The following is a 72,089-nucleotide window of genomic DNA, read 5'->3' on the forward strand; positions in this document are numbered from 1 at the left end:
ATTAAAGCATTAAATCGGGAGTGCCCTACATGTATTGTAGATTTTAGCGTGCAAGTGCTTCAGATATGTCTCCCCATCCCTAACAAATCGTGATCCTTTAGAAGATGCACCTCTCGGTAGTCGGTATGTGATATATTATTTTTTTAGTTCATGAATCATTAATTCTTTCTAGTGCGTATAATATATGAAAATCTATATTTTTTTTATACAGCTGGAGTCAAGGCCTACCGACAACGGAGGTCCCCACACATACGTTGCCACATTTGCTCTACCAACTCGATAGAATAGGATCGAAAGACGTAAGTAATGATAGCAACCAACGAGTTTAATATAATGTTAGCTTATAAATTAACTCTTGATTTAATTTGATATGTCTTATTACGATACCAAATTATTTGGGAGCCCTACCCCGATGACATTCGGGAGGCTCTACTATATTACTATCGACGGGGATAAGGCGGTTGGAGGGCTCGTATCCTACTCATACATTCTTGGACAGTTGAGTGGCATTATCCGGACCGAGTACTTCGTCGGTTTGGTATGCAGCAACCATTACTTACTCGTATGCGTGATCATACGGCCTTGCATGATATTGAATTAAGGCAAGTTAGAAAGGATTGAGTAGGTAAGCATAGACGCTAGATTGATATGTAGGACCGTCGTATCGATTATATAGTCAATAGTGATCCCGCAACGGAGACATTTCACTATTATGCAAGATACATGGGGTGGTATCGTACATATACCCAAGGTGGATTTCTATTCCGAGGACCACAATGGGTGTAACAATTCGTGCAAACACTTTCAATATAATTCATTCATTATTTTTAGTAACATAACTTATTGTCATTTTATAACTTTTGTTAATTTTCATATCATTACCAGGGTAATGGAGTCGAACAAATTTTACATCTCATAGATAACTTCAATCCATCTCGTCGGTCTTGGGCGGTTGTGGGGAATACAACTAGGGCAATGCTATACGCCTAGAATGAGGAAAGAAAGCTAACAATGATGCCACTATCTCAACCAGCAACTACAGCAGCACTCGTTGAGTTGTAGGATGATGACCCACCCGAGATTGTTCAGCCGACTCGGAGGACTACTCGAGCTCATCCGGATGGTGATGTTGTCCCTTACCCCTTGGAATATCATACGACTGATTTCACTCAATGATTCACTCTCGGGTTTGGCTAGTCAAATTTCAACGCGGGGTTCGCACAGTTTGCCGGCCCATCTCGCGGGGGATCCGCTTTTAAATTTTCTGACAATCCACTACTGCAGACACCACCCGATTATACTAATACATATGAATCCTATTTCTCTCTTTTTTTTCAATGCCCTCCAAATGTAGTGTTTGGGCATGACATATTATCACAAGATATGCCTTTGTCATATACACATCATACTCATCTGGATCCTCGTCCTCCTCCTCGGTACAATACTAGACTTGCCGAACAACGGAGACAATCCGCTTGCGGAACAAGAGGTCATATAGGAGGACGATATCATTAGTAAATGTAATTGTGGTTGACAATTATTATATATTATGAAAATATTATTTTTTTTCATATATCTTACCAATTTTATTTTATGAATATTTTGAATTAATTACATAATTACAACATTATTTATTAATTATATATTTTAATAAATTTTTACATTAATTATTGCTAATTATGTTATAAAGATAAGCTTCACAAGAAAAAAATATAAATAGAATAAATATTATAAGTATCAATAATTAAAAAAAAACCCGACCCGCTTGGTAGCGGGGGTTGCCGAGTGGGTGTAGGCCTTGCTCGGCATCCTAACCGCCGAGCGAGCCGCTCGACAAATCCAATGCCGAGTAAGGCCCAAATCCGTAAATACTTTTTTTTAAAAATAATTTCTTAAATATTTTTTTGAAAATTAAATTAGAAAAAAAATCCGATTTCTTCTCCTTTTGTCTCTGAGTTTTCTTTTTCACTCTGGAGAACTAGGGATTCTCTTTTTTTTTTTTTTTTGTCAAGGACAAAAGGAGAGGATCTATTTCTTTCTTTTAGTTTCGTGCATTGAAGATGGGAGGAATGGAGTGAGTGGCTAGTGTTCATTTTCTCAAGAAATTGGGTATTTGTTTCTTTATTTTAGATTCTTTCCTTTCTTCTGCATAGAGACTGTACGATTCTTGTGCATTGACGGTGGGAGGAGTGGAGCGAGTGGATTTACTATATATATATATATGTGTGTGTGAACAAAAAACCCTATAATTTTTTCAGTCCTACTTGAATTCTTCCCCTTTTGCCTCTAAACTTTATTTTTCACTTTGCAGAATTGGGGATTGTCCTTTTTTTTTTTTTCTGTCAAGGACAAAAATAAGGGATTTGTTTCTTTCTTTTAGTTTCGTGCATTGCAGATAGGAGGAGTGGAGTGAGTGGCTAGTTTCCGTTTTATCAAAGATCAGGGGATTTGTTTCTTTCTTTTAGAGTATACCACTACAAAAAAACACGGATTTAGCCACAAAAATTTTGCGACGGAAAAAAATAGTCGCTATTTTCCAACGAAAATACCCAAAAAAAAAATATCCGTCGCTATTTGCCACTAAATTTGCGACGAAATAATTCGTCGCTAATTAGCGACGACTATAGCGACGAAAAAACAATTCGTCACTAATTTACGACAAAAATACCCACGAAAAATATTTCGTTGCTAATTTAAGACGAAAATAGCCACAAACTATGTTTTGTCACTAATTTATGACAAACATAGCCACAAAAAAACTTCGTCGGAAATTAGCGACGAAAACGGCCATGAAAATATTATTCGTCGCTATCTCCTTTTCAACGAAAATGGCCTTCGTCGCCGATTAGCGATGAACATTGTTTTTCGTCACAAATTCTTTTGCGCTAATTTAGCGACGAACTGTGATTTTCGTCGCTAAATTAGCGCTATGAATAAAAAAACAAAGAAAATATTAAAATTAGAGATGAATCATTATTTTTGCGTCGCTAATTTAGCCACAAAATGTATTATTCGTCGCTAATATGATGAAATAAAAATAAAAAAAGAAAATGTTCAATTTAGCAACGAATTAGCTTTTTTGTGGCTACGGTAGCGACAAAAAAATTTTTTTTGTCGCTAATAGGATACAAAAGAAAATAAAAATAAAAATAAAATAATTAGCAACGAGTATTATTATTCGTCGGAAATTTGCGACAAAAACAATATTTCGTCACAAATTAGTTGCAATCATTTGGCCACGAAAACCCTTTTCGTCGCAAAATTAGCACTATGAATAAAAATAAAAAAGAAAATATTTCAATTTAGCAAGAAAATGTGTTATTCGTCACTATTTTGATATAAATGAAAATAAAAAAGAAAATATAAACATTCGCGACGAATTTTTTTTGCATCGGTAATTTAGCAACGAAAGGTATTTGTTCGTCGCTAATGTAGCGAGGAAAAGTATTTGTTCATCGCTAATTTAATTTAGCGACAAAAAGTAGTATTCGTTGCTAATATGATGTAAATAAAAAAAAACATTCAATTACGTAGCTATAATATCCCATTACCTTCTTTCTCTCCCTCTATGCACTCTTGTCGCGAATTTATTGACCAAATTAAAGTTCGTCCCTAATTTCGTTGCAACATTATTCGTCGATAAATGCGTCGCTAATTAGTGACAAAACATAATTAAATATTTGTTGCTAATTTCATCGCAAAAATATTGGTCGCTAAATTCGTCGCTGATTAGTGACAAAAAGTCATTCGTCCCAAATTCGATTTTACGCTAGAATTGTGAAATTAAAAGTTCGTAGCTAATTCCATCGCAAAAATATTTGTTGCTAATTTCGTTGCTAATTAGCGACAAAAAGTCTTTCGTCGCAAAATTGAAGGTCATCCGCGGAATAGTGAAATAAAATGTTTGTCGCTAAATTATTCGTCGCTAAATTTGTCGCTAATTAGCGACAAAAAATCATTCGTCGCAAATTCGATTTTACCCGCAGAATTGTGAAATTAAAAGTTCGTAGCTAATTCCATCGCAAAAATATTTGTCGCTAAATTCGTCGCTAATTAGCGACAAAAAGTCTTTTGTCGCAAAATTGAATGTCATCAGTGGAATAGTGAAATAAAATGTTTGTCGTTAATTCCGTCGCTAAATTATTCGTTGCTAAATTCGTCGCTAATTAGCGACAAAAAGTATTTCGTCGCAAAATTGAATTTCATCCGTAGAATTGCGATGTTAAATGTTTGTCCCTAATTCTGTCGCAAAATTATTCGTCCCTAAATCCGTCGCTAATGCTGTCGCAAAATTATTCGTCGCTAATTAGCGACAATCGTACTCGTCGCTAAATCCACCGACAGTTTTTTGTTGCTAAGTTCAATAGTTCGTCGCTAATTTCATGGATGAGTAAAATTTCGCCCTTTCAAATCCCTTTATGTTCTCTCTGCACACACTTCTCTTCACTCTGCTCTCTTCTCTCGTTTGTCTTCTGTCTTCTCTATTCTTATTTGCGTCTTTCGGTAATCCTAGAATAAATTATTGTTTATTTTACCATTTTCTTACATCAATTCCCATAAGCTTCATGAATCTTAATTAATTTTTCTTTTTTTTAGGTACGTGTCCATTTGAAGGTCTCACAATCCAAGTGAACGGTTCAATTCTCGTCAAATTGACAACTTTCCATTTGGGTAAGTCTTCTTGACATGGTAATTTTTTCATTTTTTCAATTTCAAAGCTATTGTGTCGTCAGTAAATTAATTGCTAATTACACACCAAAACAAAATTTTCGTCGCTCGACTTTTTATTCTCTGTCTACAACACACTTAATTCATGATAGCTTTGCAAGATTCAATGCGTGGCTAAATTTTTTGTTTGAATTAAATGGGTTATGAAAACGGCGTGGATATTAATTTCCGCATAGGTCATCTTGAATTTTCTATCGTTCGTATTATCAAACACGAGACTTAAACCAAATATTCCATCCTTCGATTTTTATCTAGACTACCCTTTCATTGGACTTTCTATGATTATACTCTTGAAGTGTATAGATTGATAGGATTAATATTCATCATTAACTTTATTAGGTGATTATTTTTTTCTTATGTTGATCGTTTCTCAGCACGTGCAAAGCACGTGGTTGTGATAATTCATGTACATGATATTTAAAAAATCACTCGATTCATTGCTTTCACATACTTGCTCAACTATTATAGTGAAAGCCTTCAATAAAGTAGTGTACCCTTTCAATTTTATATCTGCATGGCAAATCCTAAAGTCTTCGCGGGATTGGCCATGCAAAAAAAAAAAAATTGCGAGATCTCTTTCAAAGGAAAGCCAAAAAGCTAATGCATGTAAAAAAGGGCAAAAATGATAACAAAAAAGATTAAAAGAGATGGAATCTTTTTGTTTCTTCCAAGAGCTCTGTGACGTCCATGAGCAATTATAGAGATGGAATCTTTTTGTTTCTTCTAAGAGCTCTCCTTTCTGAAGTGATAAATGGGGTTCGAGCCCCGATATTTAGTAGTTAATTCATCGGTTGTTCAATTAGCAATGAAAGATATGGTTGTCGCTAATTAGAGACGGAAAATGTTCGTCGCAAAAAATTTTGTCGCTAAATTCGTCGCTAATTAGCAATAACCATGTCTTCCATGGCCAAATTCGTCGCTAATTAGCAACAAAAAGAAAATTCATCGCAAAATTTGGCGATGACATTTACCATCATTAATATTGCAATTCTTAAGTAATTCTTTTTATAGGTACGTTTCCATTTGAAGGTCTCTCAATCTAAGTGAACGTTGTAATTCTCATCAAATTGACCACTTTTTACTACAAAGATTTCCGTCAAATACTTAGGTAAGTCTTCTTGACGTGTAATTTCTTCATTTTTCCCAATTTCAGTCAAAGTAATTGTTTCGTCCAAAATAGAATTTTGATTGTTAGAATTTCATGATTTTAATTAAGAATATTAAACAATACATATGATATTTTTAATATGTTATGAGATTTTTTAATTATATACAGACACGATGCAAAGAGACAAGGCTTGGATGTATAATAAGAACTTACCTGGATGTCAAGGATTGACCGATGAGTTTAAATCTTGGGTTGGAACAGTTTTTGCACTTTGCTAGTAGTAAATTTGAGTTCATGGATGGAAATAAATTAAGGTGCCCGTGTAAAAAGTGCAGTAATGGTAAATTTCATGTGTGTGATAAAGTTAGAGAACATCTTTGTAGATTTGGGTTTACTCCAAACTACTATAATTGGACTTGCCATTGTGAACCATTTATATCCGATGAAGAATATCGAAGAAGTAACCAATTTTCAGTTGGGGAACAATGTAGCTGTTATAACCAATTGAACCCATACCGGAGGATGGTCATTGATGCAGCTGGTCAAAATTTAGTTTCACAATCGAACCATGCAAGTACTAATTTTGCTCTTATACTTGAACAAGTGGGTACTAGCTACGCATCACAATTCGAAGAGCTAGGAGTAATAGGTGTTGATGACAACGTGTATAGTGAAAATTTTCCATCTAATCAATTCTGGGAAATGTTGAAAGCAGCAGATGAACCTTTATGGGCAGGTTGTGACAGCCACACTAAGTTATCGGTGACATCAAGACTGTTAAATATCAAGGCGGAGCATAATGTCTCCGAGAATTGCTTCAACTCTTTTGTTGACGTAATGCGAGAAGCAATGCCTCGCGATAATATCATGCCAAGTGATTTTTACGACATGAAGAAGCTAGTGGATAACTTAGGCCTTCCAATTTACAGATTGATGTATGTAGTATGGGTTGTATGTTATATTGGGGGGATGATGAAAATGCAGAATCTTGCAAATTTTGTAGTCAACCCAAGTACAAGATTAGTAGGAGACAGGGTCGTAATCAGAAGCGTAGACCATGCAAACAAATGTTTTATCCGCCCTTAATCCCTAGATTGCAAAGGCTTTATGCGTCTCAAGTCACTCTTGAACACATGACTTGGCATGCAAATCATGAAACAAAGGAGGGTCTGCTGTGTCATCCTTGAGATGCGGATGCATGGAAACATTTTGATAGAATATATCCCGAGTTTGCGATGGAGCCTCGAAACATCGGGTTAGGTCTATGTGCTGATGGATTTACCCCATTTGGGAAATCGGGAAAAAGTTATTCATGTTGGCCGGTTATCTTAACTCCATACAATCTTCCACCTGGTATGTGCATGAAGACACCTTATATGTTTTTGACATTGATCGTGCCTGGCCCGCAAAATCCGAAAAAGTTGATAGATGTTTATATGCAACCATTGATTACAGAGTTACGTCGGCTATGGGATGAAGGTGTTCTTACGTACGATGTTTCTACCGATCAAATATTTGTAATGAAGGTTGCTCTTTCTTGGATGTTAAATGACTTTCCAGCTTATGGAATGTTATCTGGATGGAGTACAACTGGGATCTTAGGATGTCCGATATGTATAGAGAGATCAAAGTCATTCAGATTAAAACATGGTAAGAAGGCCAGCTATTTTGACCGTCAGACACAATTTTTGCCGATAAATCATACATTTCGAAGGAATAAAAAAGAGTTCATCAAGAATAGGGTTGAAAGAACACCCCCACCATTGAGGTTGATTGGTGATCAAATTTGGGAGCGAGTGCTCGATGAATAATGGTTTATTCGTGTGCCCTCACTCTAAGGAGAACATTCAGGTTATTTGCTTCCTGCATTACATCCGTATTTCTATTGCTGCGATACGGTTTTGTGCTATTATAAATTTCAATTTAGTCAACATTATATGCCACGATCCGGACGTGCGACAGTGCCCACTTGCATGCATGTTCAATTTTCTACTAAATGACACTATTGATCCGATTCTTTTGCAAGGTGTTTTCATCAATCCAGCTTTCATCAAACCATTTAGGCTTTACTTTAATAGAGGTGCATGTTACTTCGTGAAGTGTTAATCTTCTCAAGCCGTTATATGAGAAGAGTCCCTCTCTCTTTTGTAAAACAGGCAGTGACTTATAATTTGCTAATGGTCGCCACAAAAAATGGAGGTCCGGTTGATATTCACGTGGTATGCCTTATCAATCAGTATTTTTTAAACAAATTTTCTGTGCATATCTTAAATTATTCTTGGCAATATATCTCCATAGTCCGGCAAACCGGCTGAAAGGAAAAAAAGTGCGGGTTCTTGACATTGGCCTTCTTATTGATCCCCATGATCGGCGATCGATTGTTGGTGTAGGACCGTATGCAGCAAATAACGGTTTTGCTTAATAACTTGATGATCGGGGATATGCCAGCCATGCTGGACAAAATTGTGAAAAAGGAATTGGCTCTTGTTCAAGCATCCGTAGTTCGTGCCATCATGCCGTTTGTTGGGAAGACAGTATCTTCAGCTCTTTCGGAGTCCTTCTAGGTAAAAGTCTAATTCTCTCTTAGCGGGAGATCTCCTTTATTTTGATTCCTCCTTTTCTTATTTTGATTCTTCTATTTCTTATGATCCATAGAGGAGTTGGTGATAAAGCTGTTAGTCAACTAGAGAAATCGGTTAATTCAAAACTTGAAGCCATAGTCAACCAACAAATCCTGGCATAGTTCCAAACTTCTGGCGGGCAAGCTATTCAGGTTAGTATAAGTTTGACCAAATTGTCTTTATAGGGAAATTCTCTTAGGCTCCAAGCTTAAAATTTTACTGTGCACTCATTTGCAAAAGTGAATGAGGCTTTAGTACATCTTTGTGCATTAATTGAAGCAAAGGAGTTTGCCAACTTCTTTTTCTTAAATGAATATTTGTGCTTGTTCATTTTATGAGTGCTTGATTCTTGTTCTCTTTGCTTCTGAGAAATCATTTTCTTTTTCATCAGTAAGGTCTTTTTGTAGCTTCTATTTGTAAGAAAAAAGTTTTTTGGCCTTTTCCTTATATCCCTCCTCCTCCTAGCTCTTTTTCCTTTTGCTTCTACTTATTGTGAGGTTTGTACATTTTGCACATTAGTTATTACCCAAGTTAGTTATATGCATTCATGTCTTGAGATTCCTATATGATTGCATGAAATGATGAATGTCATGCGGGATGCATTAAAGTCTACTTTGGAAGCTTCGGTGATCCCTGCTTTTGAGATGTCTTGTAAAGCTATGTTTGAGCAAGTACATACTACTTTCCAGAAAGGAATTGTTGAACACACTTCTGCAGCTCAGCAGCATTTAGAATCTGTTCATTCTCCATTGGCACTTGCTTTAAAGGTGTGTAATATGCTTTCCAACTTTGACTATGTCCGGCATTCTTGCCTTAATTACTTTGATCATTATCATGTCTTGGCAGTTTGTTGGCTGTGATAGGCAAACTTTCCGTGCTAGATAAAATGATACTAAGATTAAGACCATCAGAAAGTTTGGGATTGGAAATCTTGCTGAAACCAGATTCAAGACCGATACAGTGTCCCGAGCGATTTTAGTACTCTTTCTGATTGTGCGCGAACCTAACTAAAGGAATGTAAAATTTGGTGCAATAGTGCCCTGTGAGATCATCTCCAAAGATTTGCAGACATATCTGACATCGATTTCTCATAGACTGGGTTAACGATCAGATTATACCCGTACTTTGTTCTAGATTAATCTTACAAAGTGCTCCAAGAAAGCAATTCTCAACCGTATTCCACATCTCCTCGATGCCTTTCTTATATTTTTTTCTTAATATCTAATTGATTTAAACAATTAGCTCTTGCTTGGTACTTGGATACATATCTTCTTATTTGAGAAAATGTTGAATATAGGCTTCAAATGTATAAGATGGCAGATCCTACAAATGTTAACAATCATAATGCTACCCTATTTTCCGTTGGCTGTGATTATATGTCTAGAAATGCAATCGGATTCGGGACACAATTGAACTGAATAAGGAATCCCCCGCATTTCATATATTCTTCCATTCTTTAGGGCGATCTTGGATAGAAGTTTAAAAAGAGACATGTCCTTTTTCTTAGGGTGTTTGGTGGGGAATAGAATACAATTGGGATTGTGTTCTTTAATTTTTTCAATCGGCTCATACACCCAGGTGCCTCACTAATGAATCTTCTCTTCTTACTTGACAGAATGGACTGAAGAATATTCACCTATTTTTGTGGCCAGAGCATTGCAAGACTTACCTCTCTCGCATAGCAAGTTGCAAGGCCAGGCATCCACAGTGGCAAAGAAGTGAGGATGGTCTTGAAAATTCAGAATTTGATTCGCCAAGTGATTTCTTGAGCGATATCCATGATCTGTCCCTAAATTTGAAGTTCTCATTGGGCACGGAGAAGACTGAAGCTAGTGGAAATGAGAATTCTATCGGATCCGAAGAGAATGCAGTAGATAGAAGGAACAAATTAGAGAATGCTATTATGACATGGTCCAAAGGTGTTTTAAAGAATTGGAAGACGGGTTTAGTGGAGAAATCTGATCGGAATGCCTACTCTTCCAAATTGCCACTTTTAATTATATTAACGATGACATATTTTTTTGGGCGACAAATTTTGTATTTATTCTTTAGTGACGAATAGTCTAGCGATGAAATTTTATTAATTTTTTAATCTTCTCTAGTGATGAATTTTTCGACGACCGGGCATGAGCCGAATCTCTATTTTTCCCATAAATTAGCGACGAATCTCTATTTTTGTCGCAATTTAGCGACGGAAGTAACCCCTTTCGTCGCAAAATTTCATCACGCCTAATTGCTGACGAAATAAATTTTGTTGCTATTTTCGTCGCAAAATACTTTAGCCACGAAATTTTTTCGTGGAAAAAACCGTTACTAAAATTTCGTCGCTAATTAGCAATGAAATTGCCAGCGAAACTATTCGTCGCTAATCCGTGACGACATTTTCCACAACAAAATTCGTGGCAAATTAGCAACGAATTTTCAATTTAGTGACAAAAATTGAATTTTCCGTCGCTAAATTTTTTTATTTCGACTTGGCGACGAAAATTTTTTCGTTGCTACTTTTGTGACAAATCCGAAAATTAGAGACGAAATTGGCCGCGAAAAATTTCGTCACAAATTAGCGACGAAGTTTACCATTAACCATTTTGTCGCAAATTGGAGACGACCTTTGGCCACGAATATTTACATCATAAAATAACGATAAATTTTGTCACAAATAATCTCGTCGCAAATTAGCGACGAATTTTGCCACGAATAATTTCATTTTTCCACGAATATTTTCGTCGCAAATTCACAACGAGGTATACCACGAATGTCATCGTCACCGATTAGCGACGAATTTTGCAGCATATATTTTTTGTCGCAATTTAGCGATGAAAATTTTCTTTTTTCGTCACTAAATTTTGCAAAGCCGAATTGGCGACGAAATTTTTTTCGTTGCTATTTTCGTGGCAACTTAATTTAGCAACGAATTTTTCCAAAATTTTCATGGCAAATTCCGTGGCTAAATCCTTGTTTTTTTGTAGTGTACCCTTTCTTCCGTATTTTGACTGTGCATTGAAGATGGGAGGAGTGGAGTGAGTGTACTCTCTCTCTCTCTCTCTCTCTCTCTCTCTCTCTCTCTCTCTCTCTCTCTCTCTCTCTCTCTCTCTCTCTCTCTCTCTCTCTCTCTCTCTCCCTCTCTCTCCTTAAGTTTTTCCCCTTTTGCCTTTGAGCTTTCTTTTTTACTTACGAGAATGAAGGATTCTCCTTTTTTTGTAATGACAAAAATAGGGGTCTGTTTCTTTCTTTTAGATTGGTATAATCTAAAAGAAAGAAAGAAATCCCATATTGCATTGAAGATGGGAGGAGTGGCATGATTCGATTCGATTATAAACCTATTTAGGAGGGTCATGGACTCTACCAATATTCAGCAGAGGAGCAGGATTCGAGCCGAGTTTGCCATGGATAGAGTAGGATCGGTTCCTTTTAGCCTCCATATTAATAAAGAAGATCATATACCTATTTAGGGATGTGGGCTCTCTCTCTCTCTCTCTCTCTCTCTCTCTCTCTCTCTCTCTCTCTCTCTCTCTCTCTCTCTCTCTCTCTCTCTCTCTCTCTCTATATATATATATGTGAACAGAACACTCTGCCTACTTAAATTATTTTCCTTTTTCTTTTGAGCTTTAACATAATGCTCTACCTATTTAAATTCTTTCCCTTTTTCTTTTGAGCTTTCTGTTTTACTTCTGAGAATTAGGGATTCTCCTTTTTTTGTAAGGACAAAAATAGAGGTTTGTTTCTTTCTTTTAGATTGGTATAATCTAAAAGAAAAAAAGAAATCCCACATTGCATTGAAGATGAGAGTGGTATGATTCGATTCGATTCGATTATACACCTATTTAGGAGGGACATAGACTCTATCAATATTTAGGAGAGGGGCAGGATTCGAGCCAAGTTTGCCATGGATAGAGTAGGATCAATCCTTTTCAACCTCCGTATTAATCAAGAAGATCACATGCCTATTTAGGGATGCGGACTCTATCAATATTTAGGAGATTAGATTTGTTAAGCAATATGCTAGTCATTTTTTTTAGACAAAAAAAAAAGTTTGGGACCGAATTAGGATTGGATCTAAAGTTAGGATTCTATTTTAGGGAATTAAGCCTGATTCTTTTGGTCGAATAATCTTTTCGGGAGTCTATACAACCTAATTCAACAAATGAACTTTAAATCTACATGCCCATGGTCCGGATATTTTGGAGTTTAGATGGATGAATTCGAGGTTAAAGTTAAGTAAGACATTGTTTATGTGCTCAACTTATCATTGGGGTCTACATTTTGTTTGATAGTTATGGAAACAATTAGATTGATCTGTTGTCAAGTTCGTGCTTGGGTACATCTCGGCCTCGCATTGTCACCAAGTCCAGAGAAGTAGCTTTGTTTTCACAATGAATGACAAGGAAATGACGACGCAATTTTCCATTGATGGCACTGGAGAAGTAAATGTCGAATTATATTGCTAGCAAGCTTATTGAGCTTCTGCAGCTGCAGATTGGTTACGCGACAGCTACCAACAGTGGACACCATCATCTTCGTGAAAGTTCACCTGCTCAACGACATGGAAAATGCGCAATGAACTACCAGACGATGCTCCCAATTCCACGCAGTTTACTCTGCTCTTCCCTGTTAGATTGGAAATCTGAGATTGAAACTCGAAAAATCTGAGCGAAAACTTACCGGAGAGAGAGAGAGAGAGAGAGAGAGAGGCAAGCAAGATTGAAGCTTACTGAGAGCATATCATTTTCCTGGTTTTTCTTTGATTTCAGAGGTCTTGAACATCATGGTATAAAAGTTGTCCACAACCTGATAATAAGTGTCACCAGAATACTAAAAGGTCCGAACAATATCAAACTCAGGTACTCAGTTGCTATATCTAAAGGTTATATATACACGTCTTTGCTAGCAGTCATAAGATCGACCGACTGCAGTATGAATAATGGTGGAGGATTTCGACCATCATGTGCCGTAGAATGTCGGGACAAGGAAAGGAAACAGGAAAAAAATGGAAAGAATAGTTCGTCGGATGCAGCGGAGGCGAGAGTCAGAGCCATCCCTTCCTAATTCTTGCCCATGCTTTGGCTGCAACTGCAGCTCCTCCCAGTTGAACTGGTCCTGAGGCATCAGCGTGGACTCTCATGTAGGAACGCTCTTATTCTTGCATTCGTTTTTCGATAATTCATTCTGAACAGTCTTTGAACACTTATTCTCATGTAGTAACCCACTGTATTTACCCGAAAACAGATCCCCAAGTTTCCATGAAATAAGCATATGGTCGTGCTGGTTTGCAAGCAATGCGGCTCATTTCCGCTACATCTTTGAGGAAGAGATTGGGCAAACATAGAGTTGAATGAGCTCGAGCTTGATCATCAGGTTTCAACAAATCATCGTTCATATTGTCAGTAATTTCTCGATATCAGTAGATCAAACATACCACTCTCGGGTTTCTTCAGATGTAAATCAACCTAATCTCTGCATTCTCGAGGTGGGTGGGTTCGCCTTGATTTAGAATCGGTGAGGTCTTAATGTTGTTGGACCTTGTTGTGTAGCTGCATCGGTTGATCCTTTTTAATTGTTTGAATCAAAGACGGGTCTTCTCGTCTATATTGTTCTTTCTCCAAGTCCTACGCCTACTTGATATCTGCATCTTCCCAAGTCAATCGTCATGTACCAAGGTAATTCAACTGTACCTGAATTTTACCTTCGTATACCCTCTCTCATGATAAAATCTTTCCCGCGTTTAAGTTCCAGCTCTGTGTCTCTTTTTATTTGCCGATCAACTTCGGCCAAGTCTATTTACCGACCGCATTTTGGTGCAATCTAGATTCCAATGAAATCTATGGACCTTTGATTACTCCTAGAAGGATAAAATTCTGTTATCTGTCCTAGCCAAGTTAGCCAGCAAACAGACTGCAGAAACCTGGCTTGCTGATTGAAAAGGCAATTGATCATCCTGAGAAAACTACCGCATAGAATCTGCGTCTCTCGAGCAATGGAAAAATCCTCGTACTTAATGCTCTTATCCGGAATAGATAGGTGCCTTGCCTATCTGTCAACTTCACTGCTTTCAATTCCAATGAACATATAAAGTTACTTTTGCGCACGAACATGCATAGTTATGTGTGCGTGCCTGTATTTTCTGCTTGTTCTTGGGTTTGTGATGCAAATATGACTGTATATACAGAAATCTGCTTGCAATTTGCCTTTCTTTGCTTTAGGAAATTGGTATGATCTTTCTTTTTTTTCGTTTTCTTGCACAGCACCATTCACTCTCTGATTGCTGAGGTTGTCTCAAAGCTACCATTTGGCGGACATGACTCTCTTTGATTGCACCAAAACCATTCACTCTGATGGCAAATTAAACAATGCTTTGGATATAAAACTCCCTTCTTTCCTTTGGCTTATTTTTGGAACATAAATTTTTTTTATATATAATTTCTCATTTAGATTTCTCAATTCCTCTTCAGTTTCTCCATTGCTCTAGAGCACTTGCACAAATTAAAACCATGAATGGAATAACAAGTTCAGATAAAATCAATTTACACGAGCAAACGATATCTTTATTTAGTAATTAATTAACAATCTCTGCTCTTATGCTGCATATTCCAAGCCAATGTAGTAGCCAATCAGCAGCGGAAGGGAAATCACCGTGCCAAACACCACCCTACAAGATAATTAAACGCGCACAAATTGACTACCAATAGTGAATTAGAAACGATATAGAGCAAGGCAAGATGAACTTACGCAAGGCCGAGGACGTTCGCATGCAACCCGTATTCATTGGCGAACACGAACGAAGCTATGGCCTGCGGAAGTGCCGCCTGTACCAAAATAACGATACTAATTAAAAAGTTGAACATCAAATAAGTAATGGAAAAAAAAATATATGTTTGGTAAAATTAAGGTCACTGTGTATGATTATTAGTGAATAAACAAAATAAACTAAAACCAACCTGAATGATGGCGACACGTAAAGCAGGCCCATGCAAGCCCACTGCAAGAGAGCAAAGGGCCATAATTGCGGGCCCAACCAAGAACCTCGACACCATTCCTAGAACCGTGGGTCCCGTTCCGCAAGCTATCACCTTCGTTTGCATTGCTATGAATATCCCTGCAAATTCACATGCACCAAACACCTTCATTAATCAACTAAGAAGCAGTGGGCTCGAGCACTGATGCTCTTTGTCTTGTTCATGAATCTCGGAATCGATGATTGCTTTGCTCGGTGCGTACGTACCGATGTTGAACATGGCCGTGCCCGTCCCCGCTTTCGACATGATCTCAACCGAACCTTCCATGATGCTCGGCATAGTGAATTTGAACCTGGAGCGACACCATGTTTCTCGTATGTTGAGAAACTACGTATGTACAAAAATGCAAGGTGTGCTAATAGAAAGTTCAACCCAAAAATTTGAGGTCATAAGTCTTGTCTTGGTACCAGTACGCATGAACTTCGCAGACAAGCAATATGCTCTACTTTTACTGGTGTCGAACAGGCCAAGTTCGATTTGAGTGATGCCCGATCCGCAGTTCCATTGGAAGGCTAGGTATGAGAATATCTTAACCCAGAAAGAAAGAAAGAAAGGAAGGAAGGAAGGAAGGAAAGCGAAACGAAACGAAGGATTTCTCTGTCTGCCTCTCGATCTCTCCCCAGAAACTATGCACGCCATTCACAGCCTCTCATCAGTTTTGTTTCAACTTCAGATCTCTTCACCCATTTGAGCATTCTCTTTTGCAGATGAACGCCAGAGAGAGAGAGAGAGAAAGACTGAGGAAAGAGAGATGACAGATGGGAGCTATGCAGGTTTGCATGATGAACACGTTTTGCTGGGCATTACTCTGCCTCTCTTTCTCGATCCTTGATCATCAGTCATCACCCCCCCCATTAACTATCTGATCTGTTTATGTTTCAGTTGTCTTTAACGTGCTCTATATCAGTTCTGGTGTAGGACCCCGAAAACGAAATGAGCAGCCAGAGGCCCTTATTTCATTTATTTCCCGAAACCGAAAAGGTCCTAAAAATGTTTTTATTCGGATCATTTCGGTTCGAATTTCAATTCGGGTGGTTCTTGTTGAGAGTAGCTGCAACATGTGCATGAAAGGGCAAGAAGGAAAGTGGTTTACTAATGAAATTCTTCTTTACAATTGCATGGTACATGTTCAACATATTCAAAGCTTCGCGGTTAGTGAAAGAGCAATAAATACTGGCCACGTTAAGACTGATTTGTTAAACTGCCTTACTAGATAAAGTGGTATGCTCGGATTAATCTTGCTGTACCTAAGACGAAATAAATAATATTACCTGCTAGCCATGAGAGCCCAAGCGAGGCCGAGAACATTGGCATACACGTTAGGGTTCGTGGCCATCTTCATCCACACCACTCTTGCGAATGACCAATAGCTCCTCTTCTCAGGATGATCGTCACCGCCTTCACTTGCATCCGCAGCACTCGTCTCTACGTCCCTGTCTTCATCAGCGACACCGTTGTTTTCGGGAGGAGGAGAAGACGGAGGAGCGGCCAAATCCGTCACCCTCGTCTTTCGGAACTCGAGAAACAGGAGAAGCAGAGGGATCCAAACCAGGGACTGCAGCATGCACAGCTGGACCACCAGGTCGACCCCCCACTGGCCGTACATGGCCCGCATCACCGGCACGCCGACGATGAGCAGGTTCGTCAGGGTGCACAGCGAGAACGTGGTGATGCACCAGCTGTAGCTCGCCCGGCTGCTGAACCTCCCCCAGAGGGCGAGGACCGCGAGGGTGGTGAGCTTGGACAGAGCGTCAGCGGCGAGGAGGCCGAAGTTCATGGCGTACGGATTCATGTGGGCGGTGAACTCGAAGCCGAAGAGGGGGAGGATGAAGAGGGCGATGAAGCGGTTGATGCCGTCGCACTGCTCGTGGGTGAAGAGGCGCCACCACTTGACGGAGCCATAGCCGAGCATGAGCGCCACGTACAGCGGGAACATCGACACGACCACCTTGTACACGTCGTCCCACCCTAACATCATCCTTTCCGATGATGATGATGATGCTCGAAGTTCTTGTCGTGGAGGTTGGTGATGAGGGATCTATGTGAAAGATTTGTTGTAGGGATGATCGATATGCATGGAGTGTGTACGTAGTGTTAATGTGTTGCGAGAAAGCGAGTGTTGTGTGATCGGGGAAATGGGACTCGGCAAGCGGCATTTAAAGGTTTGAGGGACCACCCTCTTGCATCATCTACCAAAAGAAATTGCACTTTGCAAAAGGCGCGCGCGCCACGAAATAAAGGATGTATCGCACACCGTGTATAGATTATACTCTCGATATCTTAAAAAAATTTCAACTTTTGATCTAATCTCAATTCTAACTCGAACGTGTTTTTATCTTAGAAAAACAAACCCTCAACTATATATATTAGGTTCAGTCTAAATCTACCTCAACTTTTTTAATCTAAAAAAGAAAACATCAATTGTAGGTCAAGTCCCAAATCCACTTTGTTAGCCTTTCGTCCAAAAATTGCTATTAGTCATCCTTAATTTCCCTTATTTTCATATCAAACAATCAATGGCAATTTTTGGATAGAGGGTTAACAGGTGCAAATTTGAGACTAGATTGAAAGGTTATGATTCTTTTTTAGATAAAGAAAGAAGTCCGGGGCAAATTTGGGAGTTGAGTCACATTTAGTGATTTGTTTTAGCCCAAAGAAGCCCGGGGTTGATTTTAGATTAGACTAAAGTTGGGGTTTTTTAGACAAAATAAGTTTGGAGCAAAACTGGGACTGCATCTAAAGTTTAGTAGTTTTTCGCACAGAAAAGATTTGGGTACTTAAAAAAAAAAAGTTCGAAGCGGAATTGGAATTGAATTTAAAGCTGGAGTTTTTTAAAGAAATTAGGCCATAGATTGTATAGACCAATACCATCTCAATCAAGTGTTTGGGACACTATCATGGAGTCATATGATTGGTGCATTTGATCTGCATCATCCACAGACTATAAAGTTTGAATAGGTTATAGAGTTATTTAGGTCATGTCTCAGTCCCGTTGTGATTGATCATCGTCTTGAACCAGCTACTGATCATCACTTTGGTAAGTTATTGCCTCACTAACAAGCTAGTCAGATGTGAGCCCCTCCTCGAGCGGATTATATAAACCTCTAGCTCCCCAACATGGTATAGGTAACCCTCCATTAACATTTCAGCATGTTTATTTTTGCCACAAACACATAAAAGATATAAAAAAAAAAACTAAAATTTTATTCAACAACACAAACACACGTCTCGATCCGTTCCCTTTCCTCGGGGGAATTACCAAAAAATTCTTAAATCTATTGCAATATTCAATCCTATATCTTTTTTTTTTTTTCAATTGAGTCTTAAACCTTTTGCGTTTATGTCAATTCAGTCTATCCGGCTAATTTTGGCCCGAAATTTTTGACATGGCGCAACTGGTGCTAACTTGGATAGTTTTTATTTTTCTTTTCTTTTCTTTCTCTTTCTTTTTTTCCCTTTTTTCTTCCTCCAACGAGTCGCCCTTGCCAACCACTAACATGGCACGACCTCACCTAGTCACAGAATTTAGTTTTAAACTTTTTGCATTTATGTCAATTCGGTCTATCCGGCTAATTTTAACCAAAAATTGTTGACATGACGTGACTGATATATATATATATAGAAAATATATATTCTATAAAAAAAGAAATTCAAATATATAAATAAAAAATAGGAATAAATAAAAACGAAAATTGTTGTTATTTTGAATTTTCTTTTTTTATTCAAATTTCAATATTATTTATATTGAAATTTTGCTAACGTGGATAATTTTTATTTTTTTTCTTTCTCTTTCTTTTTTTTTTTCCCTTCCTTCTTCCTCCAGCAAGTTGCCCTTGCCAACCACCGACAAGGCACGACCTCACCCATCCACGGCTCGACCTCGCCCAGCCATAGCCATGAGGGTCTCACGACCACCGAGAAATATTCAATTGAAGTCATAACTACTCGTTAGTCAATCCATCGATGGTTGCGTGAGTTCATCAAGCTAGCTCTATTGGTGCGCTAGAACTTAGAAAATCTTTTTCTTTTCTTTTTTAATGAGGTAGCAATTGCCCATGGCATAAGCTCACAACATTGCTTAAATTTCTGTGATGTTTTGGTACTTTTTTCATGTACACACAAGTTGAAAAGCAGTGCACTCTTCTCATTCGTTGGCCGAAAAATGTTGGAGAAAAGTAAAGTTATAGTACGAGAGTAAACATGTGAAGCCATCATTAGGCAAGCTTGGTTGGGACTTACCAAAATCTTTAGGCACGATTGCCCTCATATTAAGTTTAATCTCATCTCTAAACCTAGTGGATAAAAATAAGATATGAGTCAAAGTTTGAATGTGCAATCATGAGATTGTTTGTTCTTGATGTCACAGAGATCCGACCTGTAGGTTGTGCATTTGATTCACAAGACCATTCCTCGATTTCTAAATTAACTCCTCGAGGTCCATGCATATTTGCGTGTAAAATTATGTAGGAACACTACTATTAGTAAGGTTTAGAGTTTTCTAATCATCTAGTCTGCTTATAGTTGTGTTCATTTTTATTTTTAAAGAACTCTGTATTTACTCTCAAATTTAAGCCGTTAAATTAAAACGTGGCTTAAGACGTTTGCATGGAAACAAATACGGGAAAATGTTTGAACTCAGAGCCGGAGGCCGGCTCTGATACCATACAAAATAGTACGGAACCACTATCGAACTATTATAAAAACTGAAAAAGGCTTTATCTAGCTAATATTTAAATATTCAATCTCATGCTCAAACCTACCCCCATCGACCCCCATAATTCATCTAACTACGAGCTAATTAAAAGAGTAAATACTCAAGCCAATTTTGTGGACCCCTATAACCCTGATCGGATTCGGGGATGAGGCTCGAATCTCATCGTCACCTCAAATGTGATTGACTCAATCTATCACAATGTGTCCGATTAACCACTTCTTTGTCCTGGGAGATAAACATAAATATAGCTAAACACAGTAATACTTTAGACGCTGCCAATGGCGAGCACAACAAGAACGACTTTCCTATGAAAGCATGTATGGGCTTATCTCGTATCGTCTCCTATGCATAGCACGTTACACTTGCGTGTCTATTTTCCCATGTCAAAGAATGTTCCTAGAAGTGGTCGTGGGGGGATTGAGGATTACACGCCCATAAGCACAAATACAGATCTCAGGTGAATTACTTAATGCGGTCCAGCGATTCTCCACTTGATCTTGCAATGAGTGGGTCTGATTTTGGTTTGCCCTAACTTTTAGACCATGTTCTTTCTTTTTTTTATTTTTTTTATTAAGAGACAAAAGTTGGTCATTTCTTTAGTTAAAGAGCAGACGAACTCGAATTTCTAATCATAGCTGGAGGCCTTCGTGTACCCGGTATGCTACGGGGGTTGGTCATTTCTATAGTTAAAGAGCGGTCGAACTCGAATTTCTAATCATAGCGGAGCCCTTCGTATACCCGGTATACCACGGGGCGTAAATTTTCCTAATCGGACTCATTCTCAAAGCGATGTCAAAAGATCTAGTGAGTGGGAACACCTGATCGATCGGTGGTCGATTTTCACGACAAAACACGAAGTAGACACAAACTTTGTTATGGACTAGTAAGTGGACATTGAGATAAAGCATGCATCCTATTGGCTTTGGGAGTAAATCGTGTGGGAGTCAATGACCATGATGCGCCACCAGAAATGGCCGACTGACAGAAATGTCGTCCTTTTGACATTTGATGCGTCGTGAACGTAGAGATCAGAGAGGTCCAATCCATTAAAGATGGGGGAAAAAGGGACTTGATGCGTCATGAATGGATTTTTTTCTTTTATTCAATCTTCGAACTTGTGGTGTTCTTTCAATTTGATCCTAAAAAGTTTGTGATTTTGCTAATCAAGTCCTTTAATTCGCAAAAGAAAAAAAAAATCCATTCATGTCCATCTATCTTCCATTTCTACGAATTAAAGCAACGTCGCAAATAGAAGTTGATACTATGCTTTGAAATGGCTGAAATTTGGAACATTCAATACGAATTACCCGGAAGGAAGAACGCAACGTAAGAAGAACGATGGAAATATTTATGGACAAGTCGCACCATAATTCGAAGATATATTAGGACCTTATGGTTGGTTCTATACGGCGCTACTCGTTGTGCCAAATGTGGCGGTGAGTTATTATGTGTAGGAAATTTTGAGAGTGTTTGAGTGACTTGATTTATGCTACTCTTCCCGTGAAGTAGGTCCCACTGACCATATCAGTACGTCTGATTTATTTCCTAATTTTATTTAATGTTGTGTTCGATCACTTGTTTTTACAATAGTGCCATCTTCAATTCACCAACATTTCAAACAAAAAATTACAAAAAAAGTAATAAACTTATTGCAATTTTACTAATCCAGCCTTAAACCTTTTTTTTTCCAATTGAGTTATCCTTTTGCATTTGTGTCAATTCAATTCATTTAGCTGGCTGATGTTAATGTGCACAATTTTAATAATATTTTAATATTTTTTTTAAAATTTTATTGATTATTTCTTTTTCTTTGTTTTTTTTCTTCCATTGGCCCACAAGTTGTGCCCAGCGAGGGTCGCCAAAACTTTCTAACCACGAGGCGAGGCCGCCTCGTTTGCGGCTGCGCCTTGTAAAATTAAACTTAAAGAAGTGTAATTATTTTTCATCGCGTCGAATGAAAAGGAAATATTCCCACTTTGCTGCGGGACAAACTTTATATAATTGAAAGCAATGTGCGACATCATTTTCAAATGTCTACTGTACTTGTTCTATTAGTAAAGTAAAGCGCTAATGTTTTCAATAAGGATGTTTAAGCTTTACTAAGAACATAGAAAGAACTTCTTTTTTTTTTTTGGTTTTTCAGGGTGCGTGAGTTTGCAACCCTATACAACCATACTCGAGTTCAAACCTTGCAAGGTGCAGCCGAGCCTCGCCGGCTGCAGGAGAAGATAGCCATGGCCTCCCCAACCCAGGGCGAGGCGGCCTAGCCTCTCGCCACGATGGCATCGCCTAGTGGTCGGCGATTACTAGTGACCCTTGTTGGCCAATGGATGAAAATATAAAAAGAAAGAGAAAGAAGATAAATAAATAAATTGAAAATTTTTAAAATATTATTAACAATTGTCCACGTCAGCTTCGGGATACCACATCAGCGCCAACCAGCTAAATGGACTAAATTGACATAAATGCAAAAGATTTAGAACTCAATTGATAAAATAAAAAGGTATATGACTGAATTGATAAAATTACAATAGGTTTAAGATTTTTTTAGTGATTTTCTCACGTTTCGGATGGACGGACGTAGATTGGAAAAGACCCACGAGTTCCATGACTCAATTACATAAAATTAAAGTTCGGGGACCGAATTCAAAAAAGTATTTCAACAATCTATTAAATATGTTACTTTCAAAGTAAGATGACTCATTGCCGAGATAAAGTGATACAAAACCGAGTAGAGGCGCAGTTTTCTTTGTTGCATGGTAATACTCCTCGACTCAAAACCAGTGAACGCATAGAATGAGATCGTCTCCACCGTGCATAGTGGAGAGAACATGTTGTCCTCTTTCAAACGTCAACTTGTATCTCTCTTTCGCCATAAATTATAACTCCATCCCAAGAATCTGACCCCGACCCAACATATTACACAAGATCCACTTTGATGGGTTCTAATTTGCTGGACATTACAATGCCACATTTGACTTCAAAGAGAAAGTACTTGATCGTGCATGAAATTAGTAGACTATCAAGCTCTTTCCACTTTCCATGGCACTTCTGCTTTCCTAGGGGAAGGAGGAGAAACTCTAATTGGATACCAACAGGAGGAATTCAATGATTGTTTTGTGTACTCCAGCTATTGCAAGACGTGGTACATATGGGTGAAATTTGCTTTTGCTGACTTTAGTTTCCATATTAATAGAGAAGATCATACACCCATTAAAAGGAATGTGGACTCCATCAATATTACACAGAGTGGAATGATTCGATTTGCTAACAAATATGATGTCTTGCTTTTGCTGACTTCTAGTTTCCAAATTAATAGAAAAGATCGCACACCCATTTAGGGATATGGACTCTATCAATACTTAGGGAGAAAATTAAGAAAAAGTCATAAACTTATTGTGATTGTGTCAATTAAGTCCTAAACTTTTTTCATCAAGTAAGACCTAAATCTTTTACATTTGTCACAATTCAATCCGCACAGCCAATATTGGCCGAAAATCACTAACATGAATGCCGTCCTTCCTGCCGACACTAACGTGGGTATTTTTTAATTATATTTTAATAAATTTTCAAGTTTTTTTATTTACTTTTATTCTTTTCTTTTCCTTTTATTTTTTTCTTTCTCTTTCATTTTATTTCTTCCCTTCTCAAGGGCCCAGGTTGAGGCTCTCCCTCACCGGCCTTCGCCTTTGGCTAGTCGCCAAGGTTCTGCGACCGGCTAGAGAAAGAAAAGAAGAAAAAAAACAGAGAGAGAAAGAAAAGAAAAAATATTAATAAAAATTATCCATATCAGCTCAGGTCGCACCACGCATCGGTATCCATGTCAATGATTCAGATAGAATGAATTAACACAAATATAAAAGTTTTATGACTCAATTAGCTAAAAAAAGGGGGTTTAGAACTGAATTGACATAATTACAAAAAAGTCCTAAACCTATTGCGTTGTGTCAATCTAGTCATGAAGCCTTGGCCAGTGGCTGATGGTGTACTGTTGGACCTAACATAAAAAAAGAGACAGGAAAAAAATAATTCAAAATTTCAAAAAATAAATAAAAATTTAAAAAAATATTTAAGATATTATTAAAAAAATTTCATGTCAGCGTCGAGTGCTTATGTCAGAAATTTCCTACCAAAATTGATGGGATGGACTTAATTGACACAAATGTAGTGAGTTTAGGACTCAATTTGCAACAAAAAAAAAAAAAAAGTGTTGGACTAAATTGACACAATTGCAATAAATTTAGGGCTTTTTGGTAGTTTTTCCTCCCCTCAAAGTTGTCATATTAAGGCTAACAGTGGCAGCCAATTAAGGCTGACAATGCCATGTCATCCCTAAATTTGAAAAATCAATTAGAATCTCAGTGATAGGGAAAACTATCAAAATTGGAAAAAGAAAATTAAAAAGTAAGGAAGATAAGTACATCATCAGGAGGAGAGAGGGGGCGGCCCACAAAGTGTTGGTCGAGTTTTGGCATGGTGCGACCGGCCCTTGCCACATCGATCACCGTTACCACGTCATCATTAGAACAGTCTACTCAAAGGAGAAACTAGCGAAGATTATCTTTTCCCATTGTGAATTAATTAGATGACAGTTTTTGGATGACCGTCATACTAACAGAATATTTTAGGCCAAAAAAAAAATTAAAACTAGTCATAAATTGATGTGAGGTCTACTTTTTTAAGAATTTATGCCTCACAAAATACTATTATTCTCACTGTTCCACAAAAACGATTATGCTAGCAAAGTCCTTACCCGATAAACGAATTCAGGAATCATTCTTCATACATTTTGTCATACACGATAACTTTTTTTATTAAAAAAAAAATGTAAAGTTCAAGATTTTAGAGTATATTTTTCCATGGGCTAACTACTTTTGTGTTTAATTTCGCTTAGTAAATAGATTAATAAGAAACACCTTTTCACTCTTTCATCGAAACGAAAGAACTTCAATAGTCAAAAGTTTTGAAATTCCCAATTTAATCTCACATGACCTTACATATGTCGATGTGTTCATAGTTTAATCTTTTTATGTAATTGTCTAGTATTAAACTAAATCCAATATTCCAAGCTCTTGTGTTTGGTCGTCCGGATTTCTAATTATGATAAGATTGAATAGGATATGATAAGAAATCCTAAAATATTATCATATCATATCCAATGTTTAGTGAACTATAGATTTAAAGTAAAATATTTTAGTATATTATCTAATTCATTATTTGGTGGAAACTGGATATCAATATAACTGTCAAATATTGTGCCCATGAAATAATATCAATCTTATCATCACAAAAATATCTTTGCATGAGTTAGCCTTGTTATAAATTATTCTTCATGGTAAAAAAATTACAAAAACTGCAATTCATTTTGTCGATATGTTTGCGAGAGCCATAATTTTTTTTTTTCAACCTCGTGTCAGAAATTAATTAAAAAGCCGAAATGACGAGTGTTATTCTTAAAACAATGTATTAATAACGTTTGCTACTATGATGCAATCACAATTTCATAGTCCCCAAAACGTTCACTGTCCAGAAACTCTTGTACGTCTAAAAATTTAGTTCCACGACCAAATGCAGCAATAAACAGCGCGGACCTCCCATTGTCAAATCCAATGTCTCCTAAACGAGCATAAGCACAATGAAGAGAATCTCTCTTTCCAAACCACACTTCAACTAAAGTAAAAAAGAAAAAAAAATTACAATTGCATCAGTCCACTAAACGATTTCATCATTTCCACACCTATCTTTTCCAAATGATAAAGCAAACTCGATCCTCTCGGTCTCATAATGCAAATTTCTGACGTATTCTATAGCCACTCTGCACATACTTGTCAACGCTTTACTTAAGCAAGGATTAAAAGCAGAGCAAAAGGCAAAGAAGCAGCTGGAAAATGCAATGGATAAAGGCGTAGCATGCTACTTATACAAAACTAAAAATTACCAGAAGAATACACTTGATTTATCGACATAGAGAAATAGAATTCAGAGAAGGAGCTTCTCTGCATCTCATATTTATGCGCAAAGACATTCAGTCACATAGCCAAACTAGTATTTAATTCACCGAGAACAAAGTAAGCCAAAGCACCAAGGGAAAGAGAACTCTCGTGGACATTTGATCGAAAAGGTTACGTTGGTTAGAGAGCAAGACATGGCTATCTCAAACTTAGACTCAGTAGAATTCAATCTTAGCAAAACACGCAATTCGTCAGCCTATTTTCCTCAAAACAGAGTTGTCTATAAGATTCGATCTTACCTAGTTAATGAGCGAATCCGAGGCTTGAGTGTTATGGAAATTGAAGACACAAGCTGGAACGATGAGATCACGCAGATCGAAGCTGGAACTCGCTAGAGATGGATCTTGAATTCGTCAGATTAGAGCTATGGAGCAAACGGCTCTCGCTGCTCTTGTAAACTATTTACGTCAACGAAGGACTCTATTCAGAGAAGATGGTAGGGTTTTATATTTTGGACAAAAGAAATTTTATCCGGGTCTATCACTCACCCCCTCCCTAGGATTTTTTTATCCGGACTATTTCCCCTTTATATCCGACTGTATCCTATCCTTGACAGCTATCAAACATGGGATAGGATAAAACTTATCCTATCCTGATTTTGATCCGGACGTTTATTTCAATGAAAATTTTATGTTAAAAAAAATTAATGAAAATCATTTTCAAGATAAATAATTAGTTTTCATTTGTTTGCTGATTTACAAAAAGTGATTTCCTTCTTGATAAGAAGGAAATTGTTTTCTCCAATTTAAGTTTGTTGTTTACAGTCAATGGAAAACTTCTTTTGTAGTTTTTCGTCATCCAAACACTGAAAAGTCAGAAAACGATTTCTCAAGAATAATTTTATTTCAAACAAAGGGACCCTATAGCAGAAAAAAAAAAAATAACCATTGATAAGTACGACCTTTTGTATAATTAAAAAGAAGCTAATTTAACATGTCCAACCCCAGAACACGCAGTCCATAGTTTAATCTCCACTAAGATTTGGAAGAGAAACCTCTCTTTCGAAGCAATTGCTAGTGTGCACAGTAGACCCACAAACATAAAGACATCGTCGGACATGGTCGACCACTAATAAAAAGGTGGTCGTGAACAGCATCGTGGGGGCTGCGCCGCCGTTGCCGAGGGACGGCGAGAATCATGAACGCTACTTCATCAACTTTGATTTGTTCTCAAATATTTTAGTCGATTTTTTTTTTTTTAGTCAATTTATCTATGAGCTTATGTGATATATACTCCGTGGTGAGTGAAGAAACAGTGGGTGACGGCGTGCGATGTGATGGGGCATTTGCCCAAGTGGCCAGAGTCTCTTTTTGGAAGACTCCAGGAACACAATTCATGAGGACTTTCCAAACTTTATTCCAAAAATTTGTCCTTTTGGGCATGATTGAAAGCCTGTGATACCTTCGATATTCTCCGTTTATTTAGATCAGAATGGAGCACATGGATTTTGGAACATATGTCGAAAATTTAAAGATGAAAGATCATTGTATATGCGGAGGAAAACTCGCAACGAGAACTAATTTGGATGGAAGCTGACCCAAGATGCTTTCTTAGGTACGAAGAAGTTTAGGACAAGATCGATGAAGGGATAGGAAACCAGCTAGATGCGAAACGCGCTTGTGACGAGCACGTGTTCGTCGGCGGGCAATTACTTTCACTAGCAATGAGCTGACGGGGTATTATTAGGTCAAAATGATCATGTGCAGTGGGTAGTTTAGAGGAAAGTCAAATTTGGAAATACACTAAATTGCGGGCTCTACTTTAGGGGGGCTGTTTAAATTTTCCATTTCTTTTTTCCCTCTCTCCAATAACATTCTAGCTAAAAAGAAATAAAGAGGTGGAGGGCAAGTTCCAAACATCCATTGGAAGTGATGTAAGTTTCTCAAAGTTCTCTCCGAGGTGGACTTCTATTAAAATACCTTCTGGCGTGACAACTTCGCCACCTTGAACCTTTGGGAAAGGCTCACACGAGTGACATAAGTTAGGAAGCCAAACTTAAAAGATAAGAAATCAGAGGAGAGAATATGCAAATTTTCACGTGAAAAATACTTTAGAAATCACCATGCAGCACTAGACAATCTCCTTAACTATCAATACCGGCATTGAGTTACAATTACAAGAGAGGTTGTCCCAATATACAGTAGAAGTTTAGGGCATACGAAGATACGTGAAAATTACGTGCATGCACTTAACAGTAAATTCTTTTATCAGACTCCACAACTTCATCAATCTCCCACTTGGAGATTAATTTTCCAAAACAATAGCCTCTCATAGCCTTCACTCGTCGTATAACCCAAATCATCCTCGTGGAGCAGCACCGCCTTATCACTGAACATGGAGGTAAACAGAAGCAATACACGGCCTCAATTTCAAAGTGCTGACATCGTAGGTTAACATATCTGCTAGGATGATCTTCTTGAATGACTCCCCTTCGTCTATCAGCTGACGCACATGATGATACTTCAACTCAATGTTGTTTGTTCTTGATTGAAGTACTGGATTCTTTGCAAGAAAAAAAAAAAAAACGCTCTTAACTATCACTGAGAAAAACATTGTTTTATCACCTTTAGATAATTGTTCAGTTAGATCATCTCCATGCCAGTTTCAGATATGACTAACGTATTTTACTTCTGTGGTTGAGAGGGGCACGCATTTCTAAAGCATAGATATCTAACTAACTATAGTGTCACCTAAGGTAAAAACATAAGCCAGGGTACTCTTCGTATTGATCATGTCACCACCAAGATTCGCATGGACAAAGTCTTGTAACTGCACACTATTATTTCTAAAACAAAGACAACATACCTAAAGTACCTCTCGTGTATCTCAATAACCATTTTACAACTTCCCAATAATTTATTCCTATATTAGCCATACATCTACTCACAACTCTCACGGCATGAGTTATCTTGTTTGGTGCACACCATATCATATGTCAAACTGTCGACAGCTGACGCATAGGACACCTTAGCCGTGTACTCCTGCTCCTCATCTGTCTTTGACAACTATAAATTCAAGAGCTTGAAGTGACTTTCTAAAGCAGTGTATCCGGGCTTTGCATTATGAGTTATGAACCTATCCGGCACCTTCTCAATGTATTTTTTCTTGAGACTACTTTAGAATTTTTTAGGATCTATCTCGCATGATCCTCAACATAAGAATCTAATTTGCTACTCACAAGTCCTTAATTGCAAACTCTTTTGACAACTGCTACTTTAATCTATTGAACACCTTCATGCTAGATCCTATATGAGCATAGTATCCACATATCCCAAAACAATAATATAGTAGTCATCAAATTTCTGGAAGTAGTAGCAGTGATCCATTTCACATCTGGTGAATCTTTTACCCAAGTGTGTCAAATTTCTTGTACCACGTTCTAGAAGAATCAAACCATAAATACAACCTATAATTTATATACAGAGTTTTATTTGCTAAGAATCTAGAAGCCTTCTGATTGTACCATGTAGATTATCATCCTCTAAGTCACCATGGATGAATATAGTCTTTGCGTATACCTGCTCTATAGGTAAGTCGTCAGCAACAATAACATGCAACACCGTCCTGATAGTAGTCAACTTCACAATTAAAAGAACTTTGTGTACTCAATTCCTATCTTTTACTGAAAACCTTTCACTACCAACCTCTCTTGTACCTCTCGATGCCATTAGGTTCTTCTTTGACCATGTACGTCCACTTATTCTGCAATGCCTTCTTCTTATTGCGTAATTGAGTGAACACGTAAGTTTTGTTCTTCTTGAGCGAATCCAACTCATCCTGCATTGCCAACTCCCACTTAACAAAATTTTCAACATGTATTGCTTTTAAAATATATTTTACTCCTCAAGAATCATTTAAAATTAAATGATACAATAATGGGGAATACCTTTATAAAAGTGCTTATGTTCTACTAAATCTTCTTAAAGTGGGTTCAAGTGTAGGTGCTCTCGTTCTGGTTCTTGATCAAAGTATACAACAATAGTTTTGAGATTCTTAACCATAATACTCTTGGAAACCCTCTCCAATTCAATCTTCTTAGACTCCTCTAGTTCTTCCTCACACTAGATTCTACCACATATTTATCGTTGTACATAACGTTTCATTCAATGTAACATCATTAGTTCTTTTTTTTTATTTGTTTATCTCAAAATTGACAACAAAATAATCAGAACAATATCCAATGGAATAACATTTTCTAGCCTTTGTATCAAGCTTTTCTCTATTTTCAAAATCTATGTGTACATAGGAAAGGCAACAAAAAAAGTAAGATATGAGAGGTTTACTTCTTCTTGTCTATTCTTCTTTTGTTAGCTTAAAATCAAGTGGAACTGAATGTCCTTTGTTGATTAGGTGAGCCGCCACGTTAATTGCATCTGCACCAAACGTATGAGGTAATACTACTTGCATGTGCGTACGCCTTGCATGGTTATTCAAAGTACTACTAATCCTTTCAACAACTCCATTTTGATGTGGTATGCTGGAAACTATTCTTGTCGTACTTATTTCATGTTTTGAACAAAACATCTGTCATACTCATCACTATTGTCAAACCTTAGATATTTAATCTTCAAATCAGTCTCATTCTTCACTTCAACTATCCTTTTTTTAAAGTACTGAACAAATCAAATTTACTTCCACAAAAAAAACTCATACCAAACTTTGGAGTAGTCAATGAACGTGACGTAGTAGTGTGAAGCTCTAAGGAATGCATAAGGGCTGGTCCACTGTTATCTGTATGCACCAACTCTAACTTTCCTTTATTTGGTTATCTTCAAATGTTCGAAAACCTTACATATTTTCACTTGCCAAGAAAGCAATCTTCGCAAAGACCATCTCTACGGACTTAAAGATCAGACAGTTTTTCCTTTGATGCTAACACCTTCATCCCTTTTGGCTCATGTGTCTAAACCTTCGGTGCCACAGTTTGGAATTAGGTTCTAAGTCGGCAACTACTATTATTTCTTTATTGCTTTCAATCATGTACAATATTCCCAACTTTGTTCCCCGTGCTATACCTATAGTGGCTTTGGCAATCTTCCACAAGTCGACCCCGAAATAGTTATGTATCATGTATTGTTTAATTGATCTAAAGAAATCGGATTTTCTTAGGGCCAAAAACATGTCTAGCATTGTGCAACTTCCATTGAGACTATTGATAGTCTTTATTTGAACATCACCCATGCCCATAATATCAAAAGGTTCATCATTAGCAAAATAAACCTTTCCAAACTTCTTAGCACCAAAAGTGAACATTAATGAGAACCAATCAGATTGTCGATGCTCAAAATTAAGGCGACATAGACAAATGTCTCTTCAACAGTTTCATTCGAAAATTTCTTCTATTGATTCTAATGCCGATACTGATTTTTCTTCTTTAGGGCTCTACAATCTCGTTTAAGGTGGCCTTTCTTTTTCACAATTCCGCCAAATTATTTCACCATGAGATCTCAATTTGCTTACCCCTCTAGACTCCAATCTACCATGGTTTTGGTGTTAGTCTCTTTGATTGTTTCTCACTCTACCGTCAATGTTCAAGGTAGCGCTCAAAAAATCACCCGATTCTCTTACACAAGTATCCTCGCTAAGAATCAAATCGTGTATCTCTTGAAACTTCAACTTCTTTTGCCCAAAGGAATTGTTCACCCCAATCGCAATTGCTTTCTAACTTTCAGTTAGAAAAATTAACAAAATCAAATTTTTTATCTCGTCATTGAATTTGATTTCCACCAAACTCAATTAAGTCACGATCATGTTGAATTCTTTAATGTGTCATAGAAACACCTTTGTCTATCTTCAAATTAAACAGACAATACATTAAAATATGCATTGTTTGACGTAGATGGCTTCATTTAAATGTTGGATGAAGCCCTAATCAAATCCATCGGTGTCTTGTCAGCAATGTTGTAAGGAAAAATTCTGTGCCAACGTGAGAGGAATCACATCTAGGACCTGCCAATCTAATAATTACTAGTCTCATTGCCCAATCAATATTGGGTTATCTCCCGACTCCTCGATTTACATCTTTCAGAAACCAAAGTTCTTAATATTGGGTTGCTCCCACTATTCTAGCGAACATGGCTTTGATATTAGTTATTAGGAATGTGATCAAAGAAGAAGACACATGAATTGCTACATAAAATACTCTTTCAGACATGAATTGTTACATAAAATGTTCTTTCAGAATTAGAAATGAAAAAAACCACTGTGCCGTTAGGTAATCTCTTCACTATTACTATCACTATTGAGTTACAATTACAACAGTGATTGCCCCCATATAAAGCAGGAGTCTAGGGCATACAATGGTTGACGAAAATAACATGTATACCATTAGCGGTAAGTTCCTCCATCAGACTCCGCAACTCCATCAGCATAGGGACTAAGGTTTAAACTAACTAAAATGCCCAAGAGCACTTGACCAGCCGTAACTATTACCAGTGGTGATGCTCATGGGCTTCATTGGGACAGCAGGGTTGTCACGGTAAGTCTAGTGTAAGTTCTTGAGAAATTGGCACACACTCCAGATGGAATGTTGCATTTTCCATTAAGTGCATGAAAATGCGTAGTAATATGCAGTTTTATATAGATATGGATTTAGAGCTCCACTTCCTATCTGATTGATCGCCTCGTCGGGTTGGATTGACTTAAAGCTCTCCTAAGATTAAACCCAACTCGGCTCGGCCTGGCCCGACCATTCGAGCAGTAGGCCTAACTACAAATTGAACTCTTAACACTTGGAAAGGTGATGAGAAACAAGGAGAATTCCAACATCTATTAGACTCTTTAAAAGCCAAGTCTTAGAAATGAAATATAAGACGGAACAAGGTCACATCAAATAGACAAATTGAAAACGACTTCAAGAATAAAATGGCATTAAGGACAATCACGTGAGACTCACATGAAACCCACCATTTTGAATGATCCAAAGTCAGTTCAATATGTATACCAAACTCGTATAACACTTTCCCATTAAGAGGGAGCACAGCGTTTGGACTCTTGAATCTATCTCTATTTCCATATGTATAATGTATTAGTGATCGAAGTGATCGGATACTTCTTTAGGAGTGCACCTTCGATTCCACTTTCGAGCCCTTGATCAAGGTATTTAGTCCGTAACGCGTTCATTTTCAGCGTGACTGCGGTGGATGTGGGCAATCTGATCAAAATACACACATGTAATCTGAAATCATAATGCAATCACACAAACCAACACAAATAGTCCGAAAGCAATCAACGAACACAAACATTGCAATAAGGAATACAAACAAATTTCTCAATCCCATAAAACAGTCCTCAAGTAAACACCAATATCTTTTGTCATGACATTCTACATTCTCAATCACTTCGGTGACAAACCAACCAAATCTTAAGTTCTTAACAGCTGCAATTTCAAGCATAACTTTATGACCCAATAGCCCTAGAGGTCCTTTTGTCTCCTGTCTATAAACAACACCTAAAAGAAGAGTACATAAAGAAGAATCACATTAACAGTATACTGGTACGTACAGTCTATATCCCCCAAAAAAGGTCCGGCAAAATGATGTCATCAGCTCTGAATCTCTGGTGCTGTTGCAAGTCCTTCAACAGATCGAATTGATGGAATACTAGGTGGCAGTTGCTTCGTCACGGCAACCAGAATTTCTGCATACCCGACCACCCCGACTAGTATGTCTTCGTTGTCGGACTCGATCACCCACACATGAGTGGCCCTGTGAGACAACATCTGAGCCATTACTGCAGCTAATGAACTCGTGACCTTACATGTCAAGGGTGCACTTCTTCCCCTGTACATGCTCCTACTAGAGCCAAAACTCGGGCTTGTTGGATTGCTGAAGAACCCGATGCTCCTACTACTGAACTTCCTCAGCCGGTTCGACCCAACTCCATTGGCCATACCGTCACTGGGTCCCACTTTTGAGTTGATAAATTGACTTTCAGGAAGTGACCTTGGAGTCACGTTATCTTCAACCCCCATCACAAACTGACCGGCAGAGAGATTGGCTAAAGCCCATGCTGCGGCAAAATAGTCGCATTTCCACAGTTTGGAGGCTGAAATCTCACCAATTATCTTGGGTTCGTCATCTGGTGACTTCTCCACGACAGCAAGCGCTCTGGGGTCATGAGGTCGCTTCCCAGTCACTTCAATGGCAGGTGAAGAGGCATCCACAGAACTGTAGTTAAAATTGACAGCACCAAGGGATGAGATGGAGGAAAGGGGCAATGGGGCAAGTGCACCAAGGCAACCGATGAGGAATCTGAGGATGTCTTCTCTGGAAAGGCAACAAAACTTGTCACGGATAGAGGTGGTGGAAGATGAGGAAGGCCGGTTGGTATTGACAGCAAGATTGTTGCTGCTGTTGTTCTTAAGCCACTTGCCATTGTACAAAATTGAGAATCTTTTGCTCATGCCTCTCCACACAGTGCTCTTCGGGACAAGAAGACGCTTCACTCCTTGCTTCATCATCTCCAGTGCATCTATCAGTCTTCCACCCAAAAGAACAAAAGTCAAGAATACCTCAGCGGAACAGGCTACCTCATCACCTATGACTAGTATATATTTAGATAGCATATGAAGTAGTAAGCAACTGATCATTCAAAAAAGGTTACTTCATGCTCTCACGATTAAACCGGATGACTCCTCAAATGTAGTAAAGATCTATCGTGATGAGGGTAATCACCAGGAACATATGCAAGTCCTCATCAATGAACAAAAGTTCTCTTTTCCTCCATCCTTTTCCACATGCACAACAATAATTAAAGCTGCATTATGTTGTTCTTCCATACAGGTGAAAACTCAGAACCTTTAGAAAGGAAGAGATCTCCTATTGAGATTAGCCCCTATGACAACAGTTTTTCCCTCGGGGGTTAATACAAATAAACCCAACAGAATACTGGGGGTAAAATTTTCTTTTTTTTTCCTGGTTTGGGGGTTGTCACATCTCAAGCCTGGTCACCAACAGAACAGATTTAGCCCACCCTATAGATTTCCGGGCTTCTTCACTTTAGGCCAGGCTAGGCCCGAAATGGGGAAAATAAAGTAGTCAACTGGATCACTTATTCTCCTCTTGAGCTATAAGAAATACCAAGACAAGTAACTACAACATCTACCTTGACAGCCCGAAACCAAGTGGCCTATGGAGCTATTAACTCTTAATCCAGTGCAATATCCTCCAAAATTCTTCTTTACAAGTTTTACCCATATCGTCTTAGGCTTACCAAAACCCTAACTACTTTTGGACAATGTACAATTGCTCTCCATAATCCAGCTCCAATAAACATTTGTCCCGTCTTTCTTTCATGCTTACACCCAAAAGCAACAAATTCATCTAGTTGCATGATACATTCCTTTTATCCACATATGAATGTAGGACTGCCACAAACCATGCTCCCAAAAACATGCCTGTTCCACATTCTCATTAGTTTAAGGTCGCTTGACATTATACAAACCTTATTCTCAATTCACACTTCTCAATATTACACCAAATATCACCATCTCACGGTACGAAGAGCGCACATTTTTATCAGGTATAAGTAGTCGAATTAAGAAGGAGATGAGACTTTTCTTTTGAAGAAGTTTAGTCACAAATCTCAGGAAGTTGAATGCTGGCCAAAGGGCTTCAAATACATAACGCACTCATTGTAAAGAGTGTTGATCATATCACCATCTCACGGGACAAAGGGCGCACATTTTTATTAGGTATCAGTAGTCGAATTAACTAGGAGATGAGACTTTTCTTTTGAAGAAGGTCAGTCACAAATCTCAGGAAGTTGAATGCTGGCCAAAGGGCTTCAAATACATAATGCACTCATTGTAAAGAGTGTTGATCATAAGCAAATGCAACAAAACCAGCTAGATTCTCACACTAATAAAAAGCAACAAGGAGAACATCGAAGCACACAATTTCCATTGATGCTTGCCGCCATAACTAAGTATATAGAATATAAATGAATGCAAAACTGAAAGATCAGACCTGCCAATCCCAAAAAGAAACTAACAGTGCTTAACATAGCATGATTAAACCAATCACGATGGCTATCCAGGAAAAAATCGATGCTAGTGAGCCAAAAGGAGATCTAACCTTGTTCCAGGATCAACCAATTTCAGCAAAGAACTATTGGGGACAACAACCTCAGACACAGGGGTCTTCATGGCTCTCTCCTGATCTTGCAAACACTCACTCCTCGCCAAAAAAGTGACAATGTCAAGAGAATCCAAGATACCCACAAACCTCTGCTGCCTCATATCGGGGCTCTCAACCACACTTCCAGGCAACGATCTCCTCTTCCAAACTGGTATCCCTCCTTCCGTTGACACTCCGATCGCTGCTATCGCCGACTCGACTGTGTCTGTCTCAACGAACTCCGCCAGCTCAGGCTTCCCCACGGTTAAATCACCAACCACGTGGTATATAAACACCGAGGCCATTCCAATCAATCAATCTAAAAACACAGACAAATTGACCTAATTTCCTCAGTCCCGATTCAAATCACACGAAATCAAAAGACAAAAAAAAGCCTCCACAAATGGCACATCAACGCTCAGATGCAATTCCGATCTTTTTCCCTCTAAATTAAACCGAAGAAACACAGAATACCACTGCAAAAAATTACAGAATCGCATCATGGGAAAACCCACAGGACCTACCTCAGTGGAGTCAAACCAGCGGAGTTGACGGATCGGCAAGATGTACGGACAACGGAGCAAAAGATTCGAACTTTATCGGGATCTAGGTTCCCGCGATTTCTGGGTGGCCAGAGAAATTGGGCGAAACGGAATTCCCGAGGAGTCGCAACTGGCACCGGGAGAACCGGTGGACAGAGCACGAGTTATAAAAGGGAATGGAGGAGGATGAGGAGGAGATTAATGCCTGTGATGGGCAGGATCGGATCGATCAGGAGGAGCGACGATTTGGCCATTGGAGGAGGAAAGAGCGAAGGCCCATCACCTGGTCAAAAGTTTTCTACAGCGGGCATCGAATCAGCGTCGCTCCGGTAACATTCTCGCGTATCCTGACATGGAGAGGAGGGGGAGAGAGAGAGAGTCAAAGTTGACGACTCTGCGCGAGAGAGAGAGAGAGAGATTGTGGAGGAGACCGGAAGACTGTCAGATATCAATGAGCGCTGAACCATCTGCGCTATTTAGGTTTTCTTATGATTTGGTTGTCGGAAGAAAGAATGGCACTCCTTTTTAAAAGAGTTTAAAGCGCATGCCCCAACCTCCATGAGTTTTTTTTTCTTCACGTTCTGCGACTTTTTAAAAATATTATTATTCAATTCTTAAAATCATAAAATACAAAAATTCAGTTCAATAACACATCTCAATATTAATATCTTAACATTTCCATAAAAATTTCTAGGGTTCCGTCAAAGAATCAAGCAAAAATTTTAAATAAGAGCCTGAAGTGCCATCGTTTTATCAAATAAATATCGAAAATGGACCTCATTTCAAAGAATGGCTTAAAGTGCCCTCATTATTTTAAAAAAAAGGCATGATTAAAGATATTTTTTGTCATTTTACATTTTCTGAATTTTTTTCCTTTTTTCTAGCCTAGGCCCGCGCCGGCCTCAACAGAGGTAAAATAAATAAATATAAAAAATGAAAAGAAAAAAAAAAGGGGGAAAGTTTAGAAAATATAAAATGATCAAAATAATCTTGGTCATGCATTTCTTTGAAACAATTATGGCACTTTGGGTCTTATCTGAAATTTTTCCTTTTCATGCCACAAAAATCATAGTGCGGTCATCTTCGCTCTATAAAACTTTTCAAGAAAAATTTTCATTCGGTTTCTCGGCTTATCATAAAATAAGTACCTGCATCTTTTGTCCACCGTGGCCTATGAATCTGGTTTATCCCAAAAAAAAAAAAAAAAATTAATGTACAAGGTGGTTCCACCATTCTAATTTTGGAACGGGAATGTACTTATTGGATCCTATCTATGTGTTCTATTTGGAGAAATCTCTTTCCAATCGGCTCTTCAGTCGATTTGTGCATTACAAACATATCCAAAATGTAGTGATTACTCACATCTATACTTTACTAAGAATGTGGGGGAGATGCCGATGTCCGTAACTCACTAATTAAATGACTGTGTTCCAATTAAAGATGGCCTAATACCCAAAAAAAAAAGAACTCCAACTTTAACATCTGTCTCAATTATATCCAAAACTTTTTTTTTTGTCTCATAAAAAACATCCAATTTTTTTTTATCTCAATTGTCCCCGACTAATATTAAAATAAAATAATAAAAAAACCTCCACTTTAGCATATATCTCAATTATATCCAAAACTTTTTTTGTTCCCACTCCTTTTACTTTTATTTCAATTCTATCACCGTTCGTCTTCCATCCATAATCATCGTTAATTAACCCAACGTGGCTCAAATTTTCTCATCAAACTTACCAATGAATTTTCGAAATTCGGAAACAGCAAGTTTCGGGGACGACGAGATTTGAAATCATTCGTCCAAATAATCGGTTCTCCGCGTCTAACCGTTTTTTGGACTGTTGAGTGCAAGGAGAAACGTGCCATCTTGAGTGGCTTTGTGTCTTCCTGCAATAAGTAGGAGAAGTAAACAAGGGAAGAGAAGTTAGGGGTTTTTTATATTAGCTTTGCTAAGGTGTAATTCATTAACGATGTGAAAATACTACGTAGGATTAACTAACGGTGATTATAGACGGAATACTAATATTGGTAGAATTGTGACAAAAGTAAAAGTTCTGAATTTTTTATGAGACAAAAAAAAAGATTTAGGTATAATTGAGACAGGTGCTAAAGTTGATTTTTTTTATATTACGCAAATAGAATTTGGACAAAAGTAAAAATTAAGATTTTTTATTAGACAAAAAGATTGTTGAATATGAATGGGATATATAATAAAGTTTGAGTTTTTTTGGGTGTTGCACCAATGAAAGATAAAGCAAAACATAACCGGTACCTAAATGTCTTTGTATTTAAAATATGGTTAGTGGTTGACCTCGTGATTTTTTTTAATCTTTTGTTTCCGATATATCGCATTTGACGAACTTATTTTGTAAATCATAATTAACACTGCTAATAGATATTTAAGAATATCATTGGCATAAATGAAAGTATGTGAAAAGAGAAGAAAGAAATTGCCGCGACAACCCTACTTGCACTTCAAGGGCTGGCAATCTTTGTCAAGGTCTTGGTGAGGGTGGCCGGGCCTCACTAGTGGCATTGGGAGAGCCATAGGCCCTCATGGTGAGCATGCGCCTCATACAGCGCTGTTGCCGTCGCTTGCCAACAAAGGTCAGCCAGCTTTCACAAGGGCTCTTGCTGTTAGAAAATAATCAGAGGAAATGGAGTAACAATATAGTTGGACATTGAGGCGTGTAATCACTTTCTTCTGATTAATTTGCCTCACGAAATTGCTATAAGTTTCTGGCAAATTCCATTGAGAATACAACAAAGTCACTGTGGGAATCTTGGATAGCAATTTGAGTAAATCTCCTAAAACTCTCTGCGAAAAAAATTGAAAAAATGGTTGTCTCTCTTTTGAAGGAAAACAAAAGAATGAAAAGGAACTAATGAAAATGAACAGACTTGTCCATTTTATAATACGAATAGAACACGCCTCTTGGTGTCCGAACCGCCCATACGAACACATGCATTCACGTTCGAAAAAATCACAATTCGGACATGACTATTCGTGTGTGAAAACCGCTATTCAGACACAATCATTCATGTCCAAAAAATCACAATTCAAACATGACTGTTCGTGTGTGAAAATCAACATTCAGACACAACCGTTCATGTATGAACAATCACAAATAAAAAATAATGAATAAAATTATAGAATAATAAATTTAGAAATTCAACCAAAAAATTTGTTGATTAAGGCTTATTTCTGTCCACGGAAAGCAAAGTGCACTTATAATCACGCACCCACATACGTGTATGGTGAGGTCTAGCCCACCCACCCATTTCTTCATTTGAAAGATTATAGTAGCATTCTCATATTTAAAGTATCTTGCACTCTCTCTTCCCTCCTATGTGGACAAGGAACATGCCTTATTTGTTTGTCTTACAAACAAATACCAACAATTGCCTCTCACTCTGATCTAGATGAGGGCAAGTAAGCCCTCATATGCTCACGGAGGCAGCAAGCGGCGGCGCATGGGCAACCAATAGGGGTTTGGATTTGGGTTTGGTTTTAGGTTTGGGTTCTGGTTCGGGTTCGGGTTCGCTGCAGACAAGAGCCCGGTCGTCACCCATTGTTTGAAGCCTCTCGAAATTTCCTTTTGCTTGGGATGGGTTTGATCGGTGAAATCAAAGAGGTGAAGCGGTGATTTCGTTCCATGGAGTAGTGAAGTTATGGATCCATGATGTAGAGAGTATACTTCTATCGTGCGTTGGACGATGAGACGACTTCATAAAGGGGATTGGTGTGGTGGCTGACAAAAGTTACAAACTTGATGCGAAACGATGTATCACTAATGGACAAAATTTTGTTCTGCTGAAGTCAAATCAAAATTTTCTCGTACAAAATCATCTCTTTATGTCAACTTAGATCTTAAAGGTAGGAACTTTAGGATGCATATGATAACACTTCCGAAAGTAAATTTCTACTTCAGAAGTACTTCTAGAGCAGAAATTCATTTGGTAATTTAACTTTTGAAGTAGAAATCCACTTGGTAAAAATTTCTACTTCTAAGAGAAATTTCTAATTCTAAAATGAATTTCACTCCTCAAGTTATTTTTCTTCTAATTTGAGAAATTAAAAAAAATTACTTCTCAATTCAGGAAATGCTCCCTCCTCACCGTCTTTTCACTCCCTTATTACCCTATTTTCGACCATGCCCGGCCTTCGCTTGTCGTCGACCTCCGTTGCGGCCCCTTGCTAACCACCGCCGACTATTGCCCGTTGCCGCCTACCGACCGCCCCGCGCCACCAACCACTGCCGATCTCCGCCCACCACTGCCCATCACCACTTGCGACCACCGCCACTCGCGGTCAACCGCCGCCTACCAACGTCGACCTCCGCCGACCGCCAACCTCTACCGGCTGTTGCCCATTGCTACCCCCACTGCCAACCGCTAACCATCGCCGCCACGGACCACCGCCGTCCTCCCCCCCAAGCGTCGACCACAACCTCGCCCGCTACCACTACCGCCAGCCATTGATCGCCACCAACCACCATTGCCCGCCTACGCCGTCGAGTGGCCGTCTCCGGTCGCGGGAGGAAAAAATAAATAACATTTTTTTATTTTTAAAAAGTAAAAAATATTTTTTAATCATAAAAAATATTTTAAAAGAAATTTTGAAAGTTTAAAAATGAAGTAGAAATTTTCAATCATAGACAATAATTTTTCATAGAAGATTTTATATTAGTAATGTTTCAGAAGCATAAATTTTTAACTGTTATCAAATAAACTTCTCTGCTTGAAAATTGTACTGGGGCAACCGGACACTTTTCACTGATCGCGAAGACCGTACAATGGGACTTTTCAAAAGCTGGGAGTTTCCACTTTTTTACTTTGGCTTTGCTTCTTCGTTGGCTTTCATTAACGCGCCTTTCCACGGACGCTTTTTATTTTTATTTTATTTATTTTTTCACTTTTTTTGTTTGACACTTTGGCACTTTCGGCTCTCGAAAAGAAAAATAGATAAAACAATTTTGTTTTAACTAAAAGCTTTAACTCAATATTGAATAAAGTATGTGAAAAATTTAAGAAAACGAGAAATAATAAAAACCAAAGAGAAATAGGTAGAATTGTCATGGTGTTTCAGCGAAACTGAATCGACGACGAATTTTATATACCCAAAAAGATGTTCCACCGGAATTGAATCAATGATGAAATACGTTTCGAATGTATATTGATTGATAAGAGAATCGATACAAGATATTAAGAGTTCAATGGGCAGGAAAGTAAATGGCAAGGAATTTAAAGGTTCTAAGATTAGAGATAATTGTGATTAGCCATTTAAATTCAGAGAAGGTAAAGATAAAAATAAAATTGGAAAGAACGTTGAACACCTTTGATTAGCCATTTAAATTCGAGTTGGCTATTTATACCCTACAGTCGACGGCTCGATAACTTCATAAACCTATATGTTCTTACCATAAGTTATAACAACATTTATCCCCCAAGAAGTTACAAAATCCTAAAACAATGGCAATAAACATAACTACCCCTAGTTCCCTATTATCTAGTAACATTTTTAAGAAGTTATATATTCGAAAATATTGCTTCTCGGTGGTTACGTCACAATGTCAATGACTTCATCCCCAACGAGGGTTCTCGTCAACAAGTGATGTTTGTTAAAATAACTTCCTTTGGTAAGTCACCGTTGCCATTCAAGTTGTCAGACTCTTCTTTTCATCGATGACTGCCGTTGTTCACAAAAGTATGCTATTATGAGCTAAGTCTGTTATGCTATTATCGGCTAAGTCTGTCGCTTGTCAATAATAATCAAAAGTTGGCCATTCTTCGATGTCGAGCATGGTATTTCAGTCCTCTGATTGATGGGATACAGAAATATGCAGATATAGGCATTACTCGCATCTATGCCCTTCTAACGAATAAATGCGAGCAATATATATAACTCATTAATTTTTTAGCACACTTACGGCACATAACTCACATATTTGTAAAAACAAGTGCACTTGTCAAGGGATGATTATCATCAACGGTGGTCCTCATAATTTTTTATCTTTTGTCTCCGGTATTTCGGTTTTGACAAAACTTTTCTAGTAAATGACCGACTTGTCCATCCAGTACCCCTAGTTATCGAACACTGTATTCTAAGACTGTTGGCGTTAAAATCCTTCGACCAGGCCCAAGCAGACTTTTGAGTTTTAGCTCAAAAGGGTTGAAGCCCAAAAGGATTGCTAACGTACGAATCTTTTATTGAACTCGAGCTATTCGTTTTCCAATAAGGAGTTCCGAGTTAGTTTTAGACGAAAAATGTCAAATGCAAGATATGTTTATATTAACATCAAATGCGCAATACGGACTCTTGATGATTCGATAATTAACACGTTCGATGGTCCACCGTGTATGACAACCTCCGACGCGTTAAAACTTAGAATACGACGCCGGAATTGAATCGACGGGGCCGAACCAGATTGTAGGACACAATATTGGAATTGAATCGATGGCCTTGGATGGGGGAATGTAGGACACAATACCGAAATTTAATCGACGGTACTGGACATGATGGATGAAGGGTACAACATCGGAATTGAATCGACGATACTGGACACGATGAGCAGATGCTGGAATTTAATCGACGATACCTAACTCTGGATATGAAACTCGCCGGAATCGAATCAACGATGGAAATCTGAAAGCTACAGCAAGGCTAAAGGCTAAAAGCTAATTGAAAAGATAATGATTTATTTGTTATGTTGTGTGTGTGTGTTTTTTTGTTGTGGCTGACGCAAAGTATTTATAAAATGGCTTAGGTAACCGTCGAACGGTTATTTCCTTTAGCTCTCCACTTTCTATTCCACTTTCGACACGCCTTCCTATCTTTCGACGATTTATCCTGATGTCATCATCGACGGTTTCCTACTTTGCATGCCATCTTATGAGGTTTATCTCTTTTTCGCATGTTTTCTTTCTTGCTCAGAAAAGAATGGCGCCAAAATTTACCATGATACGTGGCGTTTTTTCGACTAATCTGTATCTAGCTCCAATACATCTCTCCATAGTTGACCATAATTCCCTCACGTGCTCACCACGCGTCTCCTTGGATAATTTTTGATGTAAACAAAGACATTACTAACATAAATGAAAGTATGTCACGAGAGAAGAAAGAGATCGCCGGCGCCACCTCCCCCACTTATACTGTGAGGGCCAGCAATCCTTGTCAAAAGTCTCAGTGAGAGTGATTGGCCCCGTGAGAGCCGCGGCGTTGGTGGTGGCAAGTGGCCATGCCACCACCAAGTGCCAAGCGCTCTTGCCCCTCACCCAAATTCTAATGCGGACTAAATTTCAACTAGGTCGGTGGGAAAAAATGATTTGCTCGGTTAACTAATAAATAGGTTTTCAAATGGAAAAATGAGTACAAATAAGTGTACTAAGAAAAAACAATTAAACAACCAAAAGGATACTTGCGCAGAGGGCCCGCTATTTGAAAGCTTATGCAATGTGGTATAAGTCTCATGAGTCGGGTAAGTGTAGATATCCTTAGACTATGTAGGTAGTGCTGACTCATAGCAGCATACACGCAGTTGATAAGATTTTGAACAAATGACCTTTAATTTATGAGCTGGAAATCTCTTGACCTTCGGGTCTCGTCACTACAATCAGTAGATTTCCACATTATAATTGTATTACTCCACATTTCTGAGATGACAACTTTTCTATTTTATTGGTAACTTCTCGTTTAAGATATGTGATTTTGACTAGTAATATTTTCAATGTGACAGCAAGTTGGCACCATCCCCACGTAGATGGGGACATCGATAATATAGTAAGTGGAACATATGGGAGTGACTAGTAGCCTCTTTCACGTGTTTTGTGTGTTTTGACGTTGAGCATTTTTCTCATTTAGTTATGCATGTTAAAATTAGTTCTCACATTGGAAAAGAACTACTAAAGAATCGATATTTGTACATGGCCACATTCGTGTTTATAACATTTGTCATAATCATTTTTGCAAGCGCAAGGGTTGGATTGTCATGCGAGTTCAAAAGGATCAAATTGTTTCTAATCAAATAGGACAAGGACTTTCAACCAAAAAAAAAAAAATAGGACAAGGACAGATTTGACAAAAAAAAGGTTTGAGTCCAAGTTGAACATTGATTAAGGTGCCGTTTGCATATGTTTATTTTTATTAGCAGTAAGATCAGTTAACTTGCCTTTAGTTTATCTAAATGGTTCTTGACTAAAAGCAACGTTTGGTTACCCCTGGTAACAAAATATCTATCATGTTTAACTGTTAGTTATATTTATTTACATTTTGTCACCATGTGATACATTTATCATTATTTACATATTTAATGGACAGTATAAGATCAGACCAAAAAAAAAAAGGACAGTATAAGATGGAGAAGCTAAAGCAACTATCACAATTGTTGTAAATTTTAGTGCAATGCACATTCAAACCAAGATGATTTCATTAACCGAACTTTAAGTTAAAAAAAAAAAGCCAGAAGAATTTCGAGGCAACTTTTTGTTGTGATTGATTTTGAAGGAGGAAATTAACAAAAAAAGTCGTAAATTTATTGCAATTATGCTAATTTAGCCCTAAACTTTTTTTTGCCAATTTTTTTGGCCAAATTATTTTTTCTTCAATTGAGTCATAAATCTTTTGTAATGTCAATTCAATCCATTTAGTAAGCCGGAGTTGACGTGACAATTTTTTAATAATATTTTAGTATTATTTTTTTTTCAATAATTTTTTTTGTCTTTTGTTTTTAGGGTTTGGGCCGGCAACCTCCAGATGGCCCCTAGGTGAGGGCGGCAACCCTTGCCAGTGGTAGGTGGTTGCCTGCCCAAACTCTAAAAAAAGATAGAAAAAATTGTTCAAAAAATATAAAAATAATTTAAAATTATCACGATAGCGTCGGCCTGTCAAATGAACTAAATTGACATAATTGCAATATTCTTAGGATTTTTCTAGTAATTCTCTCGACTTTGAAGATAGTTTTAAGAAATCTCAATTGTTCTCTAGGAAGAAGAACAAAAATGCACGTTCTTATATGGAAGTAATTAGTGGTCATTTGACGTCAAAATATTTTATTAGTTGATCTAGAATTATAGACAGATGGAATCACTTTTCGATTATAATAACCACAAATATTCTGATTCGCAATAATAGATTATGTTGGCTTTTGTTTTCGTTTTGTTTCTTTATAAAATAAGCGGGCACTTTCACGTGAAAAACTGTTTACTTTTGCTTAAAAAAACAAATAAAAACTGTTCATACAATTACAATCGAACGGTCTCCAAGATCTCAGAAACCAATTTTGACATTGCCCCTGCAACTATATGGATGAAATTACGCACTCACAAAGTATCAAAAAAATTCTAAATCTTATTACATTGATATCAATTCAGTTCTAAACTTTTTGATTAGGTCAATTTAGTCTTAAATATTTTATATTTGTACCAATTGAGACCATTTAGCCAATTTTGTCTGAAAAAAACTAACGTGAAGGTCAATGTTCTACTGTGCAACCAGCGATGATGCAGACATTTTAAATGATTTCTTAAAAAAATTGAATTTTTTTATTTTCATTTCACTTTGGCCGGCAAAAGTTGCTAGCCCCAGCAACCCTCGCCCACCGGCGGCAAGGGCCGCTTCGCCCAGAGCTAGTGCCTAGAAAAGGCGAGGCCACGAAGGCCTTGGACGAGGGCTTCGCCACTCCACCAGCTGCGGGCGAGGTGGCCCTCACCCAAGTTTAAAGAGGGTAGTGACCCTCGCCGGTGGCCGTCGAGGGGTTGTTGGCCAAAATGAAATAAAAAAAAGAAGAAGAAATTAACCATTTAATTATTTTAAAATATATATTTAAAATGTCCAGGTCATCGACGTCCTCGTCTATTTAGATGGCTAGCATCCACATTAGAAATTTTAGGCCAAAATTGGCCGAATAGAGTCAATTGGCATAAATGCAAAATGTTTAGGGCTAAACAGGCTCAATTAAAAAGTTTAGGCTTAAATCGACTCAAATGTAATAGATTTAGGACCTTTTTGATACTTTTCCTTAACGGATCTCTAGAAACTCTGAATCGTTCCACTAAATAGATATATGTGTTTATCTTTTTTTTTTTCGATTCATAATCGCATAATCAATTAGAATTTTATAGTATCTTCATATCCTAATTTTTCTTTTCGGGTTTCTAAACAGAGCACTCGGCTTTTAAGTCCGGCTAGCATCTTTTACTCATTTATATGAAGTAACGGATTCGTTCATACTTTCGAATTACAGCAACAGCCAACAAAGAAGTCGCATCAAATTCTCCGGGCCTCCATCTCAGAAATCATTTTTTGGACGTCGCCATGTAAAATGATTGTGGGTTGGATTCGTGCATCACTCAGGTTGGAACCATAACAAGCCCATCAACACCCATTAGCAGACGCAAAACAACCTTTAGAACTAACGTTCAGAAGCTGATTTACTACAACAACAAAAGTCAAACACTCATAATACCCTTCCTAGGAAAAATACCTAATCCTAGGAAGCTTGTAGTTTCATGCCAATCCAAACAAGAGCACACTCCTAGAAAGAAAGCAAGAAACCCCAGTAGAAAAACAACACTAATCAATCATTGTAGTCCTCACAATTGATCTTGTCCATGATCTTGGCCACCACCGCCGCACACTCCCTCAACAGCCTGACGCTCCTGTTCAGCTTATCACGCTTCGCCGCCACCGACGGCGCTTCCTCCAGCATCTTCTCGATGCCGCCGCCATTGGGCCCGATCAGCTCGCCCACGATCTCCGCCTCCATCTCACTGTTCACCAAGTTCTGCATGTCGAACAGCAGATGCAGTGCCATTGAGTCGACTATCCTCCCCAGCACGATCTTCCAGTACGCGGTGATCCTCATCTTCAGATCGAATGCGTCCTGAATCTGGTCCTTACGATCCCTCAGGTTGGCCACGTCGACCTCCCCGATCGCCTCGAGGTTAATGTTGCTAGACTTTGACCTGCGGTTGATCGCGTCCATGAATTTGTTCTGCTGGGACATCAAGTTGTTCCACTCCAACATGTACTTAGGGTTGCAAGTGTAGTCCGTGAGCTTCTCCATTTCGACGTTCTCCATCATCCTATCCATCGCCTTCTCCTTCGTCTTATTGATCAGATTGGACGCTGCTCTTCTCATCGACGACTGAAGCTGAGGATAATTCTCTGAGTGTCGCATCAACACCCGAATCACAACTCCCTCGATGTAGTCCCAAACACGGGCCACAAAGCTTGGCGGCTTGCTTGATATACCCTTCACCTTCCGCTGCAAAAGGGTGAGAAAGGCGGTACGAGGGAGGAAGTTAGGGAGTCCGATCCCTTTCGGGGCTTTTTTCCAAACCAGGTGGAAAAAACAAACTAAATACCAAATCAGGTGTTGACTTTTTTTATTTACCAAATTAGGTGTCGCTCGGCAGTCATAATGCCGAGCGACACCCGGCTCAGCGATCACACTTGCCGGTCGGCGGGGAAATGTTGTCTCCCCACCCGCTCGGCACTTATAGTGCCGATCGGGCCTGCCGCTCGGCATTTTTAATGCCGAATGGCCACCGCTCAGCATTATGGATGCCGAGCGGCGGTGGGCCGCCATTGAGCACTTGATCCGCCATTTTTAATTAATTTTATTTTTCATTTAAAATATGAAATAATTTTCATTGATTAACTTTCCATCTAAATTTGATTCTGTACATTTAATTGTTTATCACATAATTACATGAAGATATAGAATAAAAAAAATAAAGAAATGTTTCAAATTTCAAATTCCAGGTTTCAAGTTCATGTCGTGAAACCTACATGTGAAAATCCAATTTTTTTTTTAATCCGAAACCTCCCCTATGTACTCTGAATTCTGAAATCTACTATGTTTTGACCGGTTGGAATTGCGATGAAAGGTAAATGTGTTGTGCGGATAGAAATTTCGAGCTTTTGGTGGTACAAAAAAAAAAAAGATAAATAGGTTATAGTTGGCATGATTCGAACAAAATTTATGGCTTTTTTGAAAAAGTTAACTAGCAGAAACTATTGAGATAAAAGAAGTGAAAATTAAGCGAACGACAACACAAAAGCTGAGCAAAGGTCACGGCGTAACGTGAAACGTGATTCTGATGGTGGTCATAGGCTATGGGGTGTCCCATGCTGTAAATGTATCTCGTACGAAACTTGAATTATGCCTAATTAATGGTTACAAGTGTACGGAATAGAATGTATACTGAGTCATGGTGGTTATGGGCTCCGGGGTGTCTCATGGTGGTTGCATGTTTTATTATATCTCTTATTCCGGATTTGTTCTTAATGTTGATTACGGGTCGAGATTGAAGGCCATTAACAAGGCTCAGAGAAACTGGTTTGGGAAATCTAATGCACACCGGGGGCTCGACGAAATGTCCAAACCAATATTCAATCTTGAAAAGGTTGATTCGAGGTTTACTAATTTGATATTCATGTTTTTGCTTTTGAGTTGGTTCATGTTGATGTAAATAAACAATAGTTTGGTTTAATGAATTAAAATCAGGCTTCAAGTTTCATCTCATGAAAACGACATGTCGAAACCTTTTTTCTTTTAATAAATCTGAAGAAACCTCCCATGTGTGCTCTACATTCGAGATCTCGCTAATCGTTCGACCGATCCAATTTTTTGGATTTTACTCTGAAATAATTATCCCAGCTTATCTCATCCATGCAAATGCTTTTTGTCTATCTCTTCCATGTCTTTTCATGTTGAGACACCCAAGAGGGGCCGAAGGGCCATTCCGGGATGATGAGAATCTGAACTCTCGAGCAGACTTCAATTCGAATTCAGATGTTTTGAGTTCCTTTCCTTGGATCTTTCTCTGTAGTCCGTGGTCTCCTCAACCCAAAATAAATGGCATCTTCCGCCCCCCGAGCGTTGTCTCTCGAGCATCAGGGAAAGAAGAAAGTGACCCCATTTTTTTCCTACTACTGCGGCCAGCCTGGGCAAAAGAAGAGGTTATTTCTTCTATAGGGTATTGCGTGATCATGTCGAGTGATGCGATGTCGAGGAGTGATGGCCCTATCAATGCTCTTTGGCACACTATAGAGCACTAATATACTAAAGCAACATCCATTATTCGTGCTCAATCACGTGAATTTCTTCAAATGCCTAAGGAGGGAACTTTTTTTTCAGGCTATAGATGGAAGGTCCTAGCAGTGGTAGGTGCCGGAGGCATGGTGGTGATCTTGACTGCGATTTAGTGCGAACTATCACATCAATCGGTCGAACTCGAGTGTCGTGTTGCAATGGCTTAGGCAACTTTTATGGTGGAAAGATTGAGACATTCAAGGACAAAACGAGAGATTGAAACCGGACAGAGAATCCTTAGTTATATTGCTTGTTTGTTGGCTGTATTTGACATTGGAAGAACATTAGGTATTTGGAATCCTAAGAACCTCCGTTTCCCTTGTGATTTTCAAAGTTGGAGCCCACTTGCCATGTTGCCCCTTGGACGTGTCTTCTTCACATGACAATGTCCAATTAATCTTTGTAATCTTCCTAGTTATAAATAAATGCGCTTTGTATACAAGTTGATTGACTAAAATAGGATTGCGCTTTTTTTTTTTTTTTTTGGTGACCCGGGGAACCCCCGCACGGCCGGCAGCCCGGGGGTAAACCCCGGGGGCAACACGTGCTAGCCACCACACACGTGCCACCGGGTAAGTCACCCTGCGACGCCCCTGGGATTCGAACACTTGACCTTTTGCGAGAGGAAGAGTGCGCGAACCAGCGGCGCCACCCAGGTGGGTGGTAGGATTGCGCTTTTTTCACTTCTTCTTTCACTAATAAATTCCCTTTCATAGTGTTTAACCACTTCCTCCTTCGTCCGTCAACCGCGGACCTCGGCAATGGCTAGTCGTGCAGCGATCGGCCATTACGCTGGCTGGTGAGCTCGATGCTCGGGGAATTTTCGCAAGACCCCTTGGGCTTAATTTCCCCAAGAAGGAAGAAGGAGACCGTAGCTGCGATTAGTTTATCCCCGTGGGAGTAAGACCGTCCAATAGAGGAAGAGGGTGAAAAACTAAGAAAAGGCTCAAGACGTGAGTGTCGATGGTAGAGAAAGAAGAAAAGGAAGTGGGCACGAGCACAAAGAGCGAGTGGACCCACGTAGGTGTGCTTTGCTAGCTAGGAGGGGCTGAAGGCCGATTCCGGGCTCCGTTGGTCGGGGCCCATTTCTTTTTGTAAGTTAATCTTAATTTTTTTTTTCTAATTTTTCTCGATTTGTAAAAATGATTAAGAGTTGAGTAAGAGAAATATAATAAAAAAAACATTCACTCAATTAAACCAAATTTAAATACAACTATATCTTCTAGTAATTTGTAAAAAGAAAATTACACGTAATAGTGCCCTAATAACGACTATGCACAAAAGTACATCAAGGCGAATGTGTAACAAATTTGATATCTCCGGTGGTGTAGTTTTCCTCACTATAATTCGGATGATACGGTGTCATTGTTGTCCTCTTGGTCATATTTATAATGTCGTTGCTAATTTGGCCGATGTCCCACATTGGATTCCCTCTAGGTCACAACGGGATAACGGTTGTTGGAATTTATTATTATTATTATTATCATCTTCAAAGGTTGTTGGATTGATAATGCTAACAATGCACCGACGCATTGCTTTCCACGCACCACATCCATTCTTGACTTATGATGTTAACAAATGTTTTTTTTTTTTTTTGGAATCTGTTGACTGCAATTGGTGCTCACATTGTACTCTTGACTTGGGCTGAAAGATGCATTACTACTCCCATATTATACTACTCTAATTGTTTGTGATGACAGTACAAGTTTCCACTCGCTCACTTATACTTTTCCAATAATCATTTGATCTTCTTGAATGGAGATTAGTGTTTTAAAATTGCTCCATCTAATGTTTTTCTTCCACCATCCTCTTTTGATGCACGGGGTTTACGGTTTTTGGTGGTACAACAATTTTTAAGGTTTTAGTGATGAACAAAAAAATTACGTATTTGTGTTACCATGGGCACCGTTTCCGTGGCTTTTTATTTTTTATTTTTTGGTGTTTTATTCAAATAAATAAAAATGGATACGTGTGGAAACACGACATATAATTGCATAAGATATACAAAAACACGAAATCTTCATAATAGATAACAAGTTAATTGCAATTACATGTACTAACGATGTCGTCTTCCTACATGACCTCCTGTTCCGCAATGAGGTTGTCTCCATTGATCGGGAGGCCTAGTGTCATACCGACGAGAACGAGGGTCCAACCGAGTAGGATGTCTCGATGACGAAGGCATATCTTGTGAAAATATGCCATACCCTTCTGTAGGAGAGACTGGATAAGAATGAGAGAAATCGGGTCCATATTCTGAAGGAGAACTAGCCGGAATCTGCGGATGTTGATCATCAAATGTTCCGGCGAACCGGGTGAACCCCGCATCGAAATGCTGGCTGAACCCCGGAGTGAACTCGGGAGCGAAATCCGTTATATGATATTCCATAGAATACGGGACGACATCATCATATGTATGAGCTCAAGGATTTCTCCGGGTCGGGTGAACGATCTCAAGGGGGTCATCCTCCTCGTCCGGCCCAACGGGTGTTCTTTGTGAATTCTTTGGTTGAGGTGCTGGCATCATTGTTAGCCGCCGCTCCTCATTACGGGCATATAACATTGCCCTAGCTATCGTCCTCACTTCTTCCCAAGCTTCGGGAGATGGACCGACCGAATTCATGATATGTACGATCCGTTCGACGCCGTCACCCTAGTAATGATATCAAAATTAACAAAAGTTATCAATATATCAATAATTTATGTTACTTAAAATAAGTAGTGAAATAAATTGAAATTAAAATGCACGAACCGTTGAACCCATTGCAGCTCCCGCAACAGAAATCCACTTCCTTGTATGTCGACGGAACCACTCCATATATCCGGAATGAAAGTGGAGTGTTTTCGTTGAATGTCTACCCTGCACTATACGGTCGGCACGTCTGTTCCACAAATCGATCCACCGTCCGTGCTTATTCTCCCAATCGGTCTTGGGTGGCGTGTTATCAAGACCATGCAAGCCACTATGATCGTAAGGATTCTTAGGTATTGGCTGCTGCAACCGAAACTGCCGAAGTACACGGTCTGGATAGTGCCACTCAACTATCCAATGAGAGATGAGTGGGACTTTCGCCCTCCGATAGTTTTGTCCGTGAAAGCAGTAATCTGGTACATCTTCTTCAATTTCGTCATACGGCTCCCAAATAATCCGTTATCGTAATAAAATATATGAAATTACACCAAAGCTAAATTTAAAGATTAACATGATATTTAACCCACTCGTTGCTATCATTACTTACATCATCGGTCCCCATTCGATCAAATTGGTAGCGCATATGTGTCACAATATGCGTGGGGACGTCGGTTGTAGTTCGGCCTCGACTCCAGTGCGAGAAACATAAAACTTTAGATTTCATGGCGGAGATTCAAGACAAGCTTAACTTCCAACCTACTTACCGTAAAATCTGGAAGGCCAAACAATTGGCGATTGCCAAAGAATTTGGCGGATGGGATGAGTCATATGGTAGGTTGAGGAGGTACATGAACGCAATGATGAAAGAGAATCCAGGTTCTCATTTCGTGATCGAGGAACGCATGGCTGAGGATGAGAGCTGCACGGTTTTCGATCACATGTTTTGGACTTTTAGGCAAACAATTGAAGGTTTCAAAAGTTGTCGGCCTGTTATATTTGTCGACGGTACTTTCTTGTATGGAAAATACCGAGGAACGCTCCTTTGTGCGGCCTCACTTGATGGGAATAATCACAATTTCCCATTGGCATTTGCTGTGGTTGATAGGGAAAATGTTGACAACGGGCGGTGGTTTATGAATATACTGCGGAGATATGTCACCAGAAGGGATGATATTTGTGTGATATTAGACAGACATATCGGGATTCAACAAGCAATGCAGACGACACGGTGGCGTCCTCCACATGCCCACCATAGATATTGCATTCTTCATATTATCAGCAACTACAAAAAATATTTCAAAAATGCCGACGGGATAAAACATGTTCAAATGGCGGGTAAACGTTGAATTTCGAGAATTCCCACCTCAAAACTTTTTAAAAAATTTTACTATAATGTCTTGTACCGATTATTGTTGTAATGTACAGCTTACGCGAATCAACGACGGAAGTTCGATTTCATCATGAGCCGAATTAGGGAGGTCGATCAACCCACAGCTGAATGGTGTGATCGGATTCCAAGGGAGAAATGGACAAAGGCTTATGATGGAGGGAAGAGATATGGGTCGATGACCACAAATTTGGTTGAATCGGTCAACGGGATGCTGAAACCCGTTCGTGGTTTGCCAATAACAGCCATGGTGGAAAAGATATTCTACCGGTTGTCTCATTATTTTGACACGAGGAGAACGATGTACACGATGCAGAAGGCCAACCAATGGCAATTTACGCAAATTGCAGGTGAAACGCTCCACAAAAATAGCGAAAAGGCAAAGAGGCATTAGGTAAGATGTTTCGACTACGAAAGAGGGATTTACGAAGTGAAAAGCGCACGTGATAGAACTAGAGGATCCGGGGGCAACAAATACAAAGTGCATCTACACGAGCGAACATGCACATGTGGGAAATTTGAACAGTTGAAAATTCCTTGTTCTCACGTAATTGCGGTATGCCAACTACATGCAATTGATTACACTAGGTTCGTAGATGAATGCTATACGTTGGACAAAACCCTTCGGTGCTATCGGTACATGTTTCATCCGTTAGGGCATCATGACTACTGGGATAAAGCTAATGAGTTGCCATTAGTTCCAGATTCAAGGCGTATTAGGAAGAAAGGAAGATCTCGGGCATCTCGGATACGTAATGAGATGGACTAGAGAACCCCGAGCAGTAGCGATTCGCGTAACCATTGCACGAATTGCGAGAAATCGGGGCACAACAGGCAAACATGTGCGCACAGATCGGCCCGGGATTAGATGCCGGTTGTGTCAATTATGTAAAATAGTTTGATGACACTTTTGTAATGTTATAATACCGCTCAACGATCATATTTATTACGTTCATTTTTTTAGTTGATTTTCATATTACATGTGTAATTTTTTTTTGTGACATTACAATATCTCAATTGTGCGATATTTCATCATTTATGTGTACATATAATTACTTAATTAATCTACGGCCAATAGTTTCCTACTTTGTGCACATATAATTACTACATGTAATTGCACACATACACGTCGTCGGAGTATCCCTTCCCACCTCGTATGGAGCCAAAAAACTTGGGCATCATGGACTTTTCAAATGCAAAAAGAGAATAATGCAAACTGAATTAATCAAACCCGTGAATGGCGCTGCAACGCCCCCGGTGTGCGGACGCAACTGAAGCTACGTCTGCACACAATAAGGTGTAGGGGAGGCCTCCCATAAGTGCTGCGGTGCCATTATTGGCATTGCAACGTACTACTTTTCTTTCTTTATTTTTGTTCATGCGGTGCCATTATTGGCACCGCAACGTACTTGGTTGGGGGAGGCCCCCCCAACCAAGTACTCGGTTCTGTGCCAACAATGTAACATGACCTCTCTCTCTCTCTCTTGCAGCTTGTATTGGGAGGACCGCCCCCCGCCGCGGCTTTGCAGATCCGTGGGGGGTCTTTGCGGGGGGGCGATCGGCTGCCGAGCGGGCCCCCCCCCCGCAGCACCCCCACGGGTCTGCAGAGCCGCGGCCGGGGGAGGGGGCCCCCCCAAATACGAGCTGCAAAGCCGGGAGGGCCTCCCCCAAATCTCGCAATATAAATTGGACGGGAAGGAATTCAAAGTTGGAGCGCAAAAACGAAGTTAGTCCCGGTTATTTTTCTCTTATTCTTAAGTGCTTCGTGAAAGAAAGGAATGACATGATGGATTCTCTCGTTCAACAAGACCGAGCCGCCGAGCGCGGCGAGTACCCCCCTGCCACGGCCGGGACGGGGATTCTACGTTCGTGGCGGTGAATCCAGCGAAGGAAATGGTACGCATACTCCGGCCGTCCTACACTTTTCGTCGCTAATTTCTCGTAAAGGTTCACTCGTTATCGTTGTTTTTCACAACCATCACAATTTTTGTTTCCATTTTGTGAGAATTAGGTTGATCGGTTTTAAAGGCCGTACATTTTTAAATGCCTAAAAATCCAAATAAGGTTTGAGGTCTACCCTGATTTTATGTTCGTGCGGGCGATTGTCCGCCTCCAATGCGGAGATACTGGTTTTGAGGAGACTTTGATCTATTGTAACGATTGTAAGGAATACGCTGTCCACCGGTAAGTTCGCCCCTCACACCCTCTATAATTACATCACATAATGATACATGTGCATTCTCGTATGCATGCATGCAAGAGAATGCTCGCTGTTAAAAATTTGGAATGTCGGCCTCATTTTTTTTTTATCTGTTTTTCAACTATTGCCTAGAGACCGTAGTTTTCCATGGGGAAGTTCTTTGGTTCTGCGAGGATTGTCAACCCGAGATTGGAAAACCCGACACGAATGGGGAAGGCTTTACTCTCACGGGGCGGAAGAAGAAGAAGAGGAGGACTAAGAACCAGAAGTGGACGAGGGTGAAGAATGGAAGAAATAAGAAAATGCTCAAACCATGAGCATAAAAGGGATGAGGAAAGAGACGACCTCAATAGCCCCAAATCATTATTGTCTATCTACCTCGGGACTTTTCTTGTCCCCGCTTTCATATATTCCAACCATCAACTGAAAGCATTTCTCTAACAACATCTATTTTGCTCTACCCACCCTACGCTTTCTAATCAATTTTAAGTGGGAAGAAGAGCGGTTCTAGTCGTTCCGCGGTCACTAATCTCCTCAAGATTCTTCCTAAAACGTAGCAAACATCGTATTCGGAATCCATCTTATATCGCTCCACACCCCGATTTGTTGTTTAATACGAGATTACTCCAATCCACGTAAGCTAGACAATGACTTGAACCCTAATAAGCTTTATGGTCTACTCAAAAAGTCAACATCGGCTCGCGAAATTTGCCTCTTTTCAAGTACTAAAATGAACTTCGACCAACCCCCCCAAAAAGATAAAAGACTGCCTTAATGTCCTTTCGATGTAAATTAATCTCTTCAATATCATGTACATTGAACTTTTTAGTTTGTTCACCAGCCATGTTTTTTTTGCTCCACTTACACAAGAAAGCACTTCGGTAACTATTGATTGACAAAACATGATTAAAATAAAATAAAAAATTACAAATTGCATGTTCTGAAGAAACCATTCTTTGAATAGCCGAAGAGGCATCTTAGTTTCTACACCATCTTTGATTTTCATGCATAGTCAAAAGCCAATAGTCTTGATGACCTTTTTTTTTCTTTTTCCTTTTTTTTTGGATAATCCTTTGCTTGGTTTCTCGGAGGCCCGTGCAAGTGATGAGAGTCTCATTCGACAAGAGAATGCCTTTTTATTTTTTTATTTTTTGCGCCCCTCCTCATTCAAACATGAGGCATGAATATCATATGCTTTCGTGTGATATCGGTGGCTACATACACATACATAATTATAAGAATTCTCGCGACGCGCCGAAATCGCTATGCCCTTAATCCACGGGTTGTTAAATCAGCCGATTGCTTATGAGACTTCTTAGTTTGTCGCGTGATTTTTTTTTTTTTGTTCGGATGAATTCAAGCTTCAGCCCTAGCTAAGAGTTTGGTTCCCTAAGATTAGTCAATTACACGTGAATTTTCGTAATCACCTAGCCCTTTGGAGTGCGAGGATACCCTTGACCCAGTCCAAATGCATGCACATACGAAAATTACCTTTTTGCCCATTTAGCTTCCATCATTCACATATCAACCCAAGCTCACTTCTCGGGAATGACCCCCTTTTCGTCTTTTTACTCTCGAATCATTCCCTCTCGGTGAGAGAGACGTTTTCCGTAAACAGGGGATATTTCCATATCATCCATTGTCAGCACAATTGCACCCCCTAAAATTTGTCCCAAAGCACCAACATATCTTACATTGTGTGTCCAATGTGTGGGGTTGGGGTGGGCGCGGGGTTGATGCGGCACCCGCTCGGCATTGTCGGTGCCGAGCGGGAGGCGCTCCGCGAGGGGCGCCACCGACCGGCGGTGTGACTGCCCAGTCGGGTGTCGCTCGGCATTATGACTGCCGAGCGACACCTGATTTGGTAAATAAAAAAAGTCAACACCTGATTTGGTAATTAGTTTGTTTTGTCCACCTGGTTTGGAAAAAAGCCCTCCCTTTCGCCTCTTCCAGGACCTCCAATTCCTCCAAAAGGAAGTTGGTCGTCAGGTCATTCTCAGGACAGTTTTGGAGCTCATCAGAGAATTGGTTAAGCATCTCCACTAGCCTGACCGTGCAGTGCATGTTCTTCTCTTCCGGGTACTCGTCGAACTCGCCTCTCAGCAAGACTTTCCTCAGCGACTCCTTCGCCAACCCCATGATCTGCATGAAGGCCGTCATAGCCTCAGCAACCGAGAACAGATTCTTGGGCATCCTCTTAAGCTCAGTGATGTTCGCGTTCAGTTTGTCATTGATCTTCTTGATGATCTCCGGCAAACACTTGGCCATGATGGTGGCTTGTATCTGCGTCAGCTTCTGCGCCAAGACTGGCACACCAACGATTGACTTGTCGATCTTGCACAGCAGAGGGTGCGTGTCGAACAGCTTCGCCTCTTCCAGCCTCGCTTCTTCGTAGGACTCTTCACCAATCCTGTTCCTGACACAGACATAACCAAGCCCTATATTGACATCATCGGCAGTCACCTTCTCAAGCAAGCCCTCCGGAGCTTTATCAGCCTTCGTGACGACAGCCAGAGTCCTCTTGCCTGTCTTGTCCACCATCTGCAACATAAAAACGAATTATCGTATAGACTCATTTCCTTGAGTTAAATGAATTATTCGAGTATTCAATTGATATGGGAGCCATGCGTGTCTAGACTATAGAGCATACTTACCTGCGACATCCTTATGGACTCGCAAGTGGAGAAGTCGACGGTGGCGGACAGGACATTGAGGATGATGCTCTCCTCAGGCCTAATGTACTCCATTATCATCTCTGAGATCTGCTCGTAGATGTTCTCGGGCTGGCCGTGCACGGGCACTCTCGTGATTCCTGGCAAGTCCACCATGGTCAAGTCAGGGACGCCGTCCTTCTTGACAACAAGAGTCAGCGGGGCGTTCGATATGCCTTTGCCAGAGCCAGCGATCTCGTCGGTGGCGTCATTAATGGCCTCGGAGATGTTGTCCTCATCAGTGGGGACGACCTTGCCGTTGAACTCAAGGTGGAGCTCGGGGTCGGCACAAGGGTTGTCCTGGAGTCGCATGATGAGAGGGACGCGGGTGCAGATGCCTTGCCCCCGGGGCAGGTTGATGCCCGCAAGGGACTCGAGGACACTCGACTTGCCGGAGGACTGGTCGCCAACAACGACTATCGTGGGGAGCTGGATGCCCTCCCTCATGACCATGAGGTTCCGGAGCCTGTCGATTGCGTCGAGCAAGGGGCGGATCCGATCATTGTAGGAGGCGGCGAGGGGCGCCGTGCGGGTGACCGGCAGGGGTTCGAGTTCAGGTTCCAGGAGGACAACAGCCCGGTTGTCACCCATTGCGTGCGGCCTCTTGAAATTTTTCTTTTGCTTTGGATGAGCTCGATCGGTGAAATGAAAGTGGTGATTTCGTTCTGTGGAGTAGTGAAGTTATGGAATCATTTATATAAAGAATTACTAGACTTCTTTCGCACGTTGGAGTATCAGATGAATTCATGGAGGGGGTTAGTGTTGTGGAGGAAAATAATTGTGCAATAATCACTTATTTCTAACCGTAGATCCATACATTATTACTGTGTGTTTGTATAAAATACTCATTAATTGAAAAATTATAGAGTCACAAATAATAACAGTATTATCAAATTATCAGGATAGCAGCTTTAATGTCGTGGATGGATAAAAGCGAGAAACTTAATGCGGAAGCCTTTGTACTCCAGTGGAGAAAAACCATGTTGTACCAAAGTCACGTCACATGATCGTGTAACCTTAGACCTTAAAGGTAGGAACTTTTACTACAGTTTGCCAAATAATTTCCGAATGCTCCAGCTTTTAGACCCTAGAGAACTTAAACCTTAAGATACTGAAACAGTGACTTTTGGGTCTGGAGTTATTAGCAAGAATTTGTGGTTTAAGGCATGGCCATTCCCTCTTCATTGTTTGCACCAAGAACCTCCGTTTTTTCGAATTTTGTTTGCTCAAGATTGTGCTTCTTGCTTCGTCAATGGAGGTGATAAGAATTTTTTTGTTTGGTTGGAAGTATTGGAGCGTGGTGAGTAGTAGCATTCGTGATGGACGAAAGTAGGGTTCTAATGGTGGCGGCGGCAGCTATGTCTACCGGTGGTAGCGGCCGTGATAGCACCAAGTTTGGCAGCGGTGGCACGGAGTTTGCTGGTGGTGGTAGGTGGTGTCCAATTTCGGCATGGCGGTAGTGGTGGCCAACGCCATTTTTTCAATTGTTAAGTCATAGTTTTGCAGGAAAAATGCAATTTTTTTCAGATATTAATGTTAATGCAAAAATTAATGAAAAAAAGAAAACTCAAATGATGGAGGAGGTGGAAAAAGATCTTCGTGAAGACATGAGATCAAAAAAGATTAACGCTGCGTTTGGTTGTTCGAATTTCTGGTCAAAATTGGATTGGATATGATAAGATAAGAAATTCATGGATTGTGTCATATCTATCCACTGTTTGGTGAACTGGGGATTTAAAATCGGATGTTCTCATATCCTATCCATTCATTGTTTGGTAGAAACTGTATATAACATTAAGCATTTCGAATTGTTAAGCTAGGAAACACAGATACTCTTCGAGGGCCTCGGTGCCGTGTCCGACACTCTCCAGCATTCCGGCATTCTTTGACATGCAATCGACATATGGTTAGTGCTCCAAACATGCCGGTGACACGGGAGTCCAGCTCTCAACACGCTATTTCAATACGCACGGGGTCAATTTTAAGCATTTTCAATAAGTTAGGGATCAAAATGTAAATTTATCGAAAATACATATACTTAAGGTATATACCCAGCCACCCCATAATTAATATACCCAACCAGCAAAAAAAAAATCTAATTGTGAATCCCTAACAGAAGAAAAAAAAACTCATCACCGATATATACATGATAATTTATCATGTATACACAAAAATAAATATTTAATATACAACGTGTCGCAACATGACGAAATTTTTTATTTTTTGAGAAATGACGTATCGGAGAGTCGTGTCGTATCGTGTCGCATGTCGGGGTTGATGCTATTTAGTTGTTAAGTAGGCTTATGGAAAATCCACAAATAACACAATGCGAAATTACAGTTAGTCAAACTGAACGTAAATAGCAATTAGGTAATCAGTTCGTTGGAAAGCAAGATAAATGGTACATAATTGAGACTATTTGGAGGAGGTACGTAACCTGTAGTTTAGCCATAATCAAACACTACATAAGGAACATATACCTCAACAACAAAACAGCACCATTTACATATGTCTAATAGCAATGGGAAAAAAAAAAAATCTTACAACACAAGTCTTACAACAATGGAAAACAAAGGATTTTTCTAAATAACGTTTAATCATACAACTCATTCATGACCTCGACTCGCATTCTACTCTTTAAACATTTGAACTGCCAAATTTTGCCTCCAAGTCATCCAATGATCCAATGGCTCAACAGCATCAACTGTTTTCACATCTTCAATGGTGTTAACAACTTCATCTAATTGTGTCTCAATTAGATCAATAGCCATTTCTCTTATTATCAAGTTGTGTATAAGACAACAAGTTATGATTATTCGGCCTTGCGTTATAATCGGATAAAAAGATGGACTCCTAAGAATAGCCCACCACAACTTAAGTAGACTGAAGCATCTCTTTATGACATTTCTAGCTTGAGAATGCTTCATGTTGAAGTACTCCTCAAGACAATTTGGCATACGACTCACTATCCACTCGGATAGGTGGTATCGAGTATCTCTATAAGGAGCAAGAAAGCCCTCCCCATTAGTGTATCCAGCATCTAGAAGATAATAATTACCTAATAACAAATGAAAACATTATTAATTTTCTTAGAATCGTCAAAAACCACATGACAAAGAATGCAACATATTTATAAAGGCTTATCTTACTGACGGGAATCTTCATACCATTTGGTTTAACTAAAGCATCTCGAAACACTCTAGAATCCGCTGCTAAGCCTTCTCATTCAGGTAGAACATATACGAATCTCATGTCACATGTGCAAACTCTTAACAAGTTAGTCGCTACCTCACCCTTTCTATTTCGGTACCTTAGTTTATCAACCTCCGGAACACGTACCATAATATAGGTGCCATCTAATGCTCCTAAACAACGCTAGAAATATGAAATTAATGAAATTTTCTTATCTTTAAAGTATTAAATTAATCCATGTAATAGCATAAAAAATATACCTTAAACCATTTCCACCTCTCGTCGATACATTCTTCTGGAACTGGTTCATGAGATATAAGAAGAACACTATGCATTCTTATCACCGCACTTAAAATTAAGTTAAAATACCTACTTATTATCTCTCCATACATCATAAATCTGAACTTGATGACACGATTTTTCACATGATGGACAAGTATATGTAGGAACATTGCCATTTGTTCTTCTATAGTTACAAGTCCATCTTATTTTAACCCGCCAATTGTACATGCCAACTCGCAAAGGAGAGTAAATGTATGTGTATCCATTCTAAGTTGTTCCACATAATTCAAGTCGCTGTTGTTAATGAGGCGGTCAAGATGATATAAACGAGCTCGGTTTCTAACAAATGTGTAGTCCTTCAAAATATGCTTACTGTAGTGCCTTTCGGGAGCAGTGGACACCACAATCGTATACATCATACACAAAAGCAATATTTGTAGGTTCATCTCCTCTAATAATAGAATGCTAGAAATTTCTTCTCTATCATCGTGACCCATTTCTAATGATGAAAAAAAAAAACCATTAGACAAGTACACACTGACAGGTTAGATAATACTAAAATCATCCAAAACAATTCAAATCAAGAGATTTTCAAGATTGAATCCATGACAATATCTTTCGCCAGAAATACACGAACCCCAAAGGAACCAATGTTACAGTGCTTCTACAATGGGTTGATGAAGGGGGGAACTAAAAAGAGAGAATGGAATAATGAGCCTGCAAAAAGAAATGGACCTTGTTCCACTATACATTAGTCCAATGCAGGACTGGAATCGACATCCGATGGGCAAATTAGGATTGTTTATATAACTGAAGAAAGGTGGAAGTCTTGGGGTTATCCAAGAATGGTAGATGTATGTTTCACTCTTCTCCAAGCCAGAGATTTTCTGATTTTTGCTTAAGCACAGTGAAAGCGGCTAATAGAGATAAAGTCATAATGTTTCAAACACCAAACTCGCGCGCTCTCAGCTTCGATAGCTGAGAGCCTGCTTTGCCCTGCTTTTCTTTGTTAGGCCTTGATTTCATGTTTTTTCCCCCTCGAACTCTATCTAATTGGAATAGTTGAATTCGCATCCGATACTTGATAAGACAATCAAAAGTCTAAAAGTCTAACCTAACACATAAGCTTGATTTCCAAATTCTCCGGTGCTCAAGCGTTTCCTTAGGTCCCTGCGATGATTTTTAAGCCCCGTTTCTAATGCAGATCGTTCGACATACAGATTAATCATGCTACGTTTTAAGATTTCCAAAAGAAATTGCTCAAATATGGAAAAGAAATCAGCATCGAATCGTTCTCAAAGCCTATAACAACGCTTATTCAATCCCTACACGTTGAGAGAGACCGTGATATTTACCTTCATGAATCAGAAAAATATGATGTGTTTCCTTTCTTCTCGTCGCTTCCATAATGTTTCGGTGTGAACCATAGAGCTACAAAGAAGAAGACTCTTGGACTGTCGTTTCTTTAGTTACAGAGAAGTCTTGTGTGTAAAGGAAGGAGAAGGGAAAAAAAAAGTGAAGGCTTTTCCAAAAAATAGCCTGATAAGAAAAATCCTACCGGGTCTATCACACTCCCTTCTCTTTGATTTTTTTATATGGGTTATATTCTTTCTATATCTGACTGTATCTAATCTTGATGGGACAACTAAATATGGGATATGATAAAACATGTTATATCTTGGCTTTTATTCGCGCGATCAAACACAACTATTTAAGGGTGGAAAAAAGGCAAACAATTGTATATTGAGTTGTTTGAAAAGATTATAATAAAAAATTAAAAGGAAGGGATTTTTTTTTTTAGTCAAAAAAGGAAGGAACATTGACCAAGACATTTTTTCCCCTCATGGGGTTGTGTTTCATAACTTGGAGAATAGGTCCATCTTTTCCAAGTATTCCAAACACAGGCCAGCTCAATATAAAATAGGTCATTATGAAACAAACCAGTCAACTTGGGTTAAATCAATTTCAATCTGATCCGATCTCGCCCACTCATTTTTATGAACTTAAAATTTCTATATTGCATTTACGGCATATTCGTGCATGTATGGACAGAATATAGAGGGAAAAGTACACTAGAAGTATTATAATTTTTTTACATCGTTCACTTGAATATCATAACTTTCAAAATGTTCACTTAAGTGTCATAACATTCAAAAATCGTTCACTTGAGTGCCATGATAACGTGGACGCTGGAAAAGCTAACATGGCACGCCGGAAAAGCCAACGTGGCACGCCGGAAAAGCCAACGTGGCACGCCGGAAAACTAACGTGGCTCGCCGGAAAAATGACGTGACTCGCCGGAAAGCTGATGGGGCACGCCGGAAAAGTTACTGTAGCACTCAAGTAAACGATTTTGCTCCGACGTAACACTCAAGTGAACGATTTTTTAAAGTTATGGCACTTAAGTGAACGTTTTGAAAATTATGACACTCAAGTGAACGCCGTACACAAGTTATGGCACTCATGATGTATTTATCTTGAATACAGAAAACCAAATCACTATTATTCATTACGGCATGTCTTATTTTTTTTCTGTCTTTGTGATCCAAATTATCTAATGTAATACGGTATTAGCATCGGTCTCTCACGGGCCGCCCGTCCTCGCCGACAAGATGATGTCATCTGCAATATTATGCAGTTCGATGATCTGAAGGTTGTGTTCAAGTTCCTCAATCTTTTCCTTCCACCCGAAGGGCACTGAAAATAATCGATTTACTTTCTCGTCTGGTTAAAATTTGTAACCAATTATTAGAAAAATAAAACAAAAGATCACATAAATTGATTATTTATATTGAGCCTTTTGACAGGTTCCTCTCCTCTGCTTCTGGACTGGAGAGACCGTACACTATTTTTCTTCGTCATTGGGGACCACGCGATTGGACTATTGAAAAGCTTGTTGTCGTCTTCTTTGGCTTTCACAGTGCGCCTTTCCTCGTATACTTTTTATCCTTCTCTTACTTTTTTTTTTTATTCGACGCTTTGGCACTTTCGGCTCTCGGAAAAAAATAGACAAAAGTATCAAAAACGAAAGACTTCTAACCCAATATTGTAGTCTTTTTAGAAATTAAAGGAGCAAATAATAATCATTCTCTTTTCAAGCTCTTTTCTATTCCATGAACGAATTTTTGAGTAGAAATACGCTTATAATAACGACGCAAAATTTATGTTTTCGAAATAAAAATTCATTTAATAACAACATAAAATTTCTACAATTGGATAATCGATAGATGGCAACCGGTGAAGGGCAACCATAGACCCGCAGAAGGCGGCAAGCGAAGGGCAGCCTATGGCTGGCAATCGATGTAACAACCCAGGAACTCCCCTGTTAGATTGGTCTTGTTTCCTGATTTTGTTAATTCCTACTGACCCTCATTTTAATAGGGACACTTAATTGTAGGACAATTCACTCCCTTCCTTATACATATTATTTTCTGTCAAACTTTATCTTCATCTTCGGAAGACAAACGTAGTCAACCTAATTTAACAGACATAGTAACTCTAAAGATTTAACATACTTAATTTTGTACATAAGTATCACGTGTCCTTCATCAAACAGGAAAAGTCCACTTTTAGTGTCAAAAGTTATGTACAGAAATCATTTTGGTACCTAAAGTTTCAATCAGATCACTTTAGTACTAAGTCGGAGATAAAAGGATCACTTTAGTCCCTCCAGCGAAGTTTTTCGGCCAAAATTGCTACGTGTCATTAATAATTAATTTTTTAATTTAAAATGACAATTACAAATAATAATAAGTCCACATGGGCTGCCACGTGGACTTCTACACTTTTAAAATAAATTAAAATAAATAAAGTTAAATTTAAAAATTATCTAAAAATAAATTCATTTAAAATATAAATTGTACATAAATTAAAATTAAAAATAAGTTTAAAATTTAACCAAAAAACCTTTTCTAATAAAAAAAAAAAGGACAAACCTTATCAGCCTGCGAGGGCTTACCTACTATTGCTAGCAATGGTAGGCGAGGGTAGTAGCCTTCACCCGGATCAGGTGAAGGTCGCGAGCCCTCACCCGGATCCGGCCAAAGGTCGCTTCTGGCGATCGCCCGTCACTCACGGCGACCATCGGCCAAACCTCGACAAGGGTCGGCGACCCTTGCGGGATCTGGGTGAGGGCCGCGACACTCACCTACTGGCGGCAAGGGTCGCTAGCCTTTGGTTTAGGCTCGGTAACTCCCGTTGGTCGTGCCCCACCCTTACGTGCCATTGGTTGCAATGGTGGGGTGGCGACGGCGGGGAGGGCTTGCGGCCATCGCGCCTATCCGCAACTTCTTTTTTTTTTTTTATACTTTATTTTGTTAATTTTTTAATCAAAATTTTCAATTTATTTAAAATAAAATTTGTATTTTTTTATTTTTTTCAAATTTTAGATTTTTATTTATTTTTGTAAACTAATTAAGTTTTTATTTTTATTTTCATTAATTTTTTAAATTTTTACCTTTTTTAATTGCTTATTGGATTTTGTTGGAGCCACGTCAGCATGAAATATTAGTAAAATAATGCTACATTAAATTTCCGGCAGATCAAATCGGACTTAGCACTAAAACGATCTTTTTTCAAAAACTTGACACTTAAGTGATCCGAATGAAACTTTTGACACCGAAGTGATCTCCATACATAACTTTTGGTGCTAAAAGTATACTTTTCCCTCATCAAACACACTTACTTCCATACTTCTATGTACATTCAAAATTTGGGAAGTTCATCTGACGACTACTTCACTGATTTCCTACACTCCTTGACCTTCCTTTCCTATGTACAATCAAAATTAGGAAGGTTATTCGACAATCGTTACCCACTGCTACTCCGTCTGAGCTTACTACCATTAAACTGACTGGACTTCCCTTTATGCATAAGTCGGGTGCATTCTAAGGCGTTGCTCAATCTTGAAATCCGAGTGGGGCATCAAAGCTGCGCAGTGGACCCAGGAGCATCCCTCCATCCTGTTTTTGATGCCATGAGATAAAATTAAGGGGGATTTGTTGGGTTATCTCAACGTTGATCTAAACGGTCGCTTTAACTCTAACATATTCGATGCCAGTTTCTACGTCGATCACTTCTTACTTGGTGTGTACCATGTGGGTCGGGTAACCAAATAGCGGGTTCTACTGAAAAGCCATCTTACTTTCCTGAAAAATAAAGGGATGAGCGAATAGCCCAGTAAATGAGATTACTAGACCTAAAATAGGAATGTTAGCTTAATACTCAATAAGCCATCATGTGATGCATTGTAAAAATGAGCATGAATCTTCATTTGCAAAGAATCAAATGCGTGGAGTCTACCACACAACTTTTGTTCAAATGCTATGAACACATCAATTTATTCAATTCACATCAAACGGCCACTCTTGGCTCCTTGATTTGTGTCTATTCGGGTCATAAATAGTAAGTCCTATATTGGGAACACTCACTCGTGGATTCAACGTTACCTAACGGCAAACGTCTCCCATAATCACCTTCATGGGAATGACGGCTTATAATATACCCATAATATGAACCCTTTGGACTTTGAGGGAACTAACGGCCACTTTTGGCTCCCCGATTCATGCCATTCGGGCCAAACGCCGTTGCTCGGATGACCTGTCCAAACACATTCTTGCAGACACATGATTTAAATCATTTTAATGCAAGAAAATATCATCGTAGCTTAATGCAATAAAATGATGAAAATATCCTTGGTCAAGCCCTTCTTCAAAACAAAAATGATATTTTAGACCCTTCTTTGAAATAAGATTCACTTCTAGCCCTTATTTGATAAAATGATGACACTTTGGCCCTTATTTGAAAGTTTCCCTTTTTATGCCACAAAAATCATAGTATGGTCGTCTTCGCTCTATAAAAATTTTGAAGCGAAATTGTCATTCGTTTCCTCGGCTAATCATAAAATAAGTATCTGAATCTTTTGTCCACCGTGGCCTATGAATCTAGTTTATCCAATAAAAAAAATTAATGTTCAAGGTGGTTCCACCATTCGAATTTTGGAACGAGAATATACTTATTGGATCCTATCTATGCCTTCTATTTGGAGAAATCTCTTTCCAATCAGATCTTCAGTCAATCCTTTCTACGTTACAAACATATCCAAAATGTAGCGATTACTCACATCTAGACTTTGCTAAAAATATGTCGAAGATGTCGATATCTGTAAGTCACTAATTAATTGATTGTATTCAAATTAAACATCGGCTAATACCAAAAAAAAAAAAAAAAACTTCAACTTTAGCATCTGTCTTAACTATATCCAATTTTTTTGTCTCATAAAAAACTCTCAACTTTTATTTTTATCCCAATTGTACTTGCCTAATATAAAAAACAAATCTCAACTTTAACATCTATTCCAATTATATCCAAAACTTTTTTTTGTCTCACAAAAAACCTCATACTTTTACTTTTGTCCTAATTCTACCATCATTAGTCTTCCATCCACAATCATCGTTAATTAACTCGATGCGGCTTGAATTTTCTCATCAAACTTATCAATGAATTTTCGAAATTCGAAAACAGCAGGTTTTAAGGACGATGAGATTTGAGATCGTTCGTCCAAATAATCGGATCTCCGTGTCCAGCCGTTTTTTGGGCTATTAAGTGTTGGGAGAAACTCACCGCCTTGAGTGATTGTGTATTTCCCGGCAATGTGTGGGGGAAGCAGACAATGAAAGAGAAGTTAGGGATTTTTTCATGTCAGATTTGCTAAAGTGAAATTCATTAACGATGTTGAAATACCATGTAGGGTTAACTAGCAGTGATTATGATCGGAAGGCTAATAATGGTAGAATCAAGACAAAAGTACAAGTTGGGGATTTTTTATGAGACAAAAAAAACTTTTAGATATAATTGAGAAAAATACTAAAGTTGAGGATTTTTTTTTCATATTAAGCCGATAGAATTGGGACAAAAGTAAAAGTTATGATTTTTATGAGACAAAAAAATTCTTGGATATAATTGGGATAAATACTAAAGTTTGAATTTTTTTGGGTATCGGGCCAATGACAAATAGAGTAAAACATAACCCATACCTAGATATCTTTGTATTTAAAATATGGTTAATGGTTGACCTTGTGATTTTTTTAATCTTTTGTTGCCAATATTTTGCATTTGGCGAAATTATTTTGTAAATCATAATTTCTGCTGTTAATAGATATTTAAGAATATCATTGGCATAAATGAAAGCATGTGAAGAGAGAAGAAAGAAATTGCCGCGACAACCCTGCTTGCACAACGAGGGCCCGACAATCTTTCTCAAGGTATTGGTGAGGGTGGTCGAGCCTCACTAGTGGCCGCGAGAGAGCCACAGGCCCTCACGGTGAGCAAGAGCCCTCATGCGGCGCTGTTGCCATTGCTTGCCAACAAGGGTCAACCAGCTCTCACAAGGGACGACTGACCTTGCTTGATGGTGGCATGTGGTTGTGCCTTGTGCCACCACCAAGCGCGAGGGCTCTTGCCGCTCGCTCTCATCTAGAGGAGGGCAAGTAAGCCCTCATATGCTCACGGAGGCGGCAAGCGGCAGCGCATGGGCAATCAATAGGGGTTTGAGTTTGGGTTCGCTGCGGAAAAGAGCCCGGTCGTCACCCATTGTTCGAAGCCTCTAGAAATTTCCTTTTGCTTTGGATGAGTTTGATCGATGAAATCAAAGATGTGAAGTGGTGATTTCCATCTATAAAGTAGTGAAGTAGTGGATCCATGATGTTGAGAGTAGACTTCTATCGGGCGTTGGACAATGACACGACTTCATGGAGGGCGTTGGTGTTGGGGATGACAAAAAGTTATGAACTTGATGCGGAAATGACGTACCACTACTGCAGAAAATTTTGTTGTGGTGAAGACAAATCAAAATTTTATCGTACAAAAGTCATATCATTGTGTGAACTTACCCCTTAAAGTTAGGAATTTTACCTACCACTACAAAAAAAAGGATTTAGCCACGAAAAATTAGCGACGAAAAAAATTCGTCGCTAATTTGTAACGAAAATAGTGACGAAAGCAAAATTCGTCGCTATATGCGACGAAAAAAGCGACGACAAAATTTGTCGCTAATTAGCGATGAAAATAGCAACGAAAACATATTCGTTGCTAATTGGCGATGAAAATAGCGACGAAAACATATTTGTTGTTAAATTGGCGACGAAAATAGTGACGAAAAAAAATTCGTCGCTAATTTGCAACGAAATTAGGAACGAACAACTTTGTCGTCGCTAATTTAGTGACGAAAAAGTTGTTCGTCACTAATTTAGTGACGAAAAAATGATTCGTCGGTAAACCAACTTCTATAATTTAGTGACAAAAAAATAGTTCATCGCTAAATTAGCGACGGAAATATATTTCGTCGCAAAATTCATCACAAAATTTGTGACGAAAGGGATTTTCGTCGCTAAATTACAATTGTTTTTTTTGTTGCTAAAGTCCACCAACATCTTTTCTTCATTAATTTATACAATTAACGACGAAATTTGCAATTCTCATAACCACGTTCTACTATAAATAATTCAAGCAAATACTTGGGTAAGTGTTTTTGATGTGGTTATTCTTTTCAATTTCAAAGTAATTGTCTTGTCACATAAAGAATTTAATTTTTAGAATTTTATGGTCTTAATTAAAAGTATTAAACATTAGATATGATATTTTTAATATTTTATAAATCTTTAATTCGTATGCAGGCACAATGCAAAAAGATAGGGCTTGGATATATAATAAGAATTTACCCGAACGTCGAGGATTGGCCGATGAGTTTCATATTGGGTTGATACGGTTTCTGGACTTTGCTCACAATTACAAATCATTCTCAATTACATTGCTACTATTGATCTTAATTACAAATCATTCTCTATTTCCAATTATTTTGGTCTATTTCTATGTTGCTGTATAATAAGAAAGTGCTTGTGCTCATTTCTATTTCTATGTTAATGGTCGGTGGCGATACATTTTAAGAAACTTCAGATTGTGACATCTATTTTTGATGCATTCGGGAGGCCGATGCTGCTATTTCTATTCTTGGTGAGATGGAGCATGGATAATCTATTAGCGAATGAGATCTTTTTCTGAGGCAAGGATGAGGTCTTTTTCCGACGAAGATTGTTTCGTCGCTAATTTAGCAAATTCTTTTGAATTCTATAGGATATAATCTGTTGCTAATTTTAAGAAGCTTCAGATTGTTTCCATTTTTCGTTGCTCATTTAGCGACAAAATTTCCAATATGATAGAATTCCAAATTCGAATTATTTTGAATTCTATTTTTTTTTCAAAAATAAGAATAGAAAGAAAATATTTCATAAATTAAGAAATTGAAAATATATTAAAATAGAATATGAATAAAAATAAAAAAAAGAAAATATTCAAATTAGCGATGAATTCATTTTTTCGTAGCTAAATTAGCGATGAAAGAAAAATTCGTAGCTAATAGAATATGAATAAAAATAAAAAAGAATAGCGACGAATATGAATATGAATAAAAAATAAAAAAAATAGTCATATTAGCAACGAAAGAGTGATTCGTCACTAATATAATATGAAAAATAAAATAAAATAAAAAAGAAAATATTCAATTTAGCGACGAAAAAGTGGTTCGTCGCTAATTTAGGGACGAAAAGTTTATTCGTTGCTAATGGAATATGAATAAAAATAAAAAAAGAAAATATTCAAATTAGCGACGAATTTTGTTTTTTTGTGGCTAAATTAGTGACAAAATAGTGATTCGTCGCTAATTTAGTGACAAAAACGA

General features: G+C 38.7%; 3 protein-coding genes and 2 long non-coding RNA genes across 5 annotated transcripts in view; 1 reads left to right on the forward strand and 4 right to left on the reverse strand.

Annotated features, from left to right (window-relative positions):
• Positions 1 to 14,876: 14,876 nt before the first annotated feature.
• On the reverse strand, positions 14,877 to 17,545 carry LOC115748441 (auxin efflux carrier component 5-like). Its single transcript, XM_030684924.2, has 5 exons — positions 16,742 to 17,545; positions 15,677 to 15,762; positions 15,393 to 15,550; positions 15,184 to 15,260; positions 14,877 to 15,103 (listed from the first exon to the last, which is right to left on the reverse strand). The coding sequence occupies exons 1-5, from the start codon at positions 17,446 to 17,448 to the stop codon at positions 15,031 to 15,033; spliced, it is 1,101 nt and encodes a 366-aa protein (XP_030540784.2). The 5' UTR covers positions 17,449 to 17,545; the 3' UTR covers positions 14,877 to 15,030.
• Positions 17,546 to 33,408: 15,863 nt separating this feature from the next.
• LOC115748410 (CBS domain-containing protein CBSX6) lies at positions 33,409 to 37,258 on the reverse strand. The gene is made up of 3 exons (XM_030684885.2): positions 36,838 to 37,258; positions 36,272 to 36,632; positions 33,409 to 34,675 (listed from the first exon to the last, which is right to left on the reverse strand). Exons 2-3 carry the CDS (start codon positions 36,616 to 36,618, stop codon positions 33,739 to 33,741), a joined length of 1,284 nt encoding a protein of 427 aa, XP_030540745.1. The 5' UTR covers positions 36,619 to 36,632; positions 36,838 to 37,258; the 3' UTR covers positions 33,409 to 33,738.
• Positions 35,449 to 36,404, forward strand: LOC125315433. The gene is made up of 2 exons (XR_007198690.1): positions 35,449 to 36,122; positions 36,191 to 36,404. It is a non-coding gene; the product is annotated as an uncharacterized LOC125315433 (long non-coding RNA).
• Positions 37,259 to 47,243: 9,985 nt separating the features above from the next.
• Positions 47,244 to 59,559, reverse strand: LOC115731026 (dynamin-related protein 4C-like). Its single transcript, XM_048280389.1, has 3 exons — positions 58,826 to 59,559; positions 58,109 to 58,712; positions 47,244 to 48,172 (listed from the first exon to the last, which is right to left on the reverse strand). The coding sequence occupies exons 1-3, from the start codon at positions 59,471 to 59,473 to the stop codon at positions 47,430 to 47,432; spliced, it is 1,995 nt and encodes a 664-aa protein (XP_048136346.1). The 5' UTR covers positions 59,474 to 59,559; the 3' UTR covers positions 47,244 to 47,429.
• A 6,878-nt stretch (positions 59,560 to 66,437) lies between these two features.
• Positions 66,438 to 72,089, reverse strand: part of LOC125315621 — a 9,694-nt gene continuing 4,042 nt past the window's right edge. Inside the window, exons 2-3 of the long non-coding RNA XR_007198878.1 lie at positions 70,268 to 70,273; positions 66,438 to 66,479 (exon numbers count right to left, since the gene is read on the reverse strand). This is a non-coding gene — a long non-coding RNA (uncharacterized LOC125315621). The remainder of the gene's footprint in view (positions 66,480 to 70,267; positions 70,274 to 72,089) is intronic.

Source organism: Rhodamnia argentea, chromosome 6 (assembly GCF_020921035.1).
Source record: "Rhodamnia argentea isolate NSW1041297 chromosome 6, ASM2092103v1, whole genome shotgun sequence".
Classification (NCBI taxonomy): Eukaryota; Viridiplantae; Streptophyta; class Magnoliopsida; order Myrtales; family Myrtaceae; genus Rhodamnia; species Rhodamnia argentea.

What these genes read in the sequence shown, in the direction of transcription:
- LOC115748441 (XM_030684924.2), bottom strand. Translation starts at nt 17,448, where the DNA reads ATGATGTTAGGGTGGGACGACGTGTACAAGGTGGTCGTGTCGATGTTC. An exon ending in CACGGCCATGTTCAACATCG is followed by an intron (nt 15,551 to 15,676) that starts GTACGTACGCAC and finishes GTGAATTTGCAG; the next exon opens with GGATATTCATAGCAATGCAA. An exon ending in GCGAACGTCCTCGGCCTTGC is followed by an intron (nt 15,104 to 15,183) that starts GTAAGTTCATCT and finishes ATTATCTTGTAG; the next exon opens with GGTGGTGTTTGGCACGGTGA.
- LOC115748410 (XM_030684885.2), bottom strand. Translation starts at nt 36,618, where the DNA reads ATGGCCTCGGTGTTTATATACCACGTGGTTGGTGATTTAACCGTGGGG. An exon ending in TTGGTTGATCCTGGAACAAG is followed by an intron (nt 34,676 to 36,271) that starts GTTAGATCTCCT and finishes TTTGGGTGGAAG; the next exon opens with ACTGATAGATGCACTGGAGA.
- LOC115731026 (XM_048280389.1), bottom strand. Translation starts at nt 59,473, where the DNA reads ATGGGTGACAACCGGGCTGTTGTCCTCCTGGAACCTGAACTCGAACCC. An exon ending in AGTCCATAAGGATGTCGCAG is followed by an intron (nt 58,713 to 58,825) that starts GTAAGTATGCTC and finishes TTTATGTTGCAG; the next exon opens with ATGGTGGACAAGACAGGCAA. An exon ending in GGTCCTGGAAGAGGCGAAAG is followed by an intron (nt 48,173 to 58,108) that starts GGAGGGCTTTTT and finishes AAGCCCCGAAAG; the next exon opens with GGATCGGACTCCCTAACTTC.